Source organism: Uranotaenia lowii, chromosome 1 (assembly GCF_029784155.1).
Source record: "Uranotaenia lowii strain MFRU-FL chromosome 1, ASM2978415v1, whole genome shotgun sequence".
NCBI lineage: Eukaryota > Metazoa > Arthropoda > Insecta > Diptera > Culicidae > Uranotaenia > Uranotaenia lowii.
Window position 1 is genome coordinate 16,762,474 of NC_073691.1, and position 69,690 is coordinate 16,832,163.

Below are 69,690 nucleotides of genomic sequence, written 5' to 3' on the forward strand. Positions count from 1 at the left end.
TTTCAACTTACATTTTTTTTTTGTTAAAACCTCATGAAATGGCTAAAGATTTGACTACGTAAAGTATTTTCATTAAGGAATTTCTTGTTTCGAGTATCATGAAAGCTCTGGATTCAGAAGACACACAGTTCTTAGTGTCGAAGCGTTATAATTATTTGGGTTAGCAAGCAACAAACATATCAATAGTTTTAAAATAAAGTCTGCTTCATTTAATATTGGAACAAATTCTTTTGCTCATTGTGGCGCTCCTAGTGGACGGATTTGGAAACTTTTTTCACCCACGTGTCGAGAAATTCATTACCTTTCACCATGTATTTATGTCATAACACCAAACGATAGCATTTTGTAAACAACCGCCATGGAAGCCGAACGGAGAGATCAAATTGTGCACAGTTTTCTTGAAAATCCATTGTTGTCGGCATCGAAGCTAGCTAAACAGCTTAAAATGCCCAGAAATACCGTATGGCGTGTTATCAAGCAGTACAAGGAAACATTGACGACGGCTCGGAAGCCGCATTCGAAGCGTCGGAGTGGAACTGTCGACCGGAAACTGCGTGGGAAAGTCATCAAGGCCGTCAAGAGGAATCCCAATCTTTCAGACCGCGATTTGGCCAATAAGTTCCAGGCCGCTCACAGTACGGTGCGACGAATTCGTCTCCGGGAAGGAATAAGGTCATTCCGAGCCAGCAGACAGCCAAATCGGACGCTGAAGCAGAACAATGTGGCCAGAATCCGTGCTCGAAAGCTGTACGACCAAGTGCTGACCAAGTTCGACGGATGTATTCTGATGGACGATGAGACCTACGTGAAGGCGGACTTTGGGCAAATCCCAGGTCAAAAATTTTATTTGGTGACGGTAAGTTCGTGTTTGCAGATAAATTCGCCCGCAAGTACATGATTTGGCAGGGGATATGCAGTGGTGGACAGAAAACCAAAGTCTTTCTCACTGACAAGACAATGACATCAGAAGTCTACAAAAAAGAGTGCCTACAGAAACGGATTCTGCCGTTTATTCGTGCCCACGACCGTCCAGTAATGTTTTGGCCGGACCTCGCAAGCTGCCATTACAGCAAAACGGTTATGGAATGGTACGCAACGAACGGGGTCAGCGTAATACCGAAGGACCTCAACCCCCCAAACTGCCCCCAGTTCCGGCCGATAGAGAAATACTGGGCAATCACGAAGCGGAGGCTTAAGGCAAAGGGAAAACTTGTTAGGAACATGACTCAAATGAAGAACTGGTGGAATCAAATCGCCAAAACGGTGGACGAAAAGGGTGTGCGCCGCCTAATGTGCCGTATTACGGGAAAAGTGCGAGAATTTCTTCGAAACAGCAATGAATAATTTTTTTATTTTTTTTTTATGAAAGAGTAAAGAAAATGCTACATTTGTATGAAAAACAAATTATGAATTCGTTAATAAATGGCTGAACTACACGCAATTGTTTGTGTTCCAATATTAAATGAAGCAGACTTTATGAATAAATCTCCTTCCAGAAAAGTTTGGTAGCCCTGAAAAGGGCTGTTGGTTTGATATAAATTGACAGAATAAATCCAGCGTCCAGTTTAACCTCCGAAACCGTACAGGGTGCGTCCCTGTCGCTTCAGGGCATAGACGACGTCCATAGCAGTGACGGTCTTGCGCTTGGCGTGTTCAGTGTAAGTGACAGCGTCACGGATCACGTTTTCCAGGAACACCTTCAGCACACCTCGGGTTTCCTCGTAGATCAGACCAGAGATACGCTTGACTCCTCCACGACGAGCCAGACGACGGATAGCGGGCTTGGTGATACCCTGGATGTTGTCACGCAGAACTTTGCGATGACGCTTGGCGCCTCCCTTTCCGAGTCCTTTGCCTCCCTTGCCACGGCCAGTCATTTTAGCAGATCGTTGTTATGTCGAAACTTCCGAAACGAAACTAATGTTGAATGGACGGTGACGGCTATGCTTTTATATGATTTTCGAAGGGTCGGTTATCGAGCATTCCGTTATGCTGCCTCTTCGCTGAGTTAGCATTATGTTGCCTGGATTGAGGGGAAGTTCCCCTTCTACAAGAAAGCATAGCTGATGTCTATTTTGGCGCAAACATGTTCTCTCGATCTCAGGTATAAATATGTCCGCTCTTTAACGCCGAGGGTTATTCTGAATTCATCGTTTTTCGTGATCGTTGCTGAAACAATTCATTCACCATGGCCCGTACCAAGCAGACCGCTCGTAAGTCCACCGGAGGAAAAGCTCCTCGCAAGCAGCTGGCGACCAAGGCTGCCCGTAAGAGCGCTCCAGCTACCGGAGGAGTTAAGAAGCCTCATCGTTATCGGCCAGGAACTGTTGCCCTGCGTGAGATCCGTCGTTACCAGAAGTCGACTGAGCTGCTGATCCGCAAGCTGCCTTTCCAGCGTCTGGTTCGTGAGATCGCCCAGGACTTCAAGACTGATCTGCGTTTCCAGAGCTCGGCTGTCATGGCCCTGCAGGAAGCCAGCGAAGCTTATCTGGTCGGATTGTTCGAGGACACCAATCTGTGCGCCATTCACGCCAAGCGTGTCACCATCATGCCCAAGGACATCCAGCTGGCTCGCCGCATTCGTGGAGAACGTGCTTAAGTTGCTCCGGATCTGATCTGTTTCTGCCAATTCAAACCAAACGGTCCTTTTCAGGACCACAACTAAATCTGGAAGGAGTCTTTTATTGCTGTTTCCTTTTTATTTGGCGACCGTGAATTTTGACGTGAACCGCATCAATGAAAGGTCAACTACCACAAAGTTCAGTAGCTCAATTTATCACATAGCTATAACATATCAAGTTTTATGATTGTTTTTCTTGGGCTAGACGAGCCTTTGCTCATTGATTTATTTCACATGAATTATGATAGAGTAAAGTGGGGCAAAAGTACGCAGGCGGAAAGGGTACGCACTAGGCTTTTACAGTAAACGACAACACTGAAACTAGCAACACTGTACCGGTTTGACAGGTCATCGAGTCAGCTGATCATATGTGTTTTTGTTTGTGGTTTGGTTCGCGCACGTCGGAGAAATGAGATAAGTTTAAGTTTTTCCAATTTTTATGTAATTTTATGCGTATTTGGAAACATTATCACGCTTCGTGGAAATTCGCTAATCAAATCTGCATACGTGACAAAGGACACATAATTAACATAGATTAAATTTGTGGAACACTCATGCCAGGATATGATCGGAATATTTAGCACATTTAGCTTTTTTCACAAATGGTCGCAGGGGGCAAGATTACGCAGGTTTGGTGGGGCAAGAGTACGCATTGGTTTCCTTCGTCTTTTTGATAGCATTTGGAAAGCTAACCCAAAGAATAATCAAGTTTTTAATAATCAGGACGTACAAAAGGAAAACTAGCCGAAAGATTTGCTCTCCGGAGATGCTGGAAAACGCCAGGCAGCGGTTGAAGGACGGAAAATCGAAGCGCCGGATTGCTGAAAGCCTCGGGACTTCGGAATCAACCTTGCGTAAACGCCTTAAGAAGGTAATCAACAGAAGATATTTTTTTTTTGAATTGTGAATAACAATCATTTTTCTCGACCAGGGATTCGGTGCTGAAAGCCATGGACAATTCACTTCAGTTTTTACTCCTCAGCAGTCAGAGGATCTCGTAAATCACTGCAGAGCGCTGCATAGTGCTTTTTACGGTCTGACTTTCAGTGATTTGCGTCGCTTCGCCTTTGCCTTTGCTGAAGCGAACAGCGTTACCCATAAAATCACTGTTTTATTTTAACTCTTGTTTATGAAATAAAGGTTTTGTTTTGTTTAATAAACGATTATAATGATTCAAGACCTCACTTACACTGGACCAGAATGGATAACAATGAGCTTATTATATGCGTACTCTTACCCCACCTCATGCGTACTCTTGCCCCACTTGTGGGGTAAGAGTACGCTTTGGTAATTTTTGAAAAATATGATTATTTATCAATGTTTACAAACATAATCAAAACTTTTTGCGTCATACAATCAAGGTACAGAGCCTTACTTTAATTTGGTTTAATTACTATGATCGATACTTTGTTCTTTGAAGAAATACAATAAGTACACAACTAAGTGCGTACTCTTGCCCCACTTTACTCTATATGTTTTTCCTGGGATATTTAGTTGGCAAGTCTTCGGTCTTTGTTGTATTTCGTAATAGTTAAAGCATCAACAATACACAACTGTTATTTATCTTTTAACTTGAGCATGCAAGTTTAATTAGTAATTAAAATTAAAACTATGACTAACCGATTATTACACTATCAAAAGATTCATTTTAACTACGAATACATAGAATTGTTCCAGTTATCTTAAAAATTACTACACTGCTATTTACTATTTATTTAATTGAACAGCTTTATTGTAAATATATTCATATTCAAAGATAAAGAATTTTTTCTAGATTGTTATTTATTTTATTTACATAGTATACCGTCTCACGACATAACTCGACAAACATAATTCCTATAATTCACTCGGTCCATGGCAACCGTTCTCCAATTTCTCGGGCACCCGACGTTCGCCAGATCACGCTCCACGCTTTTTTTTCTAGATTGTTATAAATATTAAAATTATATCTAATTTTAATATGCATACAACTTTTCATGAAACACGGATATCGAAGTAAACGGTCGAAAACATAAAATAGAATCTTTATTTGGAATACCAAAAATGGAGTACCTGTAGGCGTGCTTTGAACGAGTAGTGATGGTTATTGACAATTCCACTAGAAGTCATTCTCGGAGCGTTCATATGTTTATGAGTTTTACCTATGTACGGTTTTTTACTGCTCAATATCAAACTCTGCTACCCGAATTAGACATAATCTTGTTTTGAGAATATCAAAAACTTATATAATTTAACTATGATCGTAGTTTTTAAATAATTTGAAATACTTTAACATCTTATGAGTACTGAATCATAGCTCATTTTGATAGAAAAAAAAATGAATATCAAAATATCTCATCTTCATATCATTTTGATACTTCCTGATCGGGAAGGACGGAATTGAAAATTACCTGTTTTGTTGATCTACTCCGGGCATCATGCTGCTTATCTGAAAAACTATGTCAGCTCATCCAACGATGCATTGCACTCGGCCTTTTGCGGTTTCTCAATTATGCAGAACACTGTTTCCCAGGAGCTCTTCTAACACATTCCTTGAAATGCACTTATTCCCAATTTATGGAATGATCCAATTCTGTTGCGTGAGCGACTACACTTGATTCGTTGATTATCTTATTGTCACTACATCATTTCAATATTCTTGAAGTCGAACTTTTATTCAATTTGGTCTTCTATTTAACGAAACAATCGATCTTTAGAAACCTCTCTCCAATCTCGTAGACATCCAACGTTCAAAAGATCACGTTCCACTTTATCCTACCACCTCACTTTTTGTTCTTTTGCGCATTCATTTGTTCACAATAAACAATATCAACTTATTTTCACATATTGTATCCGAAAATTGAAAAATAGGTTAAAAATTATACTAACTTTTATCAACGCCCTCAGTTAGAAATGCACTATTTTCAAACCAATCACTTACTGAATAACAAAAAGAACTCTTTAACACACTACACAAAATACTAAAACGAATTTATAACAGTCCACTAAATAAACCTGAGCGTTAGAAACGACATTCGATCACAGTACTCACTTATCGATAGTTTGAGTTTCTTGTTTCATATTAAACACTTATCAGGCACAACCGTTATCGATGTTTACTCTTGGGCTTAAGCTAGTTGCCATCACCACATGTTTATTAAAATTGTTTCAACTTTCTGGAGATATCAACGCAAATTTGTGTCCTTATTTTGTTCCGAGGCTTAGACTCTGTCGGCTTTAAAGATATGTATGTAAAACTGCAATGAAGTGTAAAATTTGTTAATCCACATACGATGAATTTCGTGTTCGTTCTGATATCGAAATTAACATTTAGATACTTCAAAAACTTGTAACGAAGATTCCTTTGATATTGTAATGTAGCCGTTGCCATATTTTGATTCTTCACTATGAACTTATCAAAATTTCTAACTTTTCTAGATATCTAAGGATTTGAAAGGAAAGGTTTTGCTCAATATATGAGTTAGATTTTAAAATGATTGAAAGCAAGAAGTAACCTTGGACTTGCACTTAAATGTTCCGATAATTTTAAAACAAAATCAAAGGTAAATCTGATCAATATTAATAACATATTTATAATTTATCAACGTTTACTGACAAGACAAACTACCAAAAATACATTGAAACGATATCAGATAGCAACGAGCTTAGACACTGTTTAAAGTTGATAAATCAAATAAATACCCAAAAATTTAAATCAAGAATTCAAGGGAACTTATCCCTCTTCATTATGGTCAATGATACACCGCAGTTTTCGTTGTTTCAATAGGGAAAATCGACTATTTAAAAAACAACTCCCAGCTTAACGGCCGACACCTGATTAAAAAGAACCAAATTTCTAATGTTTCCGTTATTATTGAACCACTTTGAAAAGCTTGTAAGACAAATCATTTGTTTCCAATCAAATGAACTTTTATACATATACAATTTGATGTCAGATTTGTTTAAAAAATAGCCAATAAAAATAGACTTTCCGAGAATCTAAAAACTAATTTCTCTGCGAGTAAAATTGCTACCTACCGCTTTTCACTAACAAGGACATCGAATGCAAAGGACCCTCAGGCAAAGCAAATGGCGTCGTTCGTAAACTTTTCCTCGTGAAGTGTGAGCATTCTACCAAACCAACACCAAAATGACTGATACCGAAGTTGCTGCTGCGGCTCCAGCTGCCGCTGCCTCTCCTGCCAAGGCCACCAAGAAGCCGAAGGCTCCCAAGGGAGATAAGAAGCCGAAGAAGCCATCCACCCACCCGCCGGTCAACGACATGGTTGTTGCCGCCATCAAGGCCCTGAAGGAACGCAAAGGATCGTCGCTGCAGGCCATCAAGAAGTACATTGCCGCCAACTACAAGTGCGATGTGGCCAAGCTGTCGCCCTTTATCAGAAAGGCCCTGAAGAGTGGTGTTGAGAAGGGAAAGTTCGCCCAAACCAAGGGCACCGGAGCTTCCGGATCGTTCAAGATCAAGGCTGAGGAAAAGAAGCCAGCTGGTGAGAAGAAGAAGAAGGTCGCTGCCAAGAAGCCAAAGAAGGCCGCTGGAGAGAAAAAACCAAAGAAGGCAGCTGGTGAGAAGAAGGCTGTTGCCAAGAAACCAAAAGCCGCTGGCGCTAAGAAGCCAAAGGCCGCTGCGGAGAAGAAGGCCAAGGCTGCTACTGCCAAGACTGCCAAGAAAGCCGGCACAGTGAAGAAGGCCGCTGCTCCCAAGAAGGCTGCTGCCCCCAAAAAGGCCGCTGCCAAGCCAAAGGTCGCCAAGAAGCCCAAGACCCCCAAGAAGCCAGCGGCCAAAAAGACTGTAGCCAAGAAGGCTGCCGCCAAGAAGTAAATTGTCTCCTATTTGACCAATTGAACTTAACCAATCAGTCCTTTTCAGGACTACTGATCATTTCAAGTCAGAGTTTTCAAATGATTTTTTTTCATTCGTGGTAGATGAATAGTAATCTTAATAATTTTATAGCGAGTGCGGTTGTTTGCGCGAAAGCTAGCATATATGTAAATGTTGAAGTCATCAATGCAGGTTTACATGGTTGAATAAATTGAGAAATCTTTAATTTACTTTCTAAGTAAGGTCCTTACATAGCTACATTATAAAAGATCGATTTCTGGCTATGCCGCAAGTGATCGTCAATACGCGAATCTCCAATCTTGAGTTCCAACACATGTCCTAGATTGAGAATGATGGTGAATTTCCGGAGCACCAAAAACTCTCCCATGCTAACCGTAGCGTAGTACCCTCAATTATCATCTTCTTCCTAGCGCTCTCACGCGTTGCTACTAAAATGGTAGAACGATGCACTAACTAACACCTCCTGAGACATCGAATCCTGGAATGCTGTTGCCTCAATAAGGTTTTCCGATCAGGAGGGAAAAACTAAATTATATCAAGATGAGATATTTTGATACTATTTTTTTCTTATCTAAATAAGTAATTATTCAGTAGGATGTTAAAATATCTCAAATTGATTATAATTTTAATGGCATGTGCGGCGGAATGAAAACTAGAGAGAGAATTTATTTTATAGAATTTGAAAGAAAGGTGGATAGACAGGCATTAGTGCGCCACTAGGAGAAAGCTTGATAGGTGTTGAAATTTTAGGCTAGAGGGCATGTTGATGAAAAGCTCCCATGAATTGCTCCCGCCTTTGCTCTGCATTAGCTAACTATACATGAGAAACCCAGAAAGAGAATTCCCATGTATAGCGAGCCCAATGGTTTGAGAGCGTGTTTTTACGCACACTTCAAACGAGCAAAAACGTAGCAACCCATGGGCCTACTGAGCTTTCCTTATGCGAGAACAGTTCTATCGACGTTGCCATTATTTCAGATTCGCTGCGAATAGTTGCTACTTGTCGATTTTTTCGCATTTCACATTTTATCTATTCCGCGTTCTAACTTTTTTGGCCAAGTGTCAATTTTTTGAACCGTATTTTTCTTGTTGTATTTTTTCTTTTTGCCAATGATTGTTTGATATATGATTTTAATCGCCGTAATTTGTATGATTATAATTTTAATGGCATGTGCGGCGGAATGAAAACTAGAGAGAGAGAATTTATTTTATAGAATTTGAAAGAAAGGTGGATAGACAGGCATTAGTGCGCCACTAGGAGAAAGCTTGATAGGTGTTGAAATTTTAGGCTAGAGGGCATGTTGATGAAAAGCTCCCATGAATTGCTCCCGCCTTTGCTCTGCATTAGCTAACTATACATGAGAAACCCAGAAAGAGAATTCCCATGTATAGCGAGCCCAATGGTTTGAGAGCGTGTTTTTACGCACACTTCAAACGAGCAAAAACGTAGCAACCCATGGGCCTACTGAGCTTTCCTTATGCGAGAACAGTTCTATCGACGTTGCCATTATTTCAGATTCGCTGCGAATAGTTGCTACTTGTCGATTTTTTCGCATTTCACATTTTATCTATTCCGCGTTCTAACTTTTTTGGCCAAGTGTCAATTTTTTGAACCGTATTTTTTACCATTGGGCTCGCTATACATGGGAATTCTCTTTCTGGGTTTCTCATGTATAGTTAGCTAATGCAGAGCAAAGGCGGGAGCAATTCATGGGAGCTTTTCATCAACATGCCCTCTAGCCTAAAATTTCAACACCTATCAAGCTTTCTCCTAGTGGCGCACTAATGCCTGTCTATCCACCTTTCTTTCAAATTCTATAAAATAAATTCTCTCTCTAGTTTTCATTCCGCCGCACATGCCATTAAAATTATAATCATACAAATTACGGCGATTAAAATCATATATCAAACAATCATTGGCAAAAAGAAAAAATACAACAAGAAAAATACGGTTCAAAAAATTGACACTTGGCCAAAAAAGTTAGAACGCGGAATAGATAAAATGTGAAATGCGAAAAAATCGACAAGTAGCAACTATTCGCAGCGAATCTGAAATAATGGCAACGTCGATAGAACTGTTCTCGCATAAGGAAAGCTCAGTAGGCCCATGGGTTGCTACGTTTTTGCTCGTTTGAAGTGTGCGTAAAAACACGCTCTCAAACCATTGGGCTCGCTATACATGGGAATTCTCTTTCTGGGTTTCTCATGTATAGTTAGCTAATGCAGAGCAAAGGCGGGAGCAATTCATGGGAGCTTTTCATCAACATGCCCTCTAGCCTAAAATTTCAACACCTATCAAGCTTTTTCCTAGTGGCGCACTAATGCCTGTCTATCCACCTTTCTTTCAAATTCTATAAAATAAATTCTCTCTCTAGTTTTCATTCCGCCGCACATGCCATTAAAATTATAATCATACAAATTACGGCGATTAAAATCATATATTAAAATATCTCAAATAATATCAAAAAATCTATGCGATCATAGCTAAATTACATCAATTTTAGATATGCTCCTTTCAAGATTATATCTCATTCTGATAGAATAGTTTAATATTGGACAGCACGAAACCTATCAAAATTGTAACTTATCAAGATATGAGTGCTTCGAGAAAAAATTCTAGTGGAATGTCAATAAACCACATTATATGCTAAAACCATGCTCCATTTTGGGTTTCCCAAAACTTGGATTCAATTTTATGGATCTGTTGAGCGAAACCTGATCAGTAGAGCATATCAAAATAATAACTCAAACGAATCTCACCAAGATATTTACATCTGATTCAGTTATAATTAAGTACTGAAGAATTTAGATTTTAAGTTTCTCCAATCTGAATCATATCTTATTCTGATTGACAGACTTGAATGGGGTTGAGATAATTTTCAATGTTGAAGAATTTTTTCGGGTTGTCCCAAAATAAAATGATTATATCGTATTTTTATATATGTACAACTTTTTCTGAAACACGGACATCGAAGTCAACGGCCCAAACCGAACATTAATGAGTTTCGCTCAACAGATCCATAAAATTGGATTCAATTGGTCCAATGGAACATAGTTTTAGCAAATAATATGGTTTATGGACATTCCACTAGAAATTTTTCTAGAAGCACTCATATCTTGATAAGTTATAATTTTGATAGGTTTTGTTCTGCCCTATATCAAACTATGCTATCTGAACGAGATATAATCTTGAAAGGAGCATATCTAAAATTGATATAATTTAGCTATGATTGTATAGATTTTTTGATATAATTTGAGATATTTTAACATCCTACGAGTACAGAATAAAAACTCATTTAGATAGGAAAATATAAGTATCAAAATATCTCATCTTGATATAATTTAGTATTTTCCTCCTGATCGGGAACTCATTAATGCACAGTTTGGGCTGTTGACTTCGATGTCCTTGTTTCATAAAAAGGTGCACGTATAGAAGCGGGAATATCATACAGACTTATTACTTAATCCATGCTAAGAACTATGCTCACTAATATTACAGTCAAAACATACATAAGCCTGGTTGAACAATTTACAAGATATGTCAAATGGATTATAAAATTCATTTCATTTGTTAAGAAAAAGTGACGCGACTCTCAAAAACCTTGTTGTGGCCCTGAAAAGGGCCGTTGGAGAACAATATTTTTTCCAATTTACTTGGAGCTGGTGTACTTGGTGACAGCCTTGGTTCCTTCAGAGACGGCGTGCTTGGCCAACTCTCCCGGAAGCAGCAGACGTACGGCAGTCTGGATTTCGCGGGATGTGATGGTCGAGCGCTTGTTGTAGTGAGCCAGACGCGACGATTCAGCAGCGATACGTTCAAAGATATCGTTGACGAAGCTGTTCATGATGCTCATGGCCTTGGACGAGATTCCGGTATCAGGGTGGACTTGCTTCAACACTTTGAAGATGTAGATAGCATAGCTTTCCTTCCTGCGGACCTTCCTCTTCTTCTTGTCTCCCTTGGCGATGTTCTTCTGGGCCTTGCCGGACTTCTTGGCGGCCTTTCCGCTGGTTTTCGGTGCCATTGTAGAGTTGTTGAGATAAAGTTCGAAACTGATGAATTCGGCAAAGGCTGCAGCTGCTTTTAAGCAGGCAAAACTCGTCCGATACGGTTTTAATGTTTTTTGTTTCCGCCTTATTCCCCTACAGTTTTTCCCATTATTCTCCTATATTTTTATGCTCACGAGAGAGTAACATATTCCCCTCTATGTTTTATGCTTCATGTTCGTCATAAATATACAGTACCGTTCATAATTGCATAGAAATTGGAAGCAAGCGCACTGTCAGTTCGACTTTCAACTTCCATAACTTTTTACTCTGATGATATTTTTTGATCAAATTTTTTGCGTTAGATAGATCAACTATCACACTATTATAACACAAAATTTGAGCTTTCTGGAGATTGTGTGGCCTGAGAAACAGTAATTCTACGAAAATCGGACTTTTTGGACTTTTCTCATTCAAACTGCAATATCTCCGGAACTACGCAACATTTTTTATTGAAATTTTGAAAAGTGATTGTTGAAATATAAAGCTAGCATGTCTGAAGTTTTCCAAAAGTTCTATCGGTGAGATCAAAAGTTACGTGAGGTGCAATATTTCAGGCATGAACCTTGAAATGCAATTTCTATAGAATTTTGGACGATTCATGAGAACAACACCGTTTCCTCCACCAATCAGACAAAAAATGTCTGGCAAAAGCAATGCAGAAAAGAAAAAATGAAATAAATGGTCCATTTGTGTTTTAAAATCAGAATCTCGCGATATTGTTGTGATTTTTCGGTTGAAATAGATTAACTGTTTGTTAAACAGAGAATATGATTTTCCTATGGAAACATTCGTCCAAAATTCTATAGAAATCGCATTTCAAGGTTCATGCCTGAAATATTGCACCTCCCGTAACTTTTGATCTCATCGATAGAACTTTTCGAAAACTTCAGACATGCTAGCTTTATATTTCAACAATCACTCTGTAAAATTTCAATTAAAAATGTTGCGTAGTTCCGGAGATATTGCAGTTTGAATGAGAAAAGTCCAAAAAGTCCGATTTTCGTAGAATTACTGTTTCTCAGGCCACACAATCTCCAGAAAGCTCAAATTTTGTGTTATAATAGTGTGATAGTTGATCTATCTAACGCAAAAAATTTGATCAAAAAATATCATCAGAGTAAAAAGTTATGGAAGTTGAAAGTCGAACTGACAGTTGTTGTTGTTGCTTGTTTGGTACGGGACTTTAACCTTAAGGTTATTCGTCCCTGCTGTGATGGATCATATTTTGGATAATAATTGTGTGTCTTCTAGGAATCGCAAAAGTTGTTTCTCATAGGGAGGTGATAGTACTAGCTCCAGGGTGGTATCCAAATCGTTTACCGAACGTTCAGTACTATAGGCAAGGCATTCTGATAATAAGTGGGGAACTGAGAGGGCAACACCACAGGTAGAGCAGATAGGGGGGTCTGTTTTTTCAAGAAGGTACTTATGGGTTAAGTTAGTGTGGCCTATACGTAGGCGAGTAAGGACTCTTCGATACAGGGGATTGGGGTTATCGGGCCAACGGGTTGTGATAGGTTTGATTCTCCTCAACCTGAAATGACCATTTTTTCGCCATTCTTCATCCCAGCACTCTCTTAGAGTCTTTTTGACCCAACGGGTAACATCTATTTGGGGAATTTTTACTGATTCGACTATGGATTCACGGCCGATGCCGGCAAGTTTGTCGGCTACCTCATTTCCCGCAATCCCAGAGTGCCCTGGGATCCAGCAAAACTGCAGGTTATTTTTCAGTGCGGAGATTTCTGTTTCGAGTAGCCAGGGATGTTTGATAGCGCAAGATTTAATTTGTTCTAGGCAGCTAGCTGAATCGCTAAAAATGACTGTTTGGACCCCTGGTCTGGTATGTGAGGTGGAGGCTGTCATAAGAGCGTATGCTTCTGCACTAAAGATGGAACAGGGGGGTGGTAGAGAGGAGCTAAATTTTGTGGTCGAACTATAGATTCCATACCCGATTTTCTCGTCGGCAACCGACCCGTCAGTGTAGATGTGTTCTAGATCTTTATATTTTCTATGGATTAGGGATCGGAAATGTTGTTGTATTTTCACTGGGGGATCACCTGCTTTGACTAGTTTCATGAGGGAAAGGTCTACTTTGGGGGAGGGTTGATTCCAGGGTCTTGTTTTGGTTCTGGGAAGGGTTGCTATGGGTGGGATATTTTGTTTGGTTAGGGATGATAGGAGATGGTTGGCTCTGCGCACAAGTGGTACCTCTTCACGACCTTTTAGGCTAAGCCATCGCACTGCCTTGTTGACTACATTCATAGTTAGATAGTGTTCAAATGGGAGTTGGCCGCATTCGGACATCACTGCAGATGTGGGACTTGTAATGAATGCTCCTGAGGCTGTCCTGATGATTCTATTGTATAGAGGGCCTAAAAGCTTGGTGAGGTCGTTTCCTCTGCTGATGAAGCCGGCTCCATAAAACATTTTTGGGAAGATCCAACTGTTGACAATTTGTAGTATGGAGGTACGGTGGGAACAGGGAGTTCTTGAGGCGATAGCTTTGATTACACTTATGCGTTTCTCGACGGTTTTTCTGATCATTGCGATATGGTGTTTAAAGCTGAGCTTACGATCAAGATAGATTCCTAAAATCTTTAGGGATTGGCTTGAGGGAATTGGGTTATGGTTCAAGGTGATGTTGGGTAGTTTTCTTATTTTTTTGGCATTAGAGCTGATGTGGAGCAACTGTGATTTTTGGGGGGAGATTGTGAAGCCTATGTTGTTGGCCCACTCGGCGACGTTATTGATAACCGACTGTAGTCTTTTTCTGGCGATGATTTTGAAGTTGTGGAATGACATGAGGAAAATATCGTCGGCATACACTAAGATGTGAACGTTGTCGGGGATATTCGCAAAAATGGATTGCATACAAATCAGGAATAGCGTGGGTGCAATCACTGATCCTTGGGGGATGCCGTTCTCTTGGTTCCTTAATTCTGACCGGTGGTTGCCAATGATTACCCTGAAGCTTCTGTCCTCAAGGAAACTTTGGATGTAGTAGCCCATTCGACCTTTAATTTCCCATTTTTCAAGTGATCTAAGAATTGGATATCGCCAAGCACGATCGTAGGCTTTCGAGAGATCCAGTGAGACAACATCACCATGCATGCCTCTCTCTTGGTAGGAATCGAGGATCCCCTCGAGCTCCGTTAAGTAGTCGTCTGTACATTTTTCAGGCCGGAAGGCGAATTGACGTTTGTCGAAGAGTTTATGGGATTCTATGAAGGTTATGAGTCGACGGTTGACCATTTTTTCCAGGATTTTACCTACACAGTTGAGTAAACATATTGGCCTAAAACTGTCTGCATATTTTCGGTCTTTTCCAGGCTTAGGTATGGGAACGACAAGGCCTTCTTTCCATTCCATCGGTATCTTACCTTCGGCCCAAATTGTATTGTAGAACGATAGCAAAATAGTCTTTCCGATAAGAGGAAGGTTCCTCAGTAGGGGGTATCCCACCTCATCAGGGCCGGCGGAAATTCCACGAACTTTGCGGAGTGCCCATTCAAGCTCGTCGAAGGAAAAGTTTTTGTTGTAGTCTAGGTCGAGGTTAGTTTCGAAGGAAGGCTTGGAGGATTCTGAGTTGGTTTTGTGGATGATAAAGCTTTGGGGGTAGTTGGAAGAGGAGGAAGCTAGTGAGAAGTGATCAGCAAGGTGTTCAGAGATTGATAAAGGGTCATCGGTAAGTTTATTGTTAATTTCTAGTTTTAGGGAGGCACGACTTTTAAAGCCACTTAGGCGGTTTATACCCTCCCATAATTCTTTGGTGGACCTGTTGGGGCCAATTGATGAGATAAACTTTACCCAGCTTTCTTGTTTCGCTTGGCGGATAATTGTTCTGGCTGCATTCCTGGCAGACTTAAACTCGGTTAGGGCTGTTGAGTCTTTACGTTCTTCTTTAGGAATTCTTTGGAGGGCTCTAAGTTTTTTGCGTCTGAGTTTAATCGCCTTATGGACTTCGGAGCTCCACCAGGGGACGCTCTTTTTACCCGGTAGCCCTTTGGTTCGTGGGATATGGTTTTGTGCGATAGCGAAGATTGTCTTAATGAGCTCTTCTGTTGTAGTTGGAGGACTATGGGAAAAACTGTCAAAGATCTCATTTTGGTAGTTAGGCCAATTGGCGTGTTCATACTTCAATCTGGGGCGACAAGTATTGATGGGAGTGGCACGATTAAGGGAGAGAATTATGGGGAGGTGATCGCTGCCGCAGCAGTCGTTAAAAACTGACCAGGTTAGCTGGGAGACAAGATTGGGTGAAGACAAAGATAGATCGATGGCAGATGAGCCTCCGGATGTAGGATCTATTCGAGTGTGAGAACCGTTGTTAAGGATAATGAGGCCATTTTCTTCTATTAACTCTTCCAAAATTTGACCTCGTTTGTTTAATGAGTTACAACCCCATAGGGGAGAGTGGCCATTGAAATCACCCATAAGTAGAAAAGGAGGGGGCAGGTGATTTAGCATATTTTCTATGCAAGACTTTAATGAGGAATTTTGTTGTGGGTTGGGGGAAATGTAGACGGAGGCTAGAGTTATTTTAATAGGGAATTCAATTACAGCTGCTATGGCTGGTGTTTGAGGGGGAAGATCGATTATACGATAAGGGATATCGGATTTGATAGCCAGTCCAATACCACGATGGGAAGGAGATTCAGAGTCTTCTTTTAGAAACAGATGGTAATTTTTTATGAAATGTAGGGGGATAGTTGATTCAGGGGTCATGGTTTCTTGGAGGGCTATTGCAATGGGGTTGAGTTCATTGGTCAAGAGTGTTAGCTCGTTTATTCTTCCTCGAAGACCATACAGATTCCATTGTAGAGCCAAGGTTTCTTTAGACGGGTTGTTATTATTATTCAAGTTTGTAAGTTGTGTTGTATTTCTGGCCATGACTTAATTTTGGGAAAGAAAAAAAAAATATGATGGTCGGAGGAAAGTAAGAAAGAGATGGAGAAAGAAATGATTATGGTTTTTGCGTGTTGTTTGTTAGAGAATTTCGGGGGGATTCGGTTGAAAAACTGTACGATTGGGGCCTATTTACATCAGTGGGGCTGGGGTTGTTAGAAATTTTCTTGTAGATGAATGGTATATCCGAAGGGTTTTGCCTTTTTTGTACTTTGGGAACGTTCGGCTTAGAAAAGGTACCACTTACCTGGGAGCTAGGTTCGCTGGTCTTCGGGATGGTTCCGGTTGAATTGGTCGGTGTTCCACACGGCTTGCTGATTTCCATGGCGTCAGATTCTAGATCACTTCCGGTTTCCGTTTCCATATCTCCTTGTTGCGAATCCTGTTTGCTTCGTTTTTTGTGCTTCTTGTTCTTTTTCTTTTCTAGTTCTTCTAGTCGTTTTGATAGCATGGCGATGGTTTCGGTAAGTTTTGCGATGAGCTGGTCCTTTTGTTTGAGTTGTTCTATTTCGTTTTCATTTACTTGCTGTGTATTCAGGCGTTGCTGCACTCTGCTGACAGAAGCGTAGGAACCTCCTCCGGCTTTGAACTGGTTGACGGCTTCTCGGTGGGAAATTCCCTTAGAATATCGCAGGCGGATTATACCTTTTTCGGTTACATATGTTGGGCAGGACCGGTTTGTGGGGCTATGTTGACCAAGGCAGTGTAAGCAGAAGGGGTCGTTGCTGCAGTCACCTTCGAGGTCATGGACTTTTGAACAGTTTTGGCATTTGGTTTGGTTCTTGCATTGTTTCTTGGTGTGGCCGTAGTCGAGACAGTTGTAGCACAGCATAGGATCAGGGATGTATGTTCTTGTTTTGATACGTAGGGGACCGATCTTGATATATTCTGGGACTGTTGTGCCGTTGATGGTAAGGATGATGGAAGGAGTGTTGACTTTCACCTTTTCCTCCTGGCGAGTTATTCTTCGAACAGCGATAATTCCGTCTGGGGCAAGCCATTTCAGCAATTCCTCGTCGGTTTCCTTGATTATTTCTTTGCAAGAAATTACACAGCGGCGTTTATTGAGGACCGGATGGAGTGTTACGTTTACGGCCGTTCCATCAACCAAACTTTTCATCGCTAACAATTTTTTTGCCTGTCCAGCATCTCGTACTTTCAGCACGTACCGGGTTCCGTTCGCTTCAGTGGTTGTGTTCTCGATTTCACCAACAAGATCCTGCATTGATTTGCCTACGATGAAGGGACTCAGGTTCTTTCCTTCCTCAACAGCCTGTAGCGAGAGAATTTGCAGCTGACCGAAGCCGATGCCGCCCATCCATTTTGGAACTGTAGGACCACCATCTCTTGGGGAGCGGGTGGCCCGCTGTCCCACCAGGGACCGGATGCCATTCACGAAATAAACTTGAGAAAACACTTTATAATGTCCAAAAAAGCAGAAACTTAACAAACTATAATTGTTCAGTAAATGTCACTACGAAAAAATCCTTTGTAAGCGCACTCGATTTGAAAACACGTCTTAACACGTCAACTGATCGGTGAGGAATGGAACTGACAGTGCGCTTGCTTCCAATTTCTATACAATTATGAACGGTACTGTACCTGCATGAGCTCAGAGTTGCCTAGGGTATAAAACTACGGACCCTCTCTGTGTTTCCAGCATTCTACATTCGTCAGTTCGTTTGTGTAAAGTTACTCGAAACTCATCTCAGCAAAATGTCTGGCCGCGGCAAAGGAGGAAAAGTCAAGGGAAAGGCAAAGTCCCGATCATCTCGTGCCGGACTTCAGTTCCCAGTCGGTCGTATCCATCGTCTGCTCCGCAAGGGCAACTACGCAGAACGTGTCGGAGCTGGAGCTCCCGTCTATCTGGCCGCTGTCATGGAATATCTGGCAGCTGAAGTGCTGGAATTGGCAGGAAACGCCGCTCGTGACAACAAGAAGACCCGTATCATCCCGCGTCATCTTCAGTTGGCCATCCGTAACGACGAGGAATTGAACAAACTGCTTTCGGGCGTCACCATCGCTCAGGGAGGTGTTCTGCCAAACATCCAAGCCGTTTTGCTGCCCAAGAAGACCGAAAAGAAGGCTTAAACTAGGATCATCTCTTCTTCAAACCAAACCGTCCTTTTCAGGACGACAAACATTTATGTTAAGAGTTTGATGATACTTTTGATTTTCTCAGACCCGAGCAGATTCTTATGACAAAATTATACCGTATTTTGCTGTCACGCCTTGCAAACAAGCCTAAACAAAGGTGAAAATCTCTGTAGAAAATTTTCCGATCTTATTTCCAAGCTAAGCAACCAACTGAGCAGTTTCTGAACTCATCCACATTTCCGGACATTCTAGGTTGCTACCGGACAAAAAGATGTTGTTAAAGTTATAAGAGCCGAGGGAGAGAGACAAGAGCGAAACAAATTTTTTTGTGATAAGCATAGCTGTGGCATCGGTATATTTAATGTTGAGGCAAAATACAGGGTGGGGCAGAGTGGACTTCTTGAACCATACAAGATTATTATAAAAGCTTTTTATTTCTGAAATCTACATACAATGCCATTTATTTTTTATTAATTTCAATAAATTATATCGTCCAGGTGAGGACCTCGACGAGCGATGCACAGATTCAGCCGTTCAATGAAGTTTTCAAAAACTCTACGCAGCAGAGCGCGATGGAGATTCTTCATTAGACGCTCTCACCGCCATTATGTTCTCTAATGTTCTCACATTCTTTGGTTGTCCGACTGGTTTTCTAGGCAGTGCAGATCCTGTCGCCCGTACACTTGTACATAATCCATTTCCTTATGGTTTTAGTATCAGGAACACTATCATGACGATTCAAATCAAACCGTACACGAAATGCACGCTGGGTCGCCACCACACTATCCTTATTTTTAAAGAACGTTTCGACAACAAAATAACGATGCTCGCCAGTACACGGAATGGTGACTAATAAAAATGGCGTCTTTTTCCCCATCCCATGAAACCACTCATACTCCGCTAATCCACGCGCGCGCTTTTCAGCGACTGATTGAAACTAGGGAGTCCACTCTGCACCACCCTGTATATCTATTCTATCACTATTGTGAAAAAATGGATTGATGTACAAGATGTGTCGAATGGGTTGTAAAACTAATTTCTATTGCAAACAAACAGTGACATTTGCTAAGACCATGATAAAAATACGTAGAAATTTATATGGTTGCGAAGGATGTAAGCGGAGAGCAATTTGTGTAGAATGCTTAAAACTGATCGGATAAACTATTGCTAGGCTCACTGACTGATTACAGTCAGCCTAGAGTGGCTTAGGTGTATTCACACCTAAGCAAGCAAAGGAATACCCGACAGCCAATCTGAATGCGTGCAGAATCCAGCGAAATGGGATTTTTCGCGCTCTCGCATAGGTAGATGCTACTTTTGTTTCGCATTGTATCTACATGGTCAGTCAATGAGCCTAGCAAAATTTTATCCGATCAGTTTTGAGCATTCTATACAAATTGCCCTCCGCTTACATCCTCACCATCTTTTCACTTCTTCGACAAGGTGCACTCGCTTCATCTATTCAGCTATATTCTTCACAATGTCTCAAACATTCTCTCTTAGAATTTCATCTTGCCGCAATGCTATTAAGATATTATAATAAATAGTTGAACATTTCTGAATAAATCTCCTTCAAGAAAAGTTTGGTAGCCCTGAAAAGGGCTGTTGGTTTGATATAAATTGACAGAATAAATCCAGCGTCCAGTTTAACCTCCGAAACCGTACAGGGTGCGTCCCTGTCGCTTCAGGGCATAGACGACGTCCATAGCAGTGACGGTCTTGCGCTTGGCGTGTTCAGTGTAGGTGACAGCGTCACGGATCACGTTTTCCAGGAACACCTTCAGCACACCTCGGGTTTCCTCGTAGATCAGACCAGAGATACGCTTGACTCCTCCACGACGAGCCAGACGACGGATAGCGGGCTTGGTGATACCCTGGATGTTGTCACGCAGAACTTTGCGATGACGCTTGGCGCCTCCCTTTCCGAGTCCTTTGCCTCCCTTGCCACGGCCAGTCATTTTAGCAGATCGTTGTTATGTCGAAACTTCCGAAACGAAACTAATGTTGAATGGATTGTTGTTGTTGCTTGTTTGGTACGGGACTTTAACCTTAAGGTTATTCGTCCCTGCTGTGATGGATCATATTTTGGATAATAATTGTGTGTCTTCTAGGAATCGCAAAAGTTGTTTCTCATAGGGAGGTGATAGTACTAGCTCCAGGGTGGTATCCAAATCGTTTACCGAACGTTCAGTACTATAGGCAAGGCATTCTGATAATAAGTGGGGAACTGAGAGGGCAACACCACAGGTAGAGCAGATAGGGGGGTCTGTTTTTTCAAGAAGGTACTTATGGGTTAAGTTAGTGTGGCCTATACGTAGGCGAGTAAGGACTCTTCGATACAGGGGATTGGGGTTATCGGGCCAACGGGTTGTGATAGGTTTGATTCTCCTCAACCTGAAATGACCATTTTTTCGCCATTCTTCATCCCAGCACTCTCTTAGAGTCTTTTTGACCCAACGGGTAACATCTATTTGGGGAATTTTTACTGATTCGACTATGGATTCACGGCCGATGCCGGCAAGTTTGTCGGCTACCTCATTTCCCGCAATCCCAGAGTGCCCTGGGATCCAGCAAAACTGCAGGTTATTTTTCAGTGCGGAGATTTCTGTTTCGAGTAGCCAGGGATGTTTGATAGCGCACCTTTTGCTGTGTGGTGGCGGCTTATAGAATACTACCACTGGGATACTGGTCCACGTCGTAAAAGGCGACTTATCCAGTACTTCCCATATGCGTTAGTCATTCTCAAATGCGACTATCACATTGGGAGGGGGGAAAACTTGGCTTGGGATTTTGAAGTTCTAAGCCAAGTTTTCTTCAGGGAGGATTCAACAATTGTGCTTATTGCTATTAATGCGCATGCACGAGTTGAATTCTCCTAAATTTTGTAAACACCCGCTTCAGGGTGGTTCTGTGCCTGTGGGCCCCAAAGTGGGGGTAGGAGGGTGTATAATAATCCTACCTTAAGCAGAACGTTGTTAAGGTCTGCACTATAGCCAGGCACTGGTGCAAAGGGCTGTATTTTTCCTGGCAACTCGTGGGATTCAGATTATACACACGATTTTTAAATTTTCATCCTGTATGGGATACCCCGCTTCATGCGTCGATATGAAGGTGCAGGGGTTCTTGTGTGTGATGGAAATATGTGTGGAATTCTTTGATAGAAATGCTTTCTATTAAGGTTGCACAGATAAATCTGCAGCACAAAAGAACCGCTACACTTAACTTATGTCGTTTAATCCTTAATGGAACTGCATCAATCGCCTTGGTCCAAGAACCCTATTTCCGAAATGGAAGTTTTTACTTAGGGAATTTGCTCAAACCAAACTTTACTGTGTTCAGTGTAATTGGAATGACTAATGCCCGAATAATGCCTCGTGCATGTATATTGATAAACAATTCTTTAAATGCAACACTTATACCCAATCTAACAACAAGAGATATTTGCGTCGTTCAGGTTTCGCTGTCTGATAGAAAATACGTCTACTGTTCAGCATACTTACCATATGAACAATCATCCCCTACGGATGATTTAAAAAATGTCATTTCATTCTGTGAATCACAAAATACACCTCTTGTAATAGGCTGTGATGCCAATGCTCATCATTTTGTATGGGGTAGCTCAGATATCAATCTGAGAGGCTCAAATTTAATGGAATATTTAAGCAGCACTGATTTAGAAATTCTAAATGTAGGAAATAAACCAACTTTTGTTAGGTGTGACAGAGAAGAGGTGATTGACATCACACTTTGTTCTAGAACAATTTCTCAGGAAATTTCAAATTGGCATGTGCCTAACGAAGAATCGATTTCTGACCACAGGTTTATCTATTTTGAACACTCAGGTGAGTTTTTAGAAACAATTACATTCAGAAATCCAAGAACAACTAATTGGGACCTTTATTTGGAGCATATTGCTATTAAATTTCATGGATATACACCTGAAATTACTACTCCTTCTGAGTTGGATGAAGTGGTTGCAAAAACCACCGAAATTATTTTAAATTCTTATGAAGAAGCGTGTCCCGTACGAACGTTGAAATTCAACAAAAACAGTACACCATGGTGGAACTCAAATCTCAGTAAATTACGAAAAAACTGCAGACGCTCTTGGAACCGAAGGCGCACGGAAGGTTTTGATGCCTTCAAGTTGGCTCGCAGAGCTTACCGGAAAGCAACAAGAGCTGCCGAACGCTCAAGTTGGCAGAGCTACTGCACAAACATTTCAAGCTTGCACGAAGCAAGTAGGTTAAATAAAGTCTTAGCCAAATCAAAAGATTATCAGGTTTCATACCTTAAAACCCCTAGTGGTGATTATACATCAAACGACGAAGATACATTAAGTTGTCTATTCAATACTCACTTTCCAGGATGTGTTGATCAAGATTCATCGATAGAGCCTGAGTTCTTTTCTGGCAGTCTAGATTCCTTGCATTTTGCTCGGAAAATAGTTACTACAGAATCGATCAAATGGGCAATCGATGGTTTTGCTCAATACAAATCTCCTGGAAGTGACGGTTTATTTCCAGTTTTGCTTCAAAAAGGTTTCGATCATTTCAAACACATATTAAGAAAAATAATGATAAGCAGTTTTGCTCATGGATATATTCCTAAACTTTGGCGGCAGATAGCCGTGAAATTCATCCCTAAAGGGGGACGATCATCATACGACGAAGCCAAAAGCTTTCGTCCTATTAGTCTAAGTTCATTTCTATTAAAAGCACTTGAACGTTTAATTGATCATCATATCAGGCAAGAATGCCTTGTCCAACATCCGCTTAATGCGACACAACATGCATACCAAACAGGAAAATCAACATTAACTCTTCTGCACAACGTAGTACATAATATTGAAAATAGTTTTTCACAGAAAGAATCATGTCTAGGAGCATTTCTAGACATAGAAGGAGCATTTGATAATGTCTCGTTTACATCAATAATGGATGCGGCACTACTTCATGGAGTGCCTAGTGTTATAACTAACTGGATTAGCGCAATGCTAAGTAACAGGAATCTTCATTCGTCTTTAAGACAGGCTTCAATAACAAAAGTTAGCACACGTGGTTGCCCACAGGGAGGTGTACTATCACCTCTTTTGTGGAACCTAGTTGCAGACGGTTTGTTGAGAAAACTCAATGACCGTGGAATACCAACCTATGGATTCGCAGATGATTATCTTCTGCTGGTAAGAGGTTTGTGCATAAGCACATTATTTGATATAATGCAACAAGCTCTGCGCTCTGTTGAACGATGGTGTTCTCATGTAGAACTTTCAGTTAATCCTCTAAAAACTAACATTGTTTTATTTACTAAAAAACGTATCACCCGCGGGGTGCGCCCTCTGCTGTTTTATGGTTCCGAAATCACCGTGTCTAATCAAGTTAAATATTTGGGTGTCATTCTTGACTCCAAATTAAACTGGTCTGATCACATCGAATTCAGAATCAAAAAAGCATGCATGGCCTTCGGACAATGCCGACGTGCAATCGGAAAAAACTGGGGACTCAAACCTAAACATATTCACTGGATTTATTCCACAATAGTAAGACCAATTCTGGCCTATGGGTGTCTAGTGTGGTGGCAGAAAGGAGAAGTTGCAACAGTTCGGACTAAACTAAATCACCTTCAAAGAATGTGTCTTTTGGGGATGTCCGGATCGTTCACTACAACTCCTACTGCAGCACTAGAGGCTCTGTTTTCTATCAAACCTCTACACTTGTTCCTAAAACAGGAAGCCTTCTCATGTGCTTTTCGTCTACAGGCAGTTGGTCTCTGGCTGTCAGGAAATATCGAAAGATCATCGAGTCATACAAATGTGTGGCCTGAATTAGTTAGATTAAACAAGTTTAATCTAGCGCCAAACGATTTAACACTCTCGAGTAGTTTTCCCTACATGGGGTTTAAAGTCAAATTTCCTTCTCCTCAAGAATGGTTATCAGGTTTCGTAGAGGACCAAATGTCCTCTCATATTGTATTCTATACTGACGGTTCATTATCAAACGGCCGTGCAGGTGCAGGAATTTACTGTCACGAGTTGAACATAGAATATGCTCAACCTCTAGGAAAATATTGTACAGTCTTCCAGGCTGAGCTATATGCTATTATGTATGGAGTGCAAATTGCACTTCAAAAGAAGATTATGTTCAGAACAATTTATTTCTGTTCAGATAGCCAAGCAGCTATCAGTGCTTCCAGTTCTAGATCAAAACTGGTAATCGCATGCCGGAAAGCAATCGAAGAACTTGCTGAAGGCAATGGATTAAACCTTCTATGGGTACCCGGACATAAGGGAATTTTTGGAAACGAATGCGCCGACGAACTCGCTAGAGCTGGGTCGGAAAAGGAATTTTACGGACCAGAGCCGGCTGTCCCAATATCACCATGTTGGTTCAGAAACCAAATTCAAACTTGGTCCTCTAACCAGCATGAACGATACTGGGAAGAGTTGGACACTTGTCGTCAAACTAAATTATTTTTAGAAAAACCATCTCCAATCATATCGAGTTACTTATTAACTTTAAATAAATTTCATTGCAGCATCTTGATCAGAGCACTCTCCGGTCATTGTAAACTCAACTATCACATGCACAACATTCAGCGTGCTGAATCTCCAGTATGTGGTAGTTGTGAATCAGATGTGGAAGATCCCTTCCATCTTATATGTAACTGTCCCTCATTTGCCAGACTACGTTTTCGTACTCTGGGATCTTACGCTTTAAGCGAATCTGAGTTTAAGAAATTAAACTTAAAAAACATTCTATCATTCCTTACCGAATGTAGAAAAGAGCTTTAATGCTAATAATCCCTAGTGGAAAGGCTTTATGCCATCTTAAATAGATTGAATTTATTTCTTCCTTTTATAGGTTTTTCAGGTTTCTCAGGTAAATGATGAAATCTTGGATAAAAAAAGGCTAGGCACAATTTTCCCGTATGTTTGGATAACGTGCCGCTATTAAGCCTACCCCTATTCTGATACCTGATACCAGGGATGTTTGATAGCGCAAGATTTAATTTGTTCTAGGCAGCTAGCTGAATCGCTAAAAATGACTGTTTGGACCCCTGGTCTGGTATGTGAGGTGGAGGCTGTCATAAGAGCGTATGCTTCTGCACTAAAGATGGAACAGGGGGGTGGTAGAGAGGAGCTAAATTTTGTGGTCGAACTATAGATTCCATACCCGATTTTCTCGTCGGCAACCGACCCGTCAGTGTAGATGTGTTCTAGATCTTTATATTTTCTATGGATTAGGGATCGGAAATGTTGTTGTATTTTCACTGGGGGATCACCTGCTTTGACTAGTTTCATGAGGGAAAGGTCTACTTTGGGGGAGGGTTGATTCCAGGGTCTTGTTTTGGTTCTGGGAAGGGTTGCTATGGGTGGGATATTTTGTTTGGTTAGGGATGATAGGAGATGGTTGGCTCTGCGCACAAGTGGTACCTCTTCACGACCTTTTAGGCTAAGCCATCGCACTGCCTTGTTGACTACATTCATAGTTAGATAGTGTTCAAATGGGAGTTGGCCGCATTCGGACATCACTGCAGATGTGGGACTTGTAATGAATGCTCCTGAGGCTGTCCTGATGATTCTATTGTATAGAGGGCCTAAAAGCTTGGTGAGGTCGTTTCCTCTGCTGATGAAGCCGGCTCCATAAAACATTTTTGGGAAGATCCAACTGTTGACAATTTGTAGTATGGAGGTACGGTGGGAACAGGGAGTTCTTGAGGCGATAGCTTTGATTACACTTATGCGTTTCTCGACGGTTTTTCTGATCATTGCGATATGGTGTTTAAAGCTGAGCTTACGATCAAGATAGATTCCTAAAATCTTTAGGGATTGGCTTGAGGGAATTGGGTTATGGTTCAAGGTGATGTTGGGTAGTTTTCTTATTTTTTTGGCATTAGAGCTGATGTGGAGCAACTGTGATTTTTGGGGGGAGATTGTGAAGCCTATGTTGTTGGCCCACTCGGCGACGTTATTGATAACCGACTGTAGTCTTTTTCTGGCGATGATTTTGAAGTTGTGGAATGACATGAGGAAAATATCGTCGGCATACACTAAGATGTGAACGTTGTCGGGGATATTCGCAAAAATGGATTGCATACAAATCAGGAATAGCGTGGGTGCAATCACTGATCCTTGGGGGATGCCGTTCTCTTGGTTCCTTAATTCTGACCGGTGGTTGCCAATGATTACCCTGAAGCTTCTGTCCTCAAGGAAACTTTGGATGTAGTAGCCCATTCGACCTTTAATTTCCCATTTTTCAAGTGATCTAAGAATTGGATATCGCCAAGCACGATCGTAGGCTTTCGAGAGATCCAGTGAGACAACATCACCATGCAAAATGTTGAATGGACGGTGACGGCTATGCTTTTATATGATTTTCGAAGGGTCGGTTATCGAGCATTCCGTTATGCTGCCTCTTCGCTGAGTGAGCATTATGTTGCCTGGATTGAGGGGAAGTTCCCCTACCATAAGTGAATATAGCAGAAGTCCACATCAGCAGGAATATGTTTCTCGAGTTCAGGTATAAATATGTCCGCTCTTAACCGCCGAGGGTTATTCTGAATTCATCGTTTTTCGTGATCGTTGCTGAAATCATTCATTCATCATGGCCCGTACCAAGCAGACCGCTCGTAAGTCCACCGGAGGAAAAGCTCCTCGCAAGCAGCTGGCGACCAAGGCTGCCCGTAAGAGCGCTCCAGCTACCGGAGGAGTTAAGAAGCCTCATCGTTATCGGCCAGGAACTGTTGCCCTGCGTGAGATCCGTCGTTACCAGAAGTCGACTGAGCTGCTGATCCGCAAGCTGCCTTTCCAGCGTCTGGTTCGTGAGATCGCCCAGGACTTCAAGACTGATCTGCGTTTCCAGAGCTCGGCTGTCATGGCCCTGCAGGAAGCCAGCGAAGCTTATCTGGTCGGATTGTTCGAGGACACCAATCTGTGCGCCATTCACGCAAAGCGTGTCACCATCATGCCCAAGGACATCCAGCTGGCTCGCCGTATTCGTGGAGAACGTGCTTAAGTTGCTCCGGATCTGATCTATTTCTGCCAATTCAAACCAAACGGTCCTTTTCAGGACCACAACTAAATCTGGAAGGAGTCTTTGTTGTTGTTTCATTTTTATTCGGCGACCTTGATTGTTGACGTGAACCGCATCAATGAAAGGTCAACTACCACAAAGTTCAATAGCTCAATGTATCACATAGCTTTAACATATCAACTTTTATGATTGTTTTTCTGGGCTAGACGAGCCTTAGCTCATTGATTTCCCGATCAGGAGAGCATATCAAATAATAAAACAAACGTATCTCACCAAGATATTTAAATGTGATTCAGTTATAATTAGGTTCTCAAAATTTTCAAGATTTCAAGGTTCTCTCATCTGAATTATATCTTATTCCGATTGACAGACTTGAATGAGGTTGAGCTCATTTTCATGATAAAGATTTTTTTTTGGATTGTCCTTAAATAAAATGATTATATCTAATTGTGATATACGTACAACTTTTTATGAAGCACGGACATCGAAGTCAACAGCCCAAACCGTACATTGATGAGTTAGGCTCAACAGATTCATTAATTTAAATCCAATTTTTGGGAAACCAAAAACAGAGCATGATTTTAGCAAATAATGCGGTTGATTGACATTCCACTAGAATTTTTTCCGGAAGCACTCATATCTTGATAAGTTATAATTTTGATAGGTTTTGTTCTGCCCAATATCAAACTATGCTATCTGAACGAGATAGAATCTTGAAAGGAGCATATCTAAAATTGATATAATCTGGCTATGATCGCATAGACTTTTTGATATTATTTGTGATATTTTAACATCCTACGAGTACTAAATTATATCTAATTTTGATAGGAAAAAATTGACTATCAAAACATCTCATCTTGATATAATTTTGTTATTCTCTTCTGATCGGGTTATTTCACATGATGATATATATGTTTTTCCTGGGATATTCAGTTGGCAAGGCTTCGGTCTTTGTTGTATTTCTTAATAGTTAAGCATCAACATTAAGAGTGTTAACAAACAATACACAACTGTTATTTATCTTTTAACTTGAGCATAAATACAAGTTTAATTAGTGATGAAAAAAAATCTATGACATTATCAAAAGATTCATTCTAACTACGAATACATAGAATTGTTCCAGTTACCTTCAAATTACTACACTACTATTTCCCATTTATTTTAATTGAAAAACTTTATTGTAAATATGTTCATATTCAAAGATAAAGAATTTGTTCCAGATTGTTATAAATATTAAAATTATATCTGATTTTATATGCATACAACTTTTCATGAAACACGGATATCGAAGTAAACGATCGATAACATAAAATAAAATCTTTATTTGGAATACCAAAAATGGAGTGACTGTAGGCGTGCTTTGAACGAGTGCTGGTAATAGACAATTCCACTAGAAGCATTCTCGGAGCGTTAATATGTTTATGAGTTTTATCTAGGGTGAGTGCTCCTACTTTGGACCTAGAGCCTACTTTAGTCCTAAAATGCCGAAAGTTGTAAATAATTCATTTTGCTGGCATTAAATTAAGATATTCCTATGCACACAATGAACTCATATTCTTCCTGAACCCTATCATAACGTTTTTTGCCATTATAAGTCTTTCTGATAAAATTTTCAACGTTTTTAAAAATGTACCTCTTCATCAGTGATAAATCAGACAGCTCATTTAGTGGGGCGCGTATTAAGAAATTAGAGTGTTTAAGAAAAAATCACGATTTTTTTCTGTCCAAACCAAAACTTAAAGGGAAATTACTTTCACTGTGAACAATATGAACCATACTACCTCTTTTTCTAAAAATTCATGAAAATCAATGGAAAACTCGGAAAATTAGCAAAGGGTCCAAATATAGGAAACTTTCGACTTTGATGTTCCATGTTTAGACCTGACATCATCAAATCTTTGTATCAAAACCAACAAATCAACAATGTTGCGAAATTTTAGTTGGGGCATAATTCAGAACCAATATTGAATATTTCTAGCATGTTTGTCAGATTTACGCAAATAAACTATAAGTAAGTAAACACAATCAAGTTCCAGCCATCGTTCTGCTGATAGAGCTGACGGGGAATGAAAGTGTTTGTGATATTCATAACAGAAATTTCAGTTTTTTTAATATTAAAAAGCTGTTTTTTGATGATAATTGATTGAAGATTAAATTAACAATAAATTTGTTTATTTATTTTCGAAAAATGAAATTTTTAATAGAAATTTTAGTTCTAGGTCCAATGAAAGGAACCGGTCCAGTACCAAAATAGGAACAGTAGGTTCAAAGTTGGAAATTTAAATCATCCATATCTTTGCAAATCTCTCAATAATGGCGAAACCCATGTTGAAAATTTTCAATGAAACTTGCATATAAGATCAGTACTTATAAATGAACTTCCTGAAGGATATAAATTTCCGGTACATTCGTGAGAAAAACATGATCATTTAAAAACCACCGCTTAATGGGTCCAAAGTAGGGCAACTAACCCTATGTATGGTTCTTTTCTGCTCAATTAATATCAAACTTCGCTATTTGAATGAGACATAATCTAGTTTTAAGAATATCAAAACTTATATAATTTAGCTATGATCGTATTTTTTTAAATAATTGAAAACATTTTAACATCCTATGAGTACTGAATAATAGCTCATTTGGATAGAAAAAAAAATGAATATCAAAATATCTCTTCTTCATATCATTTTGATACTTCCTGATCGAGAAGGACAAAATTGAAAATTACCTGTTTTGTTGATCTACTCCGGGCATCATGCTGCTTATCTGAAAAACTATGTCAGCTCATCCAACGATGCATTGCACTCGGCCTTTTGCGGTTTCTCAATTATGCAGAACACTGTTTCCCAGGAGCTCTTCTAACACATTCCTTGAAATGCACTTATTCCCAATTTATGGAATGATCCAATTCTGTTGCGTGAGCGACTACACTTGATTCGTTGATTATCTTATTGTCACTACATCATTTCAATATTCTTGAAGTCGAACTTTTATTCAATTTGGTCTTCTATTTAACGAAACAATCGATCTTTAGAAACCTCTCTCCAATCTCGTAGACATCCAACGTTCAAAAGATCACGTTCCACTTTTTCCTACCACCTCACTTTTTGTTCTTTTGCGCATTCATTTGTTCACAATAAACAATATCAACTTATTTTCACATATTGTATCCGAAAATTGAAAAATAGGTTAAAAATTATACTAACTTTTATCAACGCCCTCAGTTAGAAATGCACTATTTTCAAACCAATCACTTACTGAATAACAAAAAGAACTCTTTAACACACTACACAAAATACTAAAACGAATTTATAACAGTCCACTGAACCTGAGCGTTAGGAAAGCCATTCGATCACAGTACTCACTTATCGATAGTTTGAGTTTCTTACTTCATATTAATCACTAATCTGGCACAACCGTTATCGATGTTTACTCTTGGGCTTAAGCTAGTTGCCATCACCACATGTTTATTAAAATTGTTTCAACTTTCTGGAGATATCAACGCAAAATTTGTGTCCTTATTTTGTTCCGAGGTTTATACTCTGTCGGCTTCCAAGATATGTATGTAAAACTGAAATGAAGTGAAAAAAATGTTAATCCACATACGATGAATTTCGTGTTCGTTCTGATATCGAAATTAACATTTAGATACTTCAAAAACTTGTACCGAAGATTCCATTGATGTTGTAATGTAGCCGTTGCCATATTTTGATTCTTCACTATGAACTTATCAAAATTTCGAAATTTTCTAGATACCTAAGGATTTGAAAGGAAAGGTTTTGTTCAATATAGGAGTTAGATTTTAAAAGGATTGAAAGCAAGGAGTAATCTAAGACTTGCACTTAAATGTTACGATAATTTTAAAACAAAATCAAAAGTAAATCTGATCAATATTAACAACATATTCATAATTTATCAACGTTTACTGACAAGACAAACTACCAAAAATACATTGAAACGATATCAGATAGCAACGAGCTTAGACACTGTTTTAAGTTGATAAATCAAATAAATACCCAAAAATTTCGATCAAGAATTCAAGGGAACTTATCCCTCTTCATTATGGTCAATGATACACCGCAGTTTTCGTTGTTTCAATAGGGAAAATCAACTATTTAAAAAACAATTCCCAGGCCAGCGGACGACACCTGATTAAAATGAACCAAATTTCTAATGTTCGCGTTATTATTGAACCACTTTGAAAAGCTTGTAAGACAAGTCATTTGTTCTAAATCAAATGAACCTTTATACATATACAATTTGATGTCAGATTTGTTTAAAAAATAGCCAATAAAAATAGGCTTTCCGAAAATCTAAAAACTAATTTCTCTACGAGTAAAATTGCTACCTACCGCTTTTCACTAACAAGGACATCGAATGCAAAGGACCCTAAGGCGAGACAAATGGCGTCGTTCGTAAACTTTATCTCGTGAAGTGTGAGCATTCTACCAAACCAACACCAAAATGACTGATACCGAAGTTGCTGCTGCGGCTCCAGCTGCCGCTACCTCTCCTGCCAAGGCCACCAAGAAGCCGAAGGCTCCCAAGGGAGATAAGAAGCCGAAGAAGCCATCCACCCACCCGCCGGTCAACGACATGGTTGTTGCCGCCATCAAGGCCCTGAAGGAACGCAAAGGATCGTCGCTGCAGGCCATCAAGAAGTACATTGCCGCCAACTACAAGTGCGATGTGGCCAAGCTGTCGCCCTTTATCAGAAAGGCCCTGAAGAGTGGTGTTGAGAAGGGAAAGTTCGCCCAAACCAAGGGCACCGGAGCTTCCGGATCGTTCAAAATCAAGGCTGAGGAAAAGAAGCCAGCTGGTGAGAAGAAGAAGAAGGTCGCTGCCAAGAAGCCAAAGAAGGCTGCTGGTGAGAAAAAACCAAAGAAGGCCGTTGGTGAGAAGAAGGCTGTTGCCAAGAAACCAAAAGCCGCTGGCGCTAAGAAGCCAAAGGCCGCTGCGGAGAAGAAGGCCAAGGCTGCTACTGCCAAGACCGCCAAGAAAGCCGGCACAGTAAAGAAGGCCGCTGCTCCCAAGAAGGCTGCTGCCCCCAAAAAGGCCGCTGCCAAGCCAAAGGTCGCCAAGAAGCCCAAGACGCCCAAGAAGCCAGCGGCCAAGAAGACTGTAGTAAAGAAGGCTGCTGCCAAGAAGTAAATTGTCTCCTATTTGACCAATTGAACTTAACCAATCAGTCCTTTTCAGGACTACCGATCATTTCAAGTCAGAGTTTTCAAATGATTTTTTTTCATTCGTGGTAGATTAATGGTAACCTTAATGATTATATAGCGAGTGCGGTTGTTTGCGCGAAAGCTAGCATAGATGTAAATGTTGAAGTCATCAATGCAGGTTTACATGGTTAAATAAATTGAGAAATCTTTAATTTACTTTCTAAGTAAGGTCTTTACATAGCTACATTATAAAAGATCGATTTCTGGCTATGCCGCAAGTGATCGTCAATACGCGAATCGCCAATCGTGAGTTCCAACACATGTCCTAGATTGAGAATGAAATTGAGACGAATTTCCGGAGCACCAAAAACTCGCCTATGCTAACCGTAACGTAGTACCCTCAATTATCATCTTCTTCCTAGCGCTCTCACGAGTTGCTACTAAAATGGTAGAACGATGCACTAACTAACACCTCCTGAGACATCGAATCCTGAATGTTGTTGCCTCACTAAGGATTCCCGATCAGGAGGGAAAAACTAAATGATATCAAGATAAGATATTTTGATACTTATTTATTTCCTATCTAAATGAGTCATTATCCAGTACTCGTAGGATGTTAAAATATATCAAATTATATCAAAAAATCTATGCGACCATAGCTGAATTATATCAATTTTAGATATGCTCCTTTCAAGATTATATCTCATTCAGATACAATAGATTAATATTGGACAGAACGAAACCTATCAAAATTATAACTTATCAAGATATGAGTGCTTCGAGAAAAAATTCTAGTGGAATGTCAATAAACCACATTACTTGCCACTTACATGCTAAAACCATGCTCCATTTTGGGTTTCCCAAAACTTGGATTCAATTTTATGGATCTGTTGAGCGAAACCCGATCAGTAGAGCATATCAAAATAATAACTCAAACGTATCTCACCAAGATATTTACATCTGATTCAGTTATAATTAAGTACTGAAAAATTTAGATTTTAAGTTTCTTCAATCTGAATTATATCTTATTCCGATTGACAGACTTGAATGGGGTTGATATTGATTTCAATGATAAAGATTTTTTTCGGGTTGTCCCAAAATAAAATGATTATATCTGATTTTGATATATGTACAACTTTTTCTAAAACACGGGCATCGAAGTCAACGGCCCAAACCGTACATAAATGAGTTTCGCTCAACAGATCCATAAAATTGGATCCAATTAGTCGAATGGAACATAGTTTTAGCAAATAATATGGTTTATGGACATTCCACTAGAAATTTTTCTCGAAGCACTCATATCTTGATGAGTTATAATTTTGATAGGTTTTGTTCTGCCCTATATCAAACTATGCTATCTGAACGAGATATAATCTTGAAAGGAGCATATCTAAAATTGATATAATTTAGCTATGATCGTAAAGATTTTTTTATATAATTTGAGATATTTTAACATCCTACGAGTACTGAATAATAACTCATTTAGATAGGAAAAAATTAGTATCAAAATATCTCATCTTGATATAATTTAGTTTTTTCCTCCTGATCGGGAACTCATTAATGCACGGTTTGGGCTGTTGACTTCGATGTCCTTGTTTCATAAAAAGGTGCATGTATATCAAAATATGATATAATCATTTTATTTAAGGACAATCCGAAAAAAGCCAGTTATCGTCGTTCACAATTCACAATCTTCGTATACTTCATAGAAGCGGGAATATCATACAGATTTATTACTTAATCCATGCTAAGAACTATGCTCACTAATATTATAATCAAAACATACATAAGCCTGGTTGAACAATTTACAAGATATGTCAAATGAATTATAAAATTCATTTCATTTGTCAAGAAAAAGTGACGCGACTCTCAAAAGCCTTGTTGTGGCCCTGAAAAGGGCCGTTTGAAATCAATATTTTTTTCCAATTTACTTGGAGCTGGTGTACTTGGTGACAGCCTTGGTTCCTTCAGAGACGGCGTGCTTGGCCAACTCTCCCGGAAGCAGCAGACGTACGGCAGTCTGGATTTCGCGGGATGTGATGGTCGAGCGCTTGTTGTAGTGAGCCAGACGCGACGATTCAGCAGCGATACGTTCAAAGATATCGTTGACGAAGCTGTTCATGATGCTCATGGCCTTGGACGAGATTCCGGTATCAGGGTGGACTTGCTTCAACACTTTGAAGATGTAGATAGCATAGCTTTCCTTCCTGCGGACCTTCCTCTTCTTCTTGTCTCCCTTGGCGATGTTCTTCTGGGCCTTGCCGGACTTCTTGGCGGCCTTTCCGCTGGTTTTCGGTGCCATTGTAGAGTTGTTGAGATAAAGTTCGAAACGAAACTGATGAATTCGGCAAAGGCTGCAGCTGCTTTTAAGCAGACAAAACTCGTCCGGCACGGTTTTCCCGTTTTTCGATTCCGCCTTATTCCCCTACAGTTTTTCCCATTCTTCTCCTATATTTTTATGCTCACGAGAGGGTAACATATTCCCCTCTATGTTTTATGCTTCATGTTCGTCATAAATATACCTGCTTGAGCTCAGGGTTGCCTAGGGTATAAAACTACGGACCCTCTCTGTGTTTCCAACATTCTACATTCGTCAGTTCGTTTGTGTAAAGTTACTCGAAACTCATCTCAGCAAAAATGTCTGGCCGCGGCAAAGGAGGAAAAGTCAAGGGAAAGGCAAAGTCCCGATCATCTCGTGCCGGACTTCAGTTCCCAGTCGGTCGTATCCATCGTCTGCTCCGCAAGGGCAACTACGCAGAACGTGTCGGAGCTGGAGCTCCCGTCTATCTGGCCGCTGTCATGGAATATCTGGCAGCTGAAGTGCTGGAATTGGCAGGAAACGCCGCTCGTGACAACAAGAAGACCCGTATCATCCCGCGTCATCTTCAGTTGGCCATCCGTAACGACGAGGAATTGAACAAACTGCTTTCGGGCGTCACCATCGCTCAGGGAGGTGTTCTGCCAAACATCCAGGCCGTTTTGCTGCCCAAGAAGACCGAAAAGAAGGCTTAAACTAGGATCATCTCTTCTTCAAACCAAACCGTCCTTTTCAGGACGACAAACATTTATGTTAAGAGTTTATTGATACTTTTGATTATGTCAGACCCGAGCAGACTTTTATGAAAAATTATACCAAATTTTGCAATCATGCCTTACAAACAAGCTCAAACAAAGGTTCAAATCTCGGTTAAAGATTTTCCGATCACTTTTCCAAAAGCTTGGCAACCATCAGAGCACATTTTGAACATATCCACATATCCGATCATTCTACGTTACTACCGGACAAAGTAAAATAAATAGGAATTTGAGGGAAAAGAATAGATGAAAATCGATGTTGACTTGAACCCACGTCTTGCGCCTCTCTGGGGCCTATGTATTGACATTCTTCTACAGGAGACATCTTGGCGTAGGAAAGTTATTTTAGTTGAGTGTCGAAGTCTATCGGATTGAAGGGATTCTCCCATGTGATCATCATGATTTTCGTTGTCTATTTCTATTCCTATCATTTCATCTTACAGTTATTAGACTCATATTTGGACATTTTTAGCACGGCAATTTTTAATTTACACATTTGGATTCATTTCTCCAGAAAAAGTATCGCTCACGGAAAGTTTTAGTCAAGACGTATCTATGGGTCACATTTTAAAATTGTTATTTCTTATTTCCAGAAATTTTGATCTATTTTTTTTCTGTTCAAAGCTCTAGATACGGCTTACGATTTGACTATTTTAAATTTTTCCATTTGAGAATTCCATGTTTCGAGTATCATTTAACATGAAAGCTCTTGATTCGGAAGTTCATTGCAACGCAGAATTGAATTCTTGTCGTATGTTGAATGTTAAGGCACTTTCCTAATGTCGAAGCGTTATTGTAATGATTTGAGCAAGCAAGCAACAAACATATAAATAGTTGAAAAATACTACATAAATCTCCATCCAGAAAAGTTTGGTAGCCCTGAAAAGGGCTGTTGGTTTGATAGAAATTCACAGAATAAATCCGGCGTCTAGTTTAACCTCCGAAACCGTACAGGGTGCGTCCCTGTCGCTTCAGGGCATAGACGACGTCCATAGCAGTGACGGTCTTGCGCTTGGCGTGTTCAGTGTAAGTGACAGCGTCACGGATCACGTTTTCCAGGAACACCTTCAGCACACCTCGGGTTTCCTCGTAGATCAGACCAGAGATACGCTTGACTCCTCCACGACGAGCCAGACGACGGATAGCGGGCTTGGTGATACCCTGGATGTTGTCACGCAGAACTTTGCGATGACGCTTGGCGCCTCCCTTTCCGAGTCCTTTGCCTCCCTTGCCACGGCCAGTCATTTTAGCAGATCGTTGTTATGTCGAAACTTCCGAAACGAAACTAATGCTGAATGGACGTTGAGGGCTATGCTTTTATATGATTTTCGAAGGGTCGGTTATCGAGCATTCCGTTATGCTGCCTCTTCGCTGAGTTAGCATTATGTTGCCTGGATTGAGGGGAAGTTCCCCTACCATAAGTGAACATAGCAGAAGTCCACAGCAGCAGGAATATGTTTCTCGAGTTCAGGTATAAATATGTCCGCTGTTTACCGCCGAGGGTTATTCTGAATTCTTCATTTTTCGTGATCGTTGCTGAAACCATTCATTCACCATGGCCCGTACCAAGCAGACCGCTCGTAAGTCCACCGGAGGAAAAGCTCCTCGCAAGCAGCTGGCGACCAAGGCTGCCCGTAAGAGCGCTCCAGCTACCGGAGGAGTTAAGAAGCCTCATCGTTATCGGCCAGGAACTGTTGCCCTGCGTGAGATCCGTCGTTACCAGAAGTCGACTGAGCTGCTGATCCGCAAGCTGCCTTTCCAGCGTCTGGTTCGTGAGATCGCCCAGGACTTCAAGACTGATCTGCGTTTCCAGAGCTCGGCTGTCATGGCCCTGCAGGAAGCCAGCGAAGCTTATCTGGTCGGATTGTTCGAGGACACCAATCTGTGCGCCATTCACGCAAAGCGTGTCACCATCATGCCCAAGGACATCCAGCTGGCTCGCCGTATTCGTGGAGAACGTGCTTAAGTTGCTCCGGATCTGATCTGTTTCTGCCAATTCAAACCAAACGGTCCTTTTCAGGACCACAACTAAATCTGGAAGGAGTCTTTGTTGTTGTTTCATTTTTATTCGGCGACCTTGATTGTTGACGTGAACCGCATCAATGAAAGGTCAACTACCACAAAGTTCAATAGCTCAATGTATCACATAGCTATAACATATCAAGTTTTATGATTGTTTTTCTTGGGCTATACGAGCCTTTGCTCATTGATTTATTTCACATGAATTATGATATATGTTTTTCCTGTGATATTTAGTTGGCAAGACTTCGGTCTTTGTTGTATTTCTTAATAGTTAAAGCATCAACATTAACAGTGTTAACAAACAATACACAACTGTTATTTATCTTTTAACTTGAGCATAAATACTAGTTTAATTAGTGATGAAAAAAATCTATGACACTATCAAAAGATTCATTATAACTACGAATACATAGAATTGTTCCAGTTACCTTAAAATTACTACACTACTATTTCTTATTTATTTTAATTGAAAAACTTTATTGTAAATATGTTCTTGAATATGAACATAATAAAGAATTTGTTCCAGATTGTTATAAATATTAAAATTATATCTGATTTTATATGCATACAACTTTTCATGAAACACGGATATCGAAGTAAACGGTCGAAAACATAAAATAAAATCTTTATTTGGAATACCAAAAATGGAGAGACTGTAGGCGTGCTTTGAACGAGTGCTGGTAATTGACAATTCCAATAGAAGCATTCTCGGAGCGTTCATATGTTTATGAGTTTTAACTATGTAAGGTTTTTTGTGCTCAATCAATATCAAACTTCGCTATCTGAATTAGACATAATCTAGTTTTGAGAATATCAAAAACTTATATAATTTAGCTATGATCGTATTTTTAAAATAATTTGAATATCTTAACATCCTATGAGTACTGAATCATAGCTCATTTTGATAGAAAAAAAATGAATATCAAAATATCTCATCTTCATATCATTTTGATACTTCCTGATCGGGAAGGACAGAATTGAAAATTACCTGTTTTGTTGATCTACTCCGGGCATCATGCTGCTTATCTGAAAAACTATGTCAGCTCATCCAACGATGCATCGCACTCGGACTTTTGCGGTTTCTCAATTATGCAAAACACTTTTTTTCAGGAGCTCTTCTAACACATTTCTTGAAATGCACTTTTTCCCAATTTATTGAATGATCCATCTTGTTGCGTGAGCGACTACACTTGATTCGTTGAAATCTCTCTCCAATCTCGTAAGCACCCAACGTTCCCAAAAAATCACGTTTCACTTTTTCCTACCACCTCACTTTTTGTTCTTTTGCGCATTCAACGTCTACCAAAACGCCTCACGTACTCGTAATTTATTCCGCCTTTTCGACTTAACATTTCTATTGGAAAAAATTGAAATGCACTGAAAACATTTGTTCACAATAACAAATAGCAACTCACTTTCACATATTGTATCAGAAATTTGAAAAAATAGGTTAAAAATTAAACTAACTTTTATCAACGCCCTCAGTTAGAAATGCACTATTTTCAAACCAATCACTTACTGAATAACAAATAGAACTCTCTAACACACCATACATAATACTAAAACGAATTTATAACAGTCCACTGAACCTGAGCGTTAGAAACGTCATTCGATCATAGTACTCACTCATCAATAGTTTGAGTTTCTTACTTCATATTAAACACTTATCAGGCACAACCGTTATCGATATTTAATCTTGAGCTTGAGCTAGTGGACATCACCACAGGCTAATGTTTCTTCCAATTGTTTCAACTTTCTGGAGATATCAACGCAAAATTTGTGCCCTAGTTTTGTTCCGAGGCTCTTACTCTGTCGGCTTCCAAGATATGTATGTAAAACTGCAATGAAATGAAAAATTTGGTATTCCACATACGATGAATTTCGTGATCGTTCTGATATCGAAATTAACATTTAGATACTTCGAAAACTTGTACCGAGGATTTCTTTGATATTGTAATGTAGCTGTTTCCATATTTTGATTCTTGATTATGAACTTATCAACATTTCGTACTTTTCTAGAGGATTTGAAAGAAAAGGTTTCGTTCAATATATGAGTTAGATTTTTCAACGATTGAAAGCAAGAAGTAATCTTGGACTTGCCTTTCAATGTTACGATAATTTTAAAACAAAATCAAAAGTAAATCTGATTAATATTAACAACATATTCATAATTTATCAACTTTAACTGACAAGACAAACTACCAAAAATACTTTGAAACGATATCAGATAGCAACGAGCTTAGACACTGTTTAAAGTTGATAAATCAAATAAATACCCAAAAATTTCAATCAAGAATTCAAGGGAACTTATCCCTCTTCATTATGGTCAATGATACACCGAAGTTTTCGTTGTTTCAATAGGGAAAATCGACTATTTAAAAAACAATTCCCAGCTTAACGGCCGACACCTGATTAAAAAGAACCAAATTTCTAATGTCCCCGTTATTATTGAACCACTTTGAAAAGGCTTGTAAGACTAATCATTTGTTTCCAATCAAATGAACGTTTATACATATACAATTTGATGTCAGATTTGTTTAAAAAATAGCCAATAAAAATAGGCTTTCCGAAAATCTAAAAACTAATTTCTCTACGAGTAAAATTGCTACCTACCGCGTTTCACTAACAAAGACATCGAATGCAAAGGACCCTTAGGCGAGACAAATGGCGTCGTTCGTAAACTTTATCTCGTGAAGTGTGAGCATTCTACCAAACCAACACCGAAATGACTGATACCGAAGTTGCTGCTGCGGCTCCAGCTGCCGCTGCCTCTCCTGCCAAGGCCACCAAGAAGCCGAAGGGAGATAAGAAGCCGAAGAAGCCATCCACCCACCCGCCGGTCAACGACATGGTTGTTGCCGCCATCAAGGCCCTGAAGGAACGCAAAGGATCGTCGCTGCAGGCCATCAAGAAGTACATTGCCGCCAACTACAAGTGCGATGTGGCCAAGCTGTCGCCCTTTATCAGAAAGGCCCTGAAGAGTGGTGTTGAGAAGGGAAAGTTCGCCCAAACCAAGGGCACCGGAGCTTCAGGATCGTTCAAGATCAAGGCCGAGGAAAAGAAGCCAGCTGGCGAGAAGAAGAAGAAGGTTGCTGCCAAGAAGCCTAAGAAGGCTGCTGGAGAGAAAAAACCAAAGAAGGCCGCTGGTGAGAAGAAGGCTGTTGCCAAGAAACCAAAAGCCGCTGGCGCTAAGAAGCCAAAGGCCGCTGCGGAGAAGAAGGCCAAGGCTGCTACTGCCAAGACCGCCAAGAAAGCCGGCACAGTGAAGAAAGCCGCTGCTCCCAAGAAGGCTGCTGCCCCCAAAAAGGCCCCTGCCAAGCCAAAGGTCGCCAAGAAGCCCAAGACCCCCAAGAAGCCAGTGGCCAAGAAGACTGTAGCCAAGAAGGCCGCCGCCAAGAAGTAAATTGTCTCCTATTTGACCAATTGAACTTAACCAATCAGTCCTTTTCAGGACTTCAAATAATAGCGAGTCAAGAGTTTTTAATGAATTTTTTCACTCGAAATATGTATTTATGATCTCATTCTTAGGGTCTTGTAATCTAGCTCGGTATTCTTAGAAATTTTGAAGTCAGCCCAGTCAGAGCTGACTGTAGAGGGGGGTTGCGATTGCTTTGCCCCCCTCTTCATAGTCAGTCGGTGAGCAGCAAAAGACTATCGACAGCTTTGAGCTTTCTTTACAAAACTGCCCTTCGCTTACATCTTCACCGCCTACTCACTTCTTCTACGAAGCGCATTCGCTTCATCTATCCACTTATATATTGCACAATGTCTTAAATTTCTACCTTAGATTTCATCTCGCCGAAATGCCATTAAAATATTATAAGCAATATATCTTGAATCTGTATTATACCTTATTCTTATTTGTAAACACAGAAAGAATTGATTTAAAAAAGACTTGGTATTAATTAATTTTAAAATAATTTATTATTACTAATAATACAAAATCACGATGTAGAGCAAGTTCACTAGTGTTGGGAAAAAGTGGTAGAAATTTTAACATTTTGAAAATTTTGCTATGCAAAAACATTTTCAACATCTTTTACCTTCAAGTTTTTTTACAACACGTGTGTTGCATTCACATGCAAAAATACAAATATTACCATTACATACGGCTAAAATAGAAACAGTGCTGAAAAAAAACAATTTTGCTTGGTAAAATTTTCAAAATGTGCTACAAGTGTCAAAATTTCTACCACTTTTTCCCAACACGAATGAACTTGCTCTTATATATGTAACAACACGTCCCCTACTATCTGTATTCCAACAGGTTCATATTTGGATGAGTTATTTCTTGAAAGATATTGTTCTTACCAATATTACAAATTATCTGAGTAAATCTCCTTCCAGAAAAGTTTGGTAGCCCTGAAAAGGGCCGTTGAAAAGAAATTAACAAAAAAATAGAACCAGGGTTGAGTTTAACCTCCGAAACCGTACAGGGTGCGTCCCTGTCGCTTCAGGGCATAGACGACGTCCATAGCAGTGACGGTCTTGCGCTTGGCGTGTTCAGTGTAGGTGACAGCGTCACGGATCACGTTTTCCAGGAACACCTTCAGCACACCTCGGGTTTCCTCGTAGATCAGACCAGAGATACGCTTGACTCCTCCACGACGAGCGAGACGACGGATAGCGGGCTTGGTGATACCCTGGATGTTGTCACGCAGAACTTTGCGATGACGCTTGGCGCCTCCCTTTCCTAGTCCTTTGCCTCCCTTGCCACGGCCAGTCATTTTAGCAGATCGTTGTTACGTTGAAACTTTCGAAACAAAACTAATGTTGAATGGACGGTGACGGCTATGCTTTTATATGATTTTCGGAGGGTCGGTTATCGAGCATTCCGTTATGCTGCCTCTTCGTTGAGTGAGCATTATGTTGCCTGGGTTGAGGGGAAGTTCCCCTTCTACAAGCAAGCATAGCTGATCTCAGGTATAAATAAATCCGCTCTTTAACGCCGAGGGTTATTCTGAATTCATCGTTTTTCGTGATCGTTGCTGAAACCATTCATTCACCATGGCCCGTACCAAGCAGACCGCTCGTAAGTCCACCGGAGGAAAAGCTCCTCGCAAGCAGCTGGCGACCAAGGCTGCCCGTAAGAGCGCTCCAGCTACCGGAGGAGTTAAGAAGCCTCATCGTTATCGGCCAGGAACTGTTGCCCTGCGTGAGATCCGTCGTTACCAGAAGTCGACTGAGCTGCTGATCCGTAAGCTGCCTTTCCAGCGTCTGGTTCGTGAGATCGCCCAGGACTTCAAGACTGATCTGCGTTTCCAGAGCTCGGCTGTCATGGCCCTGCAAGAAGCCAGCGAAGCTTATCTGGTGGGATTGTTCGAGGACACCAATCTGTGCGCCATTCACGCCAAGCGTGTCACCATCATGCCCAAGGACATCCAGCTAGCTCGCCGCATTCGTGGAGAACGTGCTTAAGTTGCTCCGGATCTGATCTGTTTCTGCCAATTCAAACCAAACGGTCCTTTTCAGGACCAAAAACTTACTCAACAAAGAGTTGGACATTGATTTCTGAATTTGTTGAAACGAAAGTTGAGGACTCTGTGTACAATACACGACCGCTAGGTGAACGTGGAATTAAGACAGTCTGTTTTGCAGTGATGAAATCTTTAATTATTGCTGAAATCGCTGGTTGGTTTAGTTCTTCGGTGTACTTTGGGCGACCGACCACACAACACAATCTAGCTGTGAATATGCCACTACAGGGCCCGACAATTGAAGTGCTACATTGAAATAAACATATAAATTGATCAAAACAACAACTTTGTTTTTTCAAATTCATTCAATTTCTCTTGATAACAAATTACTTCGCTCTTTTTACCCGTTCTTGTTTCTGCTTCACCCTGAAGTCTTGAAACTTTTTAGATCTTGTAGGGCTTGGTCTAAAGTTTATCGTTCAGGATCCGAAGGAGACTTTGATACGATATGTTGAGATTCTCTGCCAATTTAGTGGCACTAGGACGAGGATTTCTCTTAAGGCGCTTCTTGACGATCTTCGACATGGCAGGTGTCACCACAGTAGGTCGGCGTCCCCCACCATACCGTTTTTTGGCACTTCCCGTCTCCAGGTATCTTTTGACTGTACGGTAAATAAAAGTTCTGCACACACTTATATCGGACAACTCACGAACTATGTCCTTCTGCCGTTTGCCAGCAAGGAACAAGACAACCACCGCGCTACGTTTCTGATCGAGATCCATTTTTCCGGATAACACCAGATTACAAAAGTAACACTTAAATCCATTTATTTTTTATTTACATAGTATTCCGTCTCACGACATATGTAACTTGACGAACATAATTCCTAAAATTCACTCGGTCCATGGCAACCGTTCTCCAATTTCTCGGGCACCCAACGTTCGTCAGATCACGCTCCACTTGGTCTAATCACCTCGCTCGTTGCGCCCCCGCTCGTATGGTTCCTACCGGATTCGTAGCGAACACCTGTTTTGCAGGACTGTCGTCCGGCATTCTCGCAACATGTCCCGCCCAGCGTATCCGGCCAGCCTTCATCACCTTCTGGATATTGGGTTCGCCATAGAGTCGCGCGAGCTCGTGGTTCATCCTTCGCCTCCACACTCCGTTCTCCTGTACGCTGCCAAAGATGGTTCTTAACACTCGTCGCTCGAATACTCCGAGTGTACGCAGGTCCTCCTCGAGCAATCTCCATGTCTTGTGCCCATAGAGAACAACCGAGCGTCATATACAGGTTACACTTCGTGCGAGGGCTAAGTCTTCTCGACCGCAGTTGCTTGTGGAGTCTATAGTAGGCACGACTTCCGCTGATAATTCGCCTCCGGATCTTACGGCTGGTGTCATTGTCTGCGGTCACCAGTGAGCCGAGATAGACAAAGTCTTGCCGTAATGTCAAGAACTGGTCCGTCGTTGACCGTCTCTCCATAAAGCCGGTCTAATGACTTCCCACGAATCTGTTTGCTTGTGGCGTTGTTCAATTGCCGGACCCTGTATATACTTATTTAAGTCCGATTTCGAATGTACTATTCAGAAGTCGCTCGATTGGACTTTTTTACAATTATTGATAGGTGAAGTGAAATTCCGTGCTTCAAATTAAACGCTATTATCTATTCTATTTTCTAGTATGGCTGTGAGGACCTGACATAGTGACATGATATGACATTGACAATGACATGATAATGACATAGAGACCTAAGACATGAGACCTGATACATGAGCCATGTGACCTGAGATCCGAGACTTGAGACCTGAGACAAGAGACTTGAAACAAAAGACATATGACTTGGGATCTGAGACATGAGAAATGAGACATGTGACATGACACATGAAACCTGAGACAAGGTCTCAGGTTTCAGGTCTTAAGGTCTGAAAAGTCAGACGAATGACGCGAGTCTTGACCAGGGTGTCCAGCGAGTTTCCATTTTCAAATTCCCGGTTTTTTCCCGGTTTTCCCGAATGAAATTTTATGGTTTCCCTCGTTTCAAAATGCGCGAATAAATATGTCCATTTGACAAAAACTGAAGATATGTTTATGCAAGTTGAATGTAAAAGTGTGAGAGGACTTAATTCTTTTTAGTTCAATCATGAAACTCAAAAGTTATTCGAATTATGGTGATTCTAATACGGTAAGAAAAAAAAAATCTAGTTATCCGAACCTTAACCGAAAATTGTTACTTTCTTTTCAGTCTTTTATACCATCTTCGTTTTTTATAAGAGAAACCGCTATATTTTTATTATTCGCATGGATAAATCATAGTTTTGATATGATGCCATATAATACTTTTTAAATTTCAAGTTGAAATTCTAAATTTTTCTATTGAAATCTACTGACTGACATTCTGATATTTTTTCTTCTAAAGCTCTTAAAACAGATTCAGATGAAACTTCTTCAATAGAAGCAATCTGATATTTTATTTCGGTTCTCATATTGAATACTGAATCAATTGGATACCTTTAACATTTTTATTAGAATGCGCTGAGTTCTAGATTACATGTCCTATCTCAAAAATGCATGTTTTATTCGATTTTTTTGTAATGTAAACAAGATTCACACAAAAACTTGTTCTCAAGTTACATCTTCTGTCTTCTGTGCGTTTATCAATTAACCGAATAAAATGGTGGCATCTTCTTTTCTGGCATTTTTCCCGCATGGGACAATTTCCAGTTTTCAAAAGTTAAAATGTAGCAAAATATTAAAAGAAAATATTTTTGCAATCAAATTAAATAAGTTCTTCGAGGTCATGTCGTTTGTCAGAAATTTGATTTTGATTTTTGAACTTACGTTTTCGACAGTTTTTCGTGTTTTAGTACAATCAACGCAAACAAAATATTTGATTTTTTTTTTTAATGTTTTATTAATCAAATGAAAATTTGAAGTATGGTTGATTATTTTTTATTTTTGAACTACTGTAAACTAAATTGAAAACAGCTAAAAATAAGTAAAGCCACGTCAAAAAAATTTTCATTGTTAAATCTATTTAAAAACTACCATTGATCATTAGATTTTTGTAAAAATAGCTTTTCAGTAAATTTTTTCGACCGAGGTAAGACTTCATGGCTAAATAACTGAATTCAAATCTCTCGTTTAACGTTCTATGAAAATTAATTTTTTTTTTTCATCAAATTATCCGATATTTTAGTCGGACTTTTCAGAATAACTCCCCTAGTATAGATTTCTGCTAGGTTCGATTCAGTATAACGTGTTTTTCTGAAAAAAAAAATTAGCTCCTGATGCCGATTCGAGCTTCGTCAATTCTGGACTACTGTATAATTCCAGTTTATAAGAGAGATGATAAGCTCAAATCTTAGTTTTTGATATGTGGATTCAATAGACTGTCTGATTTCAACATATGAATTCACATCACAATTCAAATTTTTAATTCCTTTCACTTATTTCTTCATTCAGCTTTTTAAGTTATATTTTTTCCAGATATTCGCAAAGAAAGTGCACAACGGTAAAAATCTTTAATTAATTAACGCTATATTTAAAAGTTACCTACCAAGACTTAACGTATTAAAACCTTACAGTTGTGAAACGTTTATTTAATTTAAAAACATTTTTATATTCACTGCAGTGCACAATATGCTTGAGCTAAGAAATAAGCTAAGTTTGTGGTCGAGACATCTCGATGTTTCAAATATTCTCGACTTTTCCCGGCATTTTACTAATTGATATAAAATCCCAACATTTTCATGCTCCTCCCAAATGGTTGACAATCTTGGAATAAACGACAATAGATTGTAAACTTTCTAAGAGAAAGTTCAGTCATGATGATATGAATGTATTTTAGGATTTAATAATCCATAAAAATTTTTCCCGGTTTTGATTTGAAATTCCCGGTTTTTTCCCGGTTAGCTGGCCACCCTGGTCTTGACACTTAAGGGTACCCGTTTCAACATGGTTAATGAAACTTAAGGAATGAGAAATGGTACGAGAGACGTGGAATAAGTGAGATGAGATGTGAGAAATGAGTCCCAAATCCCCAAGAATCCCAAATTTCATGTCTCAAGTCTCTTAATCTTCTCATGTTATGTTCCATATCTTAGGTTTAGGTTTACTAAACCGTGTTGAATTTGTATCTGAAATCTGGATCGGAATTCTGAATTTGAAATCGGATTCTGAAATTTGAGTCTTAATCTGATTGTAGGGTCGCCCTTCGATGATAAGTGTTGTGATTGTCTACATCAAACACATTAATCTAAGTTGATTTAAAAACAAAGACGGCATTGAAAAAGAGGAAACGTGATCAGACAGTTTAGGAGTGAAAACGTGAAAAATAGAAGCTGAGTAATTTGACAAAAGAATAAGCGTTCCCGAATCAGGAAACGTTTAACAGGATTCTACACTGATCTATAATCTGGATATGAAACCTGGATATAAAATCTGAAATGCGAATCTGAATCAGAAAATTCAAACAAGTATCCAATTACAAATATACATTTAACTAATATAACTAACTAATACACTGCCGTTCTACGCAAGAATGTCCCATGTGACTTTTGGGTCATTTTCACTTTTTTGCTGGAAACGGTCTCTTTTAGTGTTAACTTTCGAATAAAAACACAAACAAGTATACTTTGTTCTGAACTTATACGAAATTTTCATCAAGGTGATTGTCTCTATATTGATAGTTCTACGCAAGAATGTCACACTAGAGAAAATTCTATGAAAAATGCAAATTTTATCAAAAAATTGTCTTAAGATGAGTTCAAACTGTTGAATTTAATGTTATTCACTGGAAAGAACACTAAAATAAAGGGCAGAGGAGGAGCGAGAAGCCTTGAGTGTTTTATTCAGAGAAATTTTCACTAAACACTTTTCGGTAGGCACTACTTACAAGATCCATACTCAACTATACATTTTTATAAACAAAGAGGAACGTATTTCTCAAATTACGGTTTAGCATGAGTTTTTGGCAAAAAAATAAACTACGCAAGCTTTTAAAATGATAGAAAAATTGTAGCCGTGTGACAGTTTTTCGTAGAACAAGCATCGGCATGCGTTCTGATTCTAAGCAAAAGTGTCACACGGAGCATTTTTGGCTCTAATTTGCGGTTTTTTTTGTAGGAAATGTAATTTTTTGGGCAGAAAACATTGTAAAATGATTAACTTGAACTGTTCACTACGAAAAAACTGTCAGTGAATTTTTAGTTTGAGAGAAAAATTGGAAATATAGCTGATATTTCAATCGCGTTTTTCTCGTTTGCACGTTTTTCCACATGGGACAATCTTGCTTAGAACGGCAGTACATATATTCGAAATTTTGAAATTAGAATCTTAAGTCTGAGACTGAAGTTTAGCTATGAATCTGATCTGAATTGAAAAAATCAAAATCTTTTTTTTTTTTTTTTGGCGTTTAAATAGCTCGGGGAGCTGACGCTGGAAATGAAAATTAGAGATAGTTTGGAGAAGGAAATTTTAAAGTTTAGAGTAGGCAGCGTAGAATAGTAAGCGATCATGAGACGTTGGTTAGACCATCATGCACTTCATTATATCCACTCCGGCTGGATATGGACAGAAAGCAGTTCAAGATAATAAACCAACGCCTCCTGATACCAGTTGGAGGAAGGACAAGGGTGGGTTCGAGACTGGCCTCTACTTACTCCCCAAGCACTGTCGGCAACTTATGGGATTCGAACCCAAAAGTTTTTCTTGCCGATACCGGGAATCGAACCCAGTACGCCTGGATTACCAGACTCGCACCAGCCTATCCACTAGACCACATCAGCGCTCTGAATTGAAAAAATCAAAATCTGAATCTGAAATATCAATTTATTCAAATTTTTAAACCTTAACCTAAAATCTGAAATTAGAACCGAAATCGGAAATCTTAAATTTGAAGTCTGAACCTGAAATCTGGATCTGAACTTACTTAAAGAGTGATTTTACTGTTTCAGATCTTTCCTACCACGATTCAAATGCAAGATATGTGCAGTCACCCCATGCTGTGCTAACCTGAAATCTGGATCCGAGCTCTCTAACTGCAACTTGAATTTTAAATTTGAGTTGAAAATTGTAATTAAAAATCAAAATCTGATCCTGAAATTTTAATTTAAAGCTTGAAATCTGAATTCGAATCTTAATTGCTGTAAACATAAGTTTGTTATATTTGTTTTGTTTACGGATAAATTTAAAAAAAATCGTAAAAATGCGACATTCCTTCAAGTCTTTTTGTTGGTATTAAGTTAGGTACGTTAAAAATGACACCGAGCCATCATCATCATGGGGCTTTTCGTTTACGGTGCTTTTGAGAGTTTATCCTGTTTTGAGTTTGTTCATTCTGCATGACTCAAATTTAAAGGCAGCAGGATATTTTGAACGGTTTCGATTTCCTGTTCATAATCCAACAAGAATTTCAAAGGCATTTTGAGTACCTAGTTGAAATAAAGTATGTCTAAAATTCTGGGGAAAAATGTACGTCGACATCGAATGTATGTCCTCATCGAAAAGGACCAATAAAACTTATGCGGTCCCACTGGTCGATGACTAATAAAAAGCCACAACTAACACAAAACAACGAATATTTGTGTTTGCTTTTTCTGATCCAGCCGAGGGAATTGAAGCAACAGATAAAAAAGGAATCAAGCCACGCTACCACACTCAACCATAATAACAACAAAAAACCAAAGCGAAACTGGAGATAACATAAACTTTTTCCACGTGCCCAAATGAACACAACCGGCCGCAAAACAACTAACCGTCATCAATATTTTTACGTGTCCCTCTGGCAGCGACGTTGTGCTTTTTCATCCCCTCCTAACCGCATTGCACCTATAAAACTGGTCGAAGTCGGACGGAGGAAGCTAACATAGAAATATCCTGATGGTTACTGGAAGTGGAAGCGACGAAAAAATATAACGCTCACTAGCTACTGGTCGGATGTTTGTTTAACAGTACAATTTTCTTGTTCCATTTTTGTACCTACTACCTAATATTTATTGGTAAAATTGACCGAGCATGTGTTAGCACCTGAGAGCAAGGATAAATGTACGGAAAAAGATGGATAAAATAATTTTGACAAATTTATCTGTAGTGTTACTGATAAACTTTAAAAATAAAAATTCTCGTATTTTCGACTTTTCAGAACAGTGGCTCCATAGAGCAAAAAATTGGTGACTATATATTTTGTTCATTCTAGTCAAAGAATTTCATCAATTGCGTTTCTAACCGGGTGAGACTTTCAAATCGACATCAGCCAATATGTTACCACAGCTTTCTTTTTTGCCCTCGAATACTTCTTTAAGGTCGTAGTCGTCGACTTACCAAAATCAACAGCAGCGAACCCTGAAGCAAATTAATTCAACAACTATAACTCTGGCTGGCATCCCACACACATGGTCGGTCGAGAGTAGCTCCTTTTTTATTGGAAGCTTTTTTCGCCTGCCCTGTAAAGTTTACATTCGAATAAAAAGAATGCATGAGGGGAGCACATTTGGGGAATTCCCTTGGAGATATTTTCTTTATTTTTTTTATCGCTTCCCACTCGTTTCGGTGAACTTTGGGTGGCCGGCTCTGAAGCGGGTTGTTGCTCTTTTATGGGTGACTCCGAAGCGAGGGTGTGTATTTAGGATGGGTTTTATCAACCATCGACGGCCAGGTTTTTCATTATGTTCCTATACGAGAGAGACATGAAGAATACAATCTTGACGGCAGCCAACAACAACAGCAACCTGACAAATATTGACATTTGGGGGCCTGTTGGTTGATATTGAGTAAATGTGGAACATTTTGGAACGATGCCCCAAAAAAAAAAACTACTCCTGCAAGCGATAGGTCCAAAGACGAAATTGTTTTCGTTTCTTTCCATAAAATTTTCGAAAACCATCTCCAGCTGCCGATGCCGCCGGCTGGGAATGGAACCGATTCCAATTTTACCACGAGCCGGTGGCTGCCACAATGAATCAACCAAACGAAGCTATTTCAGGATTTTTATATCGACCAAAAACTAGCACTATTGAGCTTAGTCCCACGTTGAAGACCTAGTCGATGGGCACTTAAGAGAACTGGAGTGTATGATGATGAAATATCAGCAAATTATGGGACTGAGTGAGTGGCCTGTTGAGTATATTCATGACACCGTCAGATTAGGGTTTAATATCGGGGATGACTTAAATTGCGTTACGTAATATTTGAACGCCCCCTCACATCGATTTTCTAGCAGATACTTGTAATTATTGAATACGGACATCAGTTTTAACCCCGAAATGTCCTGCAACTAACAATCAGAATGAGGTTCGGATTCTAAAAGTTAATGAGAAAATACTATAGAAACTGGCACTTTCTTTCTAATTTCCTTTAAATTGAATTGAAAGTTCGAAAACAAAATTTGAAATATTGATGCCTTACCTTCGTTCTTACTGATTCATCTAGGACACTAAACCGACGCACTTAAATATCGAGAATCACAAAATCGATACACTTGAAATAACCTACAGAATATTAAGGATCACTAAAGTTACAACAATTTGACAAAACGCGACGATGATATTTTAAAGACGCGCACGAAACAAATGGCGGAACGTTTGAAATTTTGAAATTTTTGTCCGTTTCGCGTGTTCCGTTTTCTGTGGCGTTCCCACCATGTTTTTTCCAAACAGAGGAGCCAGGTCAACCTGTATACATATCTCAGGTGGCGATGAAAATCCCGTGCTAAATGTTAGTAAAAGTGTTTTTTTTTTGTAAACATTGTAACCATGACATTTCGTGACGCTATTTGCATCTTCAAACAAACAACCAACAGCGAAAACTGTAGAGAAAAAAATCATTGTCAACAGCTGTTTACGATTCTCGCCTTGGATACATAAACATCCTACAAGTGACGTAGGCTTTGTTTACCTTCTTACTTTTTGAATAACGAGTTGTGTAATAGTTTGTTCATCACTTTCTTTGTACACGCTCTTTTTTTTAAACTCAAAATTAAGTAGTTTTGGTTCAAAACAGCACTTCGATGGCTTCCCTCAACTTTGAGTTCGACTGGGCAATAGCAAAACTAAGTTCTGATAGGCATACTCAATACTAAGTTCGGCAGCCGAACTCGGATTTATCCTTTTTTTTCGAGGGTAGCTGATTTTCAGGGAATTAAAGGATGATTAAAATTTGTTGTACCCGGATGTTGCTGTTCCGGTACATTGCATTGCAATTACAGAGCGGTGGAAAGTTTTGACATTCCCGGTCAAAGAAAACTTTCGGATGTTACTTCCCACGGGAAGTAAACAACATCCGGAAGTTTCCGGACATTCCAAGCCGCTCACCATATGATGACAATGACGGACAGAATTTTACGCTGACACGGTGAACATGCATTTCATTATGAAGTTCCTTCATAGTCTTCCGGTAAATGTTCCGGAACGACATAATTTTGCGACGTGTTCGTTGGTTGCTGCTCCGGTTCGGACTGAACTCGCTAAGTGTTTTCAGTCCAACAAAGAGAGTTCAATTTTTAGTTCATAAGGTCGAACTCAGCTTTGATGCCTCGCCGAAGGAAAAAAAAGGATCAATTTTGAGTTCGCAGTTCGAACTCCGTTTTGATCCATCGCAAGGAGGAAAAAAGGGTACTTAACTTTAAGTTCATAGAATCGAACTATGTTTTGAACCTCGGTCGTACTTAATTTTGAGTTAAAAAAAAGAGCGTGTACCACATTAATGCCAGGTGTCCTGATCAATAAGGATTTGCCCTGATTCTCGAAAGACCGGCGCGCGATAGGTTCAAGCACAGAGAACCAGAGAACGGGCCCCGAACAAATATGTGTCGAATCCGTGTGTAAGAATTTGAATCGTCGGCCATTTTAAAACCGTTAAAATTGGCCAAAAAACAGCACCATCTAGTGGCTCTTAGCTAAGTGACTCAGCTGTTGTTGTCGATTTTTTTTGTCAACAGTTGAGAACACTCAGAACATGAATAACCCAAAATTTACTTCCAGGTCGCACCAAAACAGAGTTCAACTAGTTTTCTTTTTTTTTGGGGTGTAGAAGAAGCAACATAATGAAATTTGCAGCAGGAGCTATATGCTCTTTAAACGAAATCTTTATCTTTTGGCAATGTTGCCTCATTTGGTACTCGTTTTGTATTGAGCCACTGATTTTGTTTGAGAAAAAAGCAAACATAATTAGTTGTTTGAAAAGAAAGTTCATATAAGATTTTAATTATGTGTCTGTTTTAATATGAATTATAATAACAAAAATAGTTCAGTCAATATTTGCCGCAGGATTTCTGTATGATGTATCAATTTATGAAACCCCTCTAATGGATAAACTTCACTTTTTGTTTAGGATCAGATTTTTTTTAATCAAATTTCACTCATAACGAAGCATTTCAAATCTAATTAATCGAAAGTATCACCACCCATCTTCGTTCGAACATTGCAAAATTCTAGCATGTAAACATCGCGTCATTTCTGCCAGGATAGTAGTACCTTCAGCACAGAGAACAGACGTACAAGCTAGCCCACGAAACTTGTGTAAAAATCCCAAGACCCTTTTTGATTTTTTGTGAGTTGATACATGATTACGCTTTTTCGAAAACTGGGCACTTTAAAGTTGATTTGTGACTTTCGAACGGCGCAATAGATGGCACTGTTTGTAGTCGATTTCTAACGTATTTTTTTGGTGAAAGCATTTGAAATTTTACACACTTTTTTGACGATTTTTTGTTCGAGCTTGTACGTCTGTTCTCTGTGCCTTCAGTACCTACTTCAGAAAATATTCCAATTTTTCGATATTAAGAAGCTATTCCAATTGGAATAGCTTCTTAATATCGAATTTGGCCTCTTAGACAGAGCAAAATAATTGCATGGAGGTTACCCGGACACCTTAGAATCCTAAGAATTTAAGGGAATAGCAAAAGGCATTTAAAAGCAACTCGATATAAAAATTTTATAAATTCTTCAAATATTCCCCTCTTCTATTATACTTTTACAGATATCCGATAACACCAAGCGCCAATTTATCACCAATCCTACCGACTTAACAATTTTGTGAAAGAAAGAAGAATACTGAACGAATTTTTAAATTTGTGTTCATCATCGAAATTATAAAAAATATTCAATTTAGTCTTGATGTAGTGAATTTCATGTCGACAAAAACAAACACAGGCCAAAAACTGAAAAAACCTTACAAATATTTAAATACCCGATTGAGTGACTGAAAATAAATTTGGCTTTGAGCGCATTTTTCATTCGTTGAAGGTACTACCGTCTGAGCGTGTAGAAAAAATGGAAAAAATAAAAGTACCGGTAACGACATCTGGTGGCTTTTTGCTAAGTTGCAAAAATGGCGTCGTTTATTTTGAAATCACGGTTGGTATTTTTACACACGGTTGGGGCTCCAGCCCGAACTCTGGTTCTCTGTGGTTCAAGTTCCTCAAATTTGTTGGAGACGAAGATCATAAACTATGTATATTATTCTTTTACTTTTTGTCAGACATACCAACTCACTGGTTTTGTTGAATTCCATTCGATAATAACGCTTACCTGAAAAGAGATAAAAAAAAACAATGTAATTGAGACTTTTTTATTATTCCTGCATAAAAAAATATTATCACAAGATTTTACTTGAAATTGGATAAATGGAAAAAAAACTATAGATGCAAAAATCGTCACTGATTCTTCAAAAAAATTGGAACATAGAAAAAAAATGATGAAAATAACCCAATCAGAAAATTATGAGGATAAAGAAAATAATAAAAACAAAAAATACAAAAGAGACGAAAAGTTCGAAAGTGACGTAAAGGAAAAAAAGGTAGAAACGACAAATCAAACACAAAAATGGAAATAAATACATATATAAAAGCAACCAAATAAGAGGAAAAAATAACTGACATGAAAAAAATTACAAAACTAACAATAATGAAAATAATGACCAAAATAATAAAAAAAAATACAAAAATTAATATTATTACTTATAGCTGACAAAAATGAATAAAACAAATTAAAAGGCAAAAATGAAAGTAATGAAAAAATAACAAAAATGACAAAATTAACAAAACTGACAAAAAAAGGGAAAAAATTATAAAAATGTAAAAAGACAAAAAAAGACAAAATAAAATGTCATCAATGCCAAACATGACAAAAATTACAGTAATGGCAACAAAAGAGACAAAAATGTTAAAAATGACAAAGATGAGAATAATAGGGAAAAATGTCAAAAAAATACTCCTAATTATGTTGGTCTTTTCGTTAATTTTGTCATTTTTTTTCCAAATTTTTAAACATTTTGTCATTTTGATCAATTTTGTAAATTTTATCATTTTTAAAATTCTTCTTCATCTTCAATGTCTTTTTGTGATATTTGTTTTGTATGTCAAAGCTCTTATTCATACATATTGTTTTAATAACGGTTTTTTCTTGATGCTCTTTTTTTTTCAAAGTTAGCTCAGCTTGAGCTCAGCCAAATTTTGTATGGACGTCGGTGTAACAATTAACTCAAATCTGCACTATAAGACCTACTAAAATTGTTTAAATAGCTTCAAAATCAGTCAAATTTCTTATCGGGATTTTAAAATGCTGTCTCGTTTTCCGCTGCGTTCCTTAACATAGGCGCATACACATAGAGAAAAAATTAGTCATCATTTCAGTAATTCTAATTTATTGAAGTAGTACACAATATTGCTAAAAATATTTTCTTTTTTGAAATTTTGATAAATTTCAACAAAAAACTTATTTAAAGTTGTTAATTTGGAATCCAAATAAACATTAGATTATTTGTCATGCTCAAAACTATGGCATGATGATTATTGCCAGTTGCTAAGTTAAACTTTTTTAAATGTTAATTTTTGACTTAGAAATACACAATTTCAAGTTTGAAACAAAATGCAACTTTTTCATTAGAGAAGAATGCCATCTAGTGGTAAATTCCTGAAAAAAGCAACTATTTCATCATCAAAGAAAAAGTCAATATCGTGTATCAAAGCCTGCACGGTTCAATATCGCAGAGCTATCACGTATCAGGCTTAGTGCAAAGCAGATGATTTCAATTCCCTTATAAAATTTGCTCTCGAAATCAACCACAATGTAATAGTTTGCAGGTTTTATAGAGCAACGACAGGTACGAAAAAAAAGACCGATCATAAAAGATATCGTTGACAGAACTTTGATCAAAATGTTTCAATATCGAACAACTCTCGCAATGGAGCGCTATAAAAAAAGAAGTTCGAATCCATATCGCTGCACAGCGATATCGTCGTTTGGTTTTGACTACCTCTCTTCGTCGTTCTAGTTTTTTTTTCTCTATTTCAGCTTCAAAAACTTCATCAAAGTTCGTATCACTTTTAAGTTGCTCGTAAAATTCGTGATTGCATACATATTTTTCCAGCAAGCGAGGGAAACGAACCAACCCAAAAAACACTTGGCTCTACCCCAACCTTCTATTGGGGATAACGTGGAGGCTATCCCTAGCTGCTATGTTTCAATTTTTCCGTTCGCTAGAATGTAGTTGTATTTGTAGCAGGTACCAGTTTGAAAGTTTTGCAAAATAAAACAAGAAGAGGGGATGTGACGACACTTGAGAACGATCGAACGAACACGTTTTATAATAAGTGATACAAAGTTCAACTAATGCTGCCATCGCTCTCGATTATGGACTCACGGATAAAAAACTCTACAGGTTGTTATCAAAATTCGTATGGTTGGCTTTTCCATATCACTGATTTTTGGTTGAACCCATAATATTGCTAAATCTACATCGCTGGCTACGAATAAACTAGCATTGCTGTAAAGTTGTTTTGGCTATCGAGAATTTCTCATCTGCTCATCGCTAATTTAAACTAACAGATGGCGGATTTGGCTTTTTTAATCAGGTCAACTTAAGGATTCTAGATGTAAGTTATTGAATGTCACAAAAACAGAAGATGGTGGGAGTTATTTTTTCGTAAGTTCAATTTGTTGTGTAAGTTCATTTGTTCTACTAACAGTTGTTTTCAGTTTCAGATTGATCCGCTGGAACATATTATGTTGAAGCGCGCATACTTTGATCCCGGTTGGCCGAAGTAATGGGAAAAAAACAAAATCCCCCAAAATGTTTCCAATTCAATTTTACCACGTAAGTAATTTTATATTTTTTGAATATTTATCATGTTCTCTCGGTTGGAAAAAAGCTATTTAGATTTTGACGATTTTTTCAAATTTTGTTTCAGGTTTCGCGCAAGTCTCAAAAAATATCCGGAAACGGCGGAGCAGCAGCGTCAATTGCATTCAAAAATATGCCACTAATGTGATATATGATTAAAAAAAACCTATTTCTTGTTAAAAATAAAAAGGAAAAACAATGCAGTTAACTGCTCAAATTGATTTTTATTAATATTTGAATCTTCAATTTACGACGTTCATGGGGAGCCGTATTATAGTAAAAACAGCCATTCAAATGATTGACTAAAAATTCCTGTTGGATTCTCGAAGCTGATGCGATCGCTAAATCAGCCATTTATCCATTTGTGGCAACGTATAGTCAGATTGTTGGCTTGAATGTATTTTCGGGTCAGAACCAAACAACCATATTTATGTTCATGTAGACGCGTAATATGACTGATAAATCTATATATTTTTCTCCGTGCTAGGACCAATTTTGTGGTTGATTGTTGCCGAAAGGGTTGGAGTTTTTGACTATTTATTGAAATTTGAAAACATTTTATGATTTTTTCACGATAGAAGGTTTTTTGTCATCATGTGATCTATTTTGGGGACAATAGCAGAGAAAAGTAGCACTTGTTTGATACCCATCACTTCCCCCCACCCTTTGAATGGAAATGGATTCCATTTTTGACGACAACAACCCGGAAAAGTGTGAGTAATAAATCTTTGATGCCTTCATTTGTGCCAGCTACGCTGGTGGAAAATGCATTGCACTTCTTGATCGGTCAAGCCAGCAGCGAAGCGGAAAATACGCTCCCACTGCTTCATTATACGCAAATTTGCATTGAAGGGATCGTCGTCGCTCAAGCGGTCCTGTTGGTAAATTAAAATTTAAATAACCATGAAATGTGCAATAAAAGATGCATGCGGGGGCGAGCAAACGAACGAAAAACGAATAAAAAACGGGTTAAATCACAAAGTTCACCGTTAAATTGGTCGTAAAATGACCCCATCCACCTTCTTTCGGTCGGGGGTTGAGGTTTTTTTTTTTTATTTTTCAACCGTTTTGGGTACAGCAGAAGGTTGCGAAATTAACCGGGAACGAAGTGCTAATGCGATACAATTTCGTTTCCTAATGAATGGTGTGTATTTTTATTATTTGATTCCAATTAAAGCTAACGAATTGTGAAGTGGCCAGATGACTTGAATTTATTTTTATCAGAAGGTTTTATTTTTCAATTTGTTTTCAATTTTTGAAAATTTCATGGTGGTTTTATTCAGTCGGTTTCCAAACTTTTACCATTAGTCATCTGCTCAAAATAACACAAAAAGAGGTGTGTCAGATAAGGGAGAATTTTGAATCCTAGAGTAAATTTTAGTATCAAATGACTTATTCTTACTGAGAGTGTTGTTGCTTATGTTTATTTCACGCAAATGTTACACCAGCGGATTGGAAATGTTTTATAGCAAATTTGTGAAAAGCGATTTTCAAGGTAATATTCGACGTGTCGAAGCAACCGATAACGACAAATAACAGCAATACACGCAGACGGAGTTTCGGGATTGTCAGATGCCATTTTTTGCGGCCCTACACACTAAGATTGCAATTATTCCGCTCGGGACCATGATCGTCTGAATTACAGGAAAACAGCTCAAAATGACACTTGAACTGTAAAAAAAAAAGAGTTTTCCTGGGCCATGGGAAGATAGCTAATCGAATCTCGTGATAATTACGTGATCCTGAAATTCGTAGGAATTCTCTTTCGATTGTTCAGGAAGTCGATCAAATGCAGGAAAAAAATCTCCTGTGTTACGTGACGTTTTAGGAATGACAGTTGTGTTTTCAGATTCATTATTATTCAATTTTTTCGGTCATCGTTTTACCGCGAAACATTTTAACTCGTCGTTTCTTTACCATTTACCGTTGGTTGTGATTACTTGGTGGTCGGCCGAAAGTAAAATGGCAGTTGCGGAGAACGGAGCAACGTGCAACCGCGGGACTAGGTTCCAGTGTAGTATTGTATCAGCTGCGGAGGCTGAATCGGACGCAACATGCTTTTCCCCCGTGTGGGATCTTGGGCCATCACCACGGAACGCAAGGCTTTACCTGCCAGATTACCACGGCGGTTCTGTGGGGAGTGCCATCCAGCGCCTGTGTGTTGTGTTGCGTTAATGAACATGTGTTCACATTGAAATAAAAGTTTAAAAAAATGTGGTGACAAATATTTCAAAATAAATTTCATTTTTTCTGGCAAACAATTGTGTATGTTTTTTCTAATAGTGCATTGGGATTGATTTTAATAATAAAATGAAAAAAATAAGCGGGGGAAAAGATGCCCAAATTCACTAAAAAACTCGGGAGAAAGCCTTTTCGAACTCACAGGAAAATTTCAATAGCCCTGCAAAATACAGGAAAACACGGATTCGAACCTACAGGTCATTTTGACAGTTGTTTTCCTGAGCACTTTTTCTGTCCCGAGATTTGTCCTGTAATTTCAGCTGTTGAAAATACAGGACAAAATCCTCCCGATCACAGGAGAAAAGATTAAGTGTGAATATCTCACTCACCGACTGACTTCAAGTGGCTTTACGGTAGCACGGTGATTATCGGATTACCAATAGCTTCTTTCGGGTAGATTTGCTTTCTGTTTTCCGCTGAATCAGCCTACCGAAGGATCGTAATAGTCCTTCCTTCCAACGTCGTGGTGTAATATATCACATTTTATTAGCCACTGCGATAACTAAATCAGAACAACCAAACGATGGCGATATTTTCGGAAGAAAAAAGGAAGAAGATTACCATTCTTTTTCATCTCACCCTGACTAACAACAGGACCACCAGAATACATTGGAATATCAAATAGATTGTTTCGACAGCCAGCCTCCACCCAATCGGAGGGGGCGATGGCAAAGTCGGGGAAGAATTGGATGATTTTGTTACCCAACTAAGCTTCCTCTCCTCCAGAAAAAAAAGTCGGGGGAGTGATTGGTTGAGATTGATTGGATTTGTATGATTGAGTCTCGTTAGCCGCTCGACTGAAAGCCAAATCGTTCGATTCGGTATGATAATGGTTGGCTTTTATGGTTTAATATGGCTTCGGGAAAAAGCCATTTTTGGTACAAGCAAAGAGAGAAGAAAAAATCATTTTCAGCCACCCCTCAATTATTTATATAGCTTAGGGGGAGGAAACACAATTGATTCATGTCTTATCGTTTTGGATGGCGATTAAGACTTCTCTGGATTCACTGTCTTATAATTTACAATTTCAGACATTATTTTAATTTTTTTCCACACCTCACGGTGGAGACCAAAAAAAAAACTTGAACAACCACATCACGTCGTCTTCGGCAAAATTTTTCCGCTCTCAACAAAACCGATAACAGGAACCGTTTATCACTGTGCCGGCTAAGAAAAGTTTCACACCAAAATCCGACCAGAAGCTACCAACAGCGTTGCCAGATTGAAAACCGCTCAAGTCCGTAGATTTTAGGAAAATCGAAAAATGTACTGATTTTGGCAAAATAAAACTTGATGACCTTTTTCGTCAGGTAGAATTTTCAGTTATCCGCAGAATCCCTTGAATTTTTTCGATAATCCGTAGAAAATCCGTAGGAAATGCTAAAAATCCGTAGATTCCGAGCATCGATCCGTAGATCCGTAGAAATGCTGAAAATCCGTAGAACTACGGAGAAATCCGTAGATCTGGCAAGGCTGGCTACCAACAACAAAATCGTGGGGCGGTTTGGCTTGAAAGATCATGAATTGAGAAGATAAATGAAAGTTTTTTTTTGCTACTACCTTCAGCGAAGAATAAACAAGCACCTGACGTTCTTCTTCAGGGTAGTGTAACACAAATCGATCTCATCATTCAACGGCGTTTTTTACTACTTGTTTTGCTGTTTCTAAACTAGGTTGGTGAAAAAGGAAAACCAAACTTTGAAATTGAAGACGCGCGAGAAGCTTCCGTACCAACAAAGTTTATCGCTGGCGAGAATGCTGGCGAAGAATTTCAATCAGGAAAAGTCCAAGCCAAAGGATTTCCGGAACCTTACCCCCGATGGAACGTTTGATTTACGAATTTTTGCAGTTGGGAGCTGAAAGAGTTCGTCGTAGATTAATTTATAAGTTTTTAGTAATTCGAGACCGACAAACTAAATACATACTTACCTAAATTTTTGAGAGTATAAATTCTTTTCCTTGAAATCTGATTCTTAATATCAACTTAAGAAATGTTAAAAAAACAGTCGTTAAGGAAAAATGCGGCAAAAAATGTCTGAAGATGGCTGAAACTCAGTATGCCGAAACGTAGAAAAACAGCTTGTTTTGTTTATTTTGTTGTTTTATTTGGGATTTCAAGTCTCTCAGGTTTATTTATCCCATAAGTAGAAAAACACCAGTTTTAATTTAGTCTTAAACCCCCGAAAAACTATACTAGCTTAAGTCCATCACTCATCTGAATCCGAAGGAACCAGTGATGCCAGTTTTTTCGTTCTGTTAACACAGCTGTGACACAGCTTCATGTTCTCGGGCCTTACGTGTTTAGGGCATAACGGCCTTCTGTTTCGTGATCTCCGGCTGAACGTCCGGAATCCGAGGATTAATTTATGTTAGAGGATGTTCATCAATCCGGACACGGTCCTTTGAAAGCTGTTAGATGAGATATTCAAACCGAACGGTAAGCTATCAAACAACAAATGTACCGAATGTGGTTAATTAATCCGAGATTAATCGGGTAAGCTCAACAAATCAATTCAGTCTCAAAAATCAGAGTTTCGTCCTAAAGCTTAGTTAAGCAACGAGAAGTTCAAAATCGCAGAAATCGATATCCGAAGGGCAATTGCCCCATCCAAGAACAGCTGTTCGGCAGCTGGAAGCCATCATCTTCATCACCATCATCAGGCCTCGCCTTGGGCTCTGTTTGAAAGGAGGGGAGGGGGGGCACAAACGACAACATAAGCGATAAAAATGTACTCAAATATAAATATTTCTTCGGTCCCCCGATCTCTGCTCTCCAGCAGGCAGTGGCAGCAGCAGATGTTGTACGATATTAAAAATTCTCTTCACATATTTTTTGCTCGAAAGCGACCCCCACTTCTCCAATTCATCCTCGTTTTTTGTCCAACACACCCCTCTCTTCAGTAAGTTCAAAGAAATATCCCTAGCGCTGCAGAAAAGAAACACAAGCAGAAGAATGCTCCCCCTTTCGTTTGGAAGGATTCTCGTTCGTTTACAGTTTCGGAGTTCCCCCCTTTCGATTTTTTTTTCGAGTTTTTAAGTTCAGGGAAAGAAAAGAGAAAATAGAAACATGCCACTTTGTGTCACGGCATATTTATTTACATACATTCAGGAGTAAACCATTTTCCTTTTCATCTTCACCAGAAATAACAACAGTTGTAGCGAGGGCGCGCAAATTTCCACATTCATCGCGACTGATGCTGCTAGAAGTTTGGTGAAAGCTACAGTCCACACGCGGGCACGAAGCGCTGTTTGCTTTTCGTTTTCGTTGTGGCGTAACGTTGTTGAAAAATTGGCGGGAAACAGGGAAAAGGGGGTGTCTTAAGATAGCAAAACTCGTTTTCCCAGAGATTTTTTTTCTGGACTGTCGCCATTTGTCTAGGGGTGTTTATGTGCCTCGAGCGCTCGCAAGGAGCGCTCCACTGCTAAAAGTCTATTTGTTTAGAGTAAGCCCGCGCTTATTCAACACATTCTTGGTTGGAGGTTAACAAATTTTTCTTTCCGAGGGATTTGAACGTAGGGCTCCAAAGTTTAAGAAATGCTAACTGGTACACTCGTTTCGAAAGATTTGTTAACTCGTGCAAATTTTATGTAAAAAAGCAATTCATAAGCCTTTGAAAAGTGGCGGGGGTCGTTTCAAGGCCAAACGGAATTCTTAAGTAATGTAAATTACCAAAACTCAGTTGAAAAGGCATTTCGAGTTATAAATAGCTTTCGGGAAAGTTGCAAAGAGTGTTAAAATGAAAGAGCACGAACAATTTGTCGATCATAACGTGTGCTTTCAAAGTTCCATATTGGCTGAATAAGGGTTCCCTACCGAACTTGCTTCCTACGTTATTCTTTTGTGTCCATTTTGGAAGGCCAATAACAGGGAACAACTTTTGGATTAATTTTACTTAAGTGCTGTTTTTTATATCCTGGATATTTTGACCAAAACAAATTGTATTTCCCTTTGACATTCAGCTTGACAATTTGAATTATTCTATTCTCATTGAATTTTCTCAATAAAAAGGCAAAAAACTCCGTTGACAGCTGTCCATTCTTTTTACTTCCCAAGAAAATTATCCAATCAGCTTCCATTTGGTGTGGCGAAACCTCTTCGATTAATCCTATTGAAAGTTGAAAAATTGAGTTATTATCAGCGTGATCCCGAACACTCGATGTCGATTCACAGTAATCTACCACCACCAGGAGCGGAGCGCGTCGTCGCGTGGGAAGAAACGTGTCAACTCCCTTGTTGAAGGACGAAATACTCCCAACAAAACACAATGTCGCATCTTGGAGATTTTTTTCCCCTTAACAAGCTCCAAAATTGTGACTGACGTTGCTGCTGCACGTCTAGTTTGGAAGCGGAGATTGAGTTGACTTAAAAAAAAGAGAGAAAGCGGAACCCGAAAAAAGAAGTATACGTAAATAAGATGTACTAAACCAAAATCCGAAGCGAAATAAATTCGATTGATAGAAAAGGGAATAGAAGAAAAAAAAAAAACAGTTTGAAACGAAATTCTCCGGTACATTGAATTGAATTGATTTATTCATGGTGGTTGGGAGATGAATTTTATTTACTGTTTTTTTCATTTGTAGTTGTTGCTGTTGATGTTTTCTACTAGTGAACTGTTCACTATTTTTTCGGATAGCCACATGAGGTTTGAGATGCTGTAGGTATTGAGGGAAAGAAAGTTTCTATCCCATTGAATGTAGGGAAGGATCCTCAAATGGAATGTTTCTTTTGCCTTGATGGACGTGTTTGAGATTGGAGGGAATTGAATGTTTCAATCAGTGTGAGAAATTCTGATGCACATATGAAACTAGCCGATTGCCAGTCAATGGAACAGTTTTTGATTTGCTTTTTATACTGAATTCAGAACTTCACTGCTCTACAAACTTTTGAAGAATAAAAAAAAGCGTTATTGATTCTAGAAATTTGAATTAACTTGAAAGGAAATTAATTCTATTGTTCATTTGAGGAATTCACTCCAGAGTATTGCGTTTTCTTAAGTGCTAAGCTTTGACTCAGACTAGACTTAGACTAGACTTAGACTAGACTTAGACTAGACTTAGACTAGACTTAGACGAGACTTAGACTAGACTTAGTCTAGACTTAGACTAGACTTAGACTAGACTTAGACTAGCCTTAGACTAGACTATGACTAGACTACGACTAGACTTAGACTAGACTTAGACTAGACTTAGACTAGACTTAGACTAGACTTAGACTAGACTTAGACTAGACTTAGACTAGACTTAGACTAGACTTAGACTAGACTTAGACTAGACTTAGACTAGACTTAGACTAGACTTAGACTAGACTTAGACTAGACTTAGACTAGACTTAGACTAGACTTAGACTAGACTTAGACTAGACTTAGACTAGACTTAGACTAGACTTAGACTAGACTTAGACTAGACTTAGACTAGACTTAGACTAGACTTAGACTAGACTTAGACTAGACTTAGACTAGACTTAGACTAGACTTAGACTAGACTTAGACTAGACTTAGACTAGACTTAGACTAGACTTAGACTAGACTTAGACTAGACTTAGACTAGACTTAGACTAGACTTAGACTAGACTTAGACTAGACTTAGACTAGACTTAGACTAGACTTAGACTAGACTTAGACTAGACTTAGACTAGACTTAGACTAGACTTAGACTAGACTTAGACTAGACTTAGACTAGACTTAGACTAGACTTAGACTAGACTTAGACTAGACTTAGACTAGACTTAGACTAGACTTAGACTAGACTTAGACTAGACTTAGACTAGACTTAGACTAGACTTAGACTAGACTTAGACTAGACTTAGACTAGACTTAGACTAGACTTAGACTAGACTTAGACTAGACTTAGACTAGACTTAGACTAGACTTAGACTAGACTTAGACTAGACTTAGACTAGACTTAGACTAGACTTAGACTAGACTTAGACTAGACTTAGACTAGACTTAGACTAGACTTAGACTAGACTTAGACTAGACTTAGACTAGACTTAGACTAGACTTAGACTAGACTTAGACTAGACTTAGACTAGACTTAGACTAGACATAGACTAGACTTAGATTAGACTTAGACTAGACTTAGACTAGACTTAGATTAGAATTAGACTAGACTTAGACTAGACTTAGACTAGACTTAGACTAGACTTAGACTAGACTTAGACTAGACTTAGACTAGACTTAGACTAGACTTAGACTAGACTTAGACTAGACTTAGACTAGACTTAGACTAGACTTAGACTAGACTTAGACTAGACTTAGACTAGACTTAGACTAGACTTAGACTAGACTTAGACTAGACTTAGACTAGACTTAGACTAGACTTAGACTAGACTTAGACTAGACTTAGACTAGACTTAGACTAGACTTAGACTAGACTTAGACTAGACTTAGACTAGACTTAGACTAGACTTAGACTAGACTTAGACTAGACTTAGACTAGACTTAGACTAGACTTAGACTAGACTTAGACTAGACTTAGACTAGACTTAGACTAGACTTAGACTAGACTTAGACTAGACTTAGACTAGACTTAGACTAGACTTAGACTAGACTTAGACTAGACTTAGACTAGACTTAGACTAGACTTAGACTAGACTTAGACTAGACTTAGACTAGACTTAGACTAGACTTAGACTAGACTTAGACTAGACTTAGACTAGACTTAGACTAGACTTAGACTAGACTTAGACTAGACCTAGACTAGACTTAGACTAGACTTAGACTAGACTTAGACTAGACTTAGACTAGACTTAGACTAGACTTAGACTAGACTTAGACTAGACTTAGACTAGACTTAGACTAGACTTAGACTAGACTTAGACTAGACTTAGACTAGACTTAGACTAGACTTAGACGAGACTTAGACTAGACTTAGACTAGACTTAGACTAGACTTAGACTAGACTTAGACTAGACTTAGACTAGACTTAGACTAGACTTAGACTAGACTTAGACTAGACTTAGACTAGACTTACACTAGACTTAGACTAGACTTAGACTAGACTTAGACTAGACTTAGACTAGACTTAGACTAGACTTAGACTAGACTTAGACTAGACTTAGACTAGACTTAGACTAGACTTAGACTAGACTTAGACTAGACTTAGACTTTTTTTTTTTTTTTTTTTTTTTTAGACTAGACTTAGACTAGACTTAGACTAGACTTAGACTAGACTTAGACTAGACTTAGACTAGACTTAGACTAGACTTAGACTAGACTTAGACTAGACTTAGACTAGACTTAGACTAGACTTAGACTAGACTTAGACTAGACTTAGACTAGACTTAGACTAGACTTAGACTAGACTTAGACTAGACTTAGACTAGACTTAGACTAGACTTAGACTAGACTTAGACTAGACTTAGACTAGACTTAGACTAGACTTAGACTAGACTTAGACTAGACTTAGACTAGACTTAGACTAGACTTAGTAAAGAGCAAAAGCATAAGGTTCGCATAAAATCGCTTTTTCTTCAAGTTTCTGAGCAGGTTTGCTCACCAACTATCTTAGCTAACTGACGATCGTTCTCGGCACGACAGCTCAGCCGTCGTGTGTGTGCGTGGACGATGTGTGTAAGGACGATGGAGAGAGATTATCAACTCGGAACAGGCCTATCGGTCGAGAGAGTGTGGCGCTCGCAATCGTCGGCTACACATCTCCCCCGTACACAAAAATGAAAAATTGATTGGAACTTCCATCGTAATCAAACTTAAGTTGGAACTCTCATCCCGACTGGAGCCTTTGAATGCCTGATCGCAACTAAATTTTAAGTCGAAACTCTTATCTCTACTGGAAAACTTGTTGGTTATAAAATCACGTTATCAAAGGAACAATCAGAAACATTTCATGTTGGTCATCTCAAGCCAATGCAATTTATGATGGCCCTCCAATTTAACATAAATTCGTGAAGTGAACCTTTTGAACAAGGACCAACATGATCCTCCTGATGCAACTTGAATTTGTGAAGTGAACCTTCAGAAAACTCCTCATATTGGTTCTCCTAATCCAACGTAAATTTATAAAATGAACCTTTAAAACACTCTCGTGTTGGTCCTCCCGATCCGACATAAATGTATGAAGTGACCTTCAGAAAACTCCCCATGTTGATCCTCCCGATCCTTCGTAAATTTATAAAATGAACTTTCAAAACACTCTCGTGTTGGCCCTCCCGATCTGACATAAATGTATGAAGTGATCCACCAGAACACTCCTCATGTTGGTCCTCCCGATCCAACGAAATGTTTTGAAGTGAATCTTCAGAAGACTACTCATGTTGGTCCTCCCGATCCAATGTATATTTATGAAGTGACCTTCGGAAAACTCTTCATGTTGGTCCTCGTGATCCACGTAAAGTTTTGAAATAATCCTTCAGTACACTCCTCATATTGGTCCTCCCGATCCAACGTGAAAGTTTTATTCGGGAAAGTAATCGAGAGCTACTCTTGTTTGATTGTGCTTACGGTTTGTCGCATTGAATAATCTATATCTGATAATTTGCCATACAGTTAGAGGTCAGATTAATAATTAATCACTTTGCTTTTCCTACCTTGACTAAAAGCCAAATTCCCATTTTTTGAAATATATCTCTTTGATTTCAACTTACTACACACTAAGCTGACAAACTTTGATCAATCAACTGATTCCGGTTTAATCAAAGTTCGTTAGCGATGAGCCACCCGGCTGTCTCTGAACAAATGGAAACACCGACACACTCAAAATCATCCGGACCTCTGCACCGAGAATAAATTACTTTCGGTGATTACGATTATTTCCATTCCTCATTAAGCAAGTATTTCCATCCGCCGGAATCAGCTGGAGAAAAACCACTAAGCACCACCGCTTCCACTTCACATGACTTGCTCATTACGGTAATGGCAGACACGCAAACACATTGTGGATGGAAAACTCGCGTCACTTTCCCGCCCTCCTTTTTGTTTGCGAAACCACAGCCTCCGAACAAAACCAAATGTGTACCTACTGCCGTTAGATAGATTTGTGGGTGTCATTTGGAGGAAAACGGGGAGGGGCACTGTGTCAGGGTGTTTGTGAATTGTTTTCCCCCAGCAGAGAGTTTCGGAATAATTATTCTTATCACACTTAGCTGTTGTGCTCGTTGAGCTGAGAGGTCGTTATTTGTCCCATTAGACGGGTGTCCCTCCCCCCCCCCCCTCAACGCATCCCCCCTCTAAATAAAACAAAGTGTCTGTTAAACAGGCCGCTCTCACCGCTTTTCGCTCCTCATCCCGGAATTATGTAAATCAAAACGCATTATCTACATTCGGGCGTTTTCTCGCTCACTCGCTGGGTTCGGAGATCCACATTAAAGATCCTGGCAGCGGGTGACATTGCTGCTGTTAGTCCGCTGTGCTCTGTTTCTCTGTTAGTGTGTCATTACGAAAATTGGATTTGCGGGTTGATCGTAAATATTGGAGCAGTCGGGATTTCTCCTTAGCTCGGCACTTGTTGCCAATTTCAATTTGACACTTTGTGTGTTTTGGGAAATCCATACGCTTAAGGCGGTGTGATGTGCCCCGCACCAACAAGTGGGTTGGGATGTGTATTTATCCTCTAAATGGTGGAGCTTTAACCGTTCATTTGGTTTCACTTTGACCTCGCTGTTACCGGAGAAAATTTCACTCCCATTCCAGGTTTTTTTTTGCCTTCACTCTCTGTAGCCCGAAGACAAAAACAATTCCGACAAACGTTGAAAATTGCCATAAAGAAAGATAAAATATGTTAATGGTAGCAAGTTTTTCCCGCTCAGTTGTGTTAAGCGACAGAAAAAGCGAAAAAACGACCAACCAACCCGAAGAACAACTGCCGGCAGCGAAAAGCTCGTGATGTAATCTTATGAATCCTAAACGTGATTATGGAGGTAATTTATTAGGTTGGTACTTGTTTCTTGGACGTCTGGCGCTTTCCGAGTAACACTTAGGAAAAGAAAAAGCCTGTCCAGGGAAGTGCAACTTCCGGACACCCTTCGGTCAAGTTCAGCAACGGCAATTTTATTGTTGCTTTCTTTCTAGAATTCTGTCGGCCGGGCTCAACAATCTGCCGACTGTCTCTGCTGCCCTACGCCTAACTAGGTTTTCCCTTGAAACATAAACCGG

The 69,690-nt window shown here is 39.2% G+C and overlaps 14 protein-coding genes across 14 annotated transcripts; 8 read left to right on the forward strand and 6 right to left on the reverse strand.

Moving 5' to 3' along the window:
- Positions 1-1,495: 1,495 nt before the first annotated feature.
- Positions 1,496-1,902, reverse strand: LOC129741047 (histone H4). The gene has a single exon (XM_055732750.1). It carries the CDS (start codon positions 1,875-1,877, stop codon positions 1,566-1,568), a length of 312 nt encoding a protein of 103 aa, XP_055588725.1. The 5' UTR covers positions 1,878-1,902; the 3' UTR covers positions 1,496-1,565.
- Positions 1,903-2,167: 265 nt separating this feature from the next.
- Positions 2,168-2,715, forward strand: LOC129740923 (histone H3). The gene has a single exon (XM_055732572.1). The coding sequence runs from the start codon at positions 2,189-2,191 to the stop codon at positions 2,597-2,599; it is 411 nt and encodes a 136-aa protein (XP_055588547.1). The 5' UTR covers positions 2,168-2,188; the 3' UTR covers positions 2,600-2,715.
- A 3,997-nt stretch (positions 2,716-6,712) lies between these two features.
- LOC129740851 (histone H1B-like) lies at positions 6,713-7,465 on the forward strand. The gene has a single exon (XM_055732536.1). The coding sequence runs from the start codon at positions 6,750-6,752 to the stop codon at positions 7,434-7,436; it is 687 nt and encodes a 228-aa protein (XP_055588511.1). The 5' UTR covers positions 6,713-6,749; the 3' UTR covers positions 7,437-7,465.
- Positions 7,466-10,950: 3,485 nt separating this feature from the next.
- Positions 10,951-11,496, reverse strand: LOC129740961 (histone H2B). The gene has a single exon (XM_055732629.1). The coding sequence runs from the start codon at positions 11,480-11,482 to the stop codon at positions 11,108-11,110; it is 375 nt and encodes a 124-aa protein (XP_055588604.1). The 5' UTR covers positions 11,483-11,496; the 3' UTR covers positions 10,951-11,107.
- Positions 11,497-18,122: 6,626 nt separating this feature from the next.
- On the forward strand, positions 18,123-18,613 carry LOC129741068 (histone H2A). Its single transcript, XM_055732771.1, has one exon. The coding sequence runs from the start codon at positions 18,132-18,134 to the stop codon at positions 18,504-18,506; it is 375 nt and encodes a 124-aa protein (XP_055588746.1). The 5' UTR covers positions 18,123-18,131; the 3' UTR covers positions 18,507-18,613.
- Positions 18,614-20,105: 1,492 nt separating this feature from the next.
- Positions 20,106-20,495, reverse strand: LOC129741030 (histone H4). Its single transcript, XM_055732731.1, has one exon. The coding sequence runs from the start codon at positions 20,468-20,470 to the stop codon at positions 20,159-20,161; it is 312 nt and encodes a 103-aa protein (XP_055588706.1). The 5' UTR covers positions 20,471-20,495; the 3' UTR covers positions 20,106-20,158.
- Positions 20,496-27,084: 6,589 nt separating this feature from the next.
- LOC129740933 (histone H3) lies at positions 27,085-27,526 on the forward strand. Its single transcript, XM_055732582.1, has one exon. It carries the CDS (start codon positions 27,116-27,118, stop codon positions 27,524-27,526), a length of 411 nt encoding a protein of 136 aa, XP_055588557.1. The 5' UTR covers positions 27,085-27,115.
- A 4,479-nt stretch (positions 27,527-32,005) lies between these two features.
- On the forward strand, positions 32,006-32,787 carry LOC129740896 (histone H1B-like). Its single transcript, XM_055732544.1, has one exon. The coding sequence runs from the start codon at positions 32,006-32,008 to the stop codon at positions 32,690-32,692; it is 687 nt and encodes a 228-aa protein (XP_055588519.1). The 3' UTR covers positions 32,693-32,787.
- A 1,603-nt stretch (positions 32,788-34,390) lies between these two features.
- Positions 34,391-35,109, reverse strand: LOC129740971 (histone H2B). The gene has a single exon (XM_055732639.1). It carries the CDS (start codon positions 35,006-35,008, stop codon positions 34,634-34,636), a length of 375 nt encoding a protein of 124 aa, XP_055588614.1. The 5' UTR covers positions 35,009-35,109; the 3' UTR covers positions 34,391-34,633.
- Positions 35,110-35,310: 201 nt separating this feature from the next.
- Positions 35,311-35,718, forward strand: LOC129740945 (histone H2A). Its single transcript, XM_055732607.1, has one exon. The coding sequence runs from the start codon at positions 35,344-35,346 to the stop codon at positions 35,716-35,718; it is 375 nt and encodes a 124-aa protein (XP_055588582.1). The 5' UTR covers positions 35,311-35,343.
- A 931-nt stretch (positions 35,719-36,649) lies between these two features.
- LOC129741038 (histone H4) lies at positions 36,650-37,051 on the reverse strand. Its single transcript, XM_055732740.1, has one exon. It carries the CDS (start codon positions 37,024-37,026, stop codon positions 36,715-36,717), a length of 312 nt encoding a protein of 103 aa, XP_055588715.1. The 5' UTR covers positions 37,027-37,051; the 3' UTR covers positions 36,650-36,714.
- A 256-nt stretch (positions 37,052-37,307) lies between these two features.
- LOC129758105 (histone H1.8-like) lies at positions 37,308-43,523 on the forward strand. The gene is made up of 3 exons (XM_055755559.1): positions 37,308-37,739; positions 40,506-41,202; positions 42,801-43,523. The coding sequence occupies exons 1-3, from the start codon at positions 37,337-37,339 to the stop codon at positions 43,219-43,221; spliced, it is 1,521 nt and encodes a 506-aa protein (XP_055611534.1). The 5' UTR covers positions 37,308-37,336; the 3' UTR covers positions 43,222-43,523.
- On the forward strand, positions 40,529-41,268 carry LOC129740903 (histone H1B-like). The gene has a single exon (XM_055732556.1). It carries the CDS (start codon positions 40,529-40,531, stop codon positions 41,204-41,206), a length of 678 nt encoding a protein of 225 aa, XP_055588531.1. The 3' UTR covers positions 41,207-41,268.
- LOC129741058 (histone H4) lies at positions 41,785-42,649 on the reverse strand. Its single transcript, XM_055732761.1, has one exon. It carries the CDS (start codon positions 42,528-42,530, stop codon positions 42,219-42,221), a length of 312 nt encoding a protein of 103 aa, XP_055588736.1. The 5' UTR covers positions 42,531-42,649; the 3' UTR covers positions 41,785-42,218.
- Positions 43,524-69,690: the final 26,167 nt, after the last annotated feature.

What these genes read in the sequence shown, in the direction of transcription:
- LOC129740896 (XM_055732544.1), top strand. Translation starts at nt 32,006, where the DNA reads ATGACTGATACCGAAGTTGCTGCTGCGGCTCCAGCTGCCGCTACCTCT.
- LOC129740851 (XM_055732536.1), top strand. Translation starts at nt 6,750, where the DNA reads ATGACTGATACCGAAGTTGCTGCTGCGGCTCCAGCTGCCGCTGCCTCT.
- LOC129740971 (XM_055732639.1), bottom strand. Translation starts at nt 35,008, where the DNA reads ATGGCACCGAAAACCAGCGGAAAGGCCGCCAAGAAGTCCGGCAAGGCC.
- LOC129740903 (XM_055732556.1), top strand. Translation starts at nt 40,529, where the DNA reads ATGACTGATACCGAAGTTGCTGCTGCGGCTCCAGCTGCCGCTGCCTCT.
- LOC129740961 (XM_055732629.1), bottom strand. Translation starts at nt 11,482, where the DNA reads ATGGCACCGAAAACCAGCGGAAAGGCCGCCAAGAAGTCCGGCAAGGCC.
- LOC129758105 (XM_055755559.1), top strand. Translation starts at nt 37,337, where the DNA reads ATGGCCCGTACCAAGCAGACCGCTCGTAAGTCCACCGGAGGAAAAGCT. An exon ending in TCGCCGTATTCGTGGAGAAC is followed by an intron (nt 37,740 to 40,505) that starts GTGCTTAAGTTG and finishes GTGAAGTGTGAG; the next exon opens with CATTCTACCAAACCAACACC. An exon ending in AAGAAGGCCGCCGCCAAGAA is followed by an intron (nt 41,203 to 42,800) that starts GTAAATTGTCTC and finishes TTGCTGAAACCA; the next exon opens with TTCATTCACCATGGCCCGTA.
- LOC129740933 (XM_055732582.1), top strand. Translation starts at nt 27,116, where the DNA reads ATGGCCCGTACCAAGCAGACCGCTCGTAAGTCCACCGGAGGAAAAGCT.
- LOC129741047 (XM_055732750.1), bottom strand. Translation starts at nt 1,877, where the DNA reads ATGACTGGCCGTGGCAAGGGAGGCAAAGGACTCGGAAAGGGAGGCGCC.
- LOC129741058 (XM_055732761.1), bottom strand. Translation starts at nt 42,530, where the DNA reads ATGACTGGCCGTGGCAAGGGAGGCAAAGGACTAGGAAAGGGAGGCGCC.
- LOC129741068 (XM_055732771.1), top strand. Translation starts at nt 18,132, where the DNA reads ATGTCTGGCCGCGGCAAAGGAGGAAAAGTCAAGGGAAAGGCAAAGTCC.
- LOC129740923 (XM_055732572.1), top strand. Translation starts at nt 2,189, where the DNA reads ATGGCCCGTACCAAGCAGACCGCTCGTAAGTCCACCGGAGGAAAAGCT.
- LOC129740945 (XM_055732607.1), top strand. Translation starts at nt 35,344, where the DNA reads ATGTCTGGCCGCGGCAAAGGAGGAAAAGTCAAGGGAAAGGCAAAGTCC.
- LOC129741038 (XM_055732740.1), bottom strand. Translation starts at nt 37,026, where the DNA reads ATGACTGGCCGTGGCAAGGGAGGCAAAGGACTCGGAAAGGGAGGCGCC.
- LOC129741030 (XM_055732731.1), bottom strand. Translation starts at nt 20,470, where the DNA reads ATGACTGGCCGTGGCAAGGGAGGCAAAGGACTCGGAAAGGGAGGCGCC.